This window comes from Tasmannia lanceolata, unplaced genomic scaffold, assembly GCF_043159265.1.
Source record: "Tasmannia lanceolata isolate RefF3 unplaced genomic scaffold, GAP_Taslan_0.1 ptg000023l, whole genome shotgun sequence".
Taxonomy (NCBI): domain Eukaryota; kingdom Viridiplantae; phylum Streptophyta; class Magnoliopsida; order Canellales; family Winteraceae; genus Tasmannia; species Tasmannia lanceolata.
This window is the reverse complement of record NW_027518700.1, coordinates 23509180-23581268: the sequence shown is the minus strand read 5'-3', so window position 1 is coordinate 23581268 and position 72089 is coordinate 23509180. Positions and strand designations below refer to the sequence as shown.

Below are 72089 nucleotides of genomic sequence, written 5' to 3'. Positions count from 1 at the left end.
AATTCATCAAATCCAATCCCCAATTCAAAAAATCCAATCCTACGTCAAATTCAAATTCATAAAAATCTCTAAATTTTTCATTGTTGAATTCATCAATCAAAGCTATCTTGTGTCGTCGAGCCCGTTTGTGAACGGTGCCTCATTTCTCGAGCCCATTTGTGAATGGTCTCGTCTTCTCCTTGAGCCCGTTTGCGGACGGTACCTCATTTTCCAAAAATAAAAATTCATCAAATCCAATCCCCGATTCAAACAAATCCAATCTTACGTCAAATTCAAGTTCATGAAAAATCTCATGTCCTCTTTGAGCCCTTCTGTGAAAGGTGCCTCATTTCTCGAGGCCGTTTGTGAATGGTCTCGTCTTCTCCTTGAGCCCGTTTGCGGACGGTACCTCATTTCCCAAAAATAAAAAATTCATCAAAACCAATCCCCGATTCAAACAAATCCAATCTTACGTCAAATTCAAGTTCATGAAAAATCTCATGCCCTCTTTGAGCCCGTTTGTGAACGGTGCCTCTTTTCTCGAGGCCATTTGGGGATGGTCTCGTCTTCTCCTTGAACCCGTTTGTGAACATGTTTCTCATTCTCTGAGTCCATTTGTGAATGGTCTCATGTCCTCTTTGAGCCCGTTTGTGAACGGTGCCTCTTTTCTCGAGGCCATTTGTGAATGGTCTCATCTTCTCCTTGAGCCCGTTTGCGGACGGTACCTCATTTTCCAAAAATAAAAAAATTTATCAAATCCAAATCCTTAATTAAAAAATAAAAATAAAAATCCATTCCTACGTCAAATTCAAGTTCATAAAAAAATCCCTAAATTCTTCGAGCCCGTTTGTGAACGGTGCCTCATTTCTCGAGTCCATTTGTGAATGGTCTCGTCTTCTCTTCGAACCCGTTTGTGAACAGGTGTCTCATTCTCTGAGTCCATTTGTGAATGGTCTCATCTTCTCCTTGAGCCCGTTTGTGAACGGTGCCTCATTTTCTGAGTCCATTTGTGAATGGTCTCGTGTCCTCTTTGAGCCCGTTTGTGAACGGTGCCTCATTTCTCGAGTCCATTTGTGAATGGTCTTGTCTTCTCCTTGAGCCCGTTTGTGAACGGTGCCTCATTTCTCGAATCCATTTGTGAATGGTCTTGTCTTCTCCTTGAGCCCGTTTGTGAACGGTGCCTCATTTCTCGAATCCATTTGTGAATGGTCTCGTCTTCTCCTTGAGCCCGTTTGTGAACGGTGCCTCATTTCTCGAGTCCATTTGTGAATGGTCTCGTCTTCTCCTTGAGCCTGTTTGTGAATGGTGCCTCATTTCTCGAGTCCATTTGTGAATGGTCTTGTCTTATCCTTGAGCCCGTTTGTGAATGGTGCCTCTTTTCTCGAATCCATTTGTGAATGGTATCGTCCTCCTTGAGCCCGTTTGTGAACGGTGCCTCATTTCTCGAGTCCATTTGTGAATGGTCTTGTCTTCTCCTTGAGCCCGTTTGTGAACGGTGCCTCTTTTCTCGAATCCATTTGTGAATGGTATCGTCCTCCTTGAGCCCGTTTGTGAACGGTGCCTCATTTCTCGAGTCCATTTGTGAATGGTCTTGTCTTCTCCTTGAGCCCGTTTGTGAACGGTGCCTCTTTTCTCGAGTCCATTTGTGAATGGTTTTCTATCCTCCTTGAGGCCGTTTGTGAACGGTGCCTCATTATCCAAGTCCATTTGGGAATGCTTCTTATCCTCGTTGAACCCGCTTGTGAGCGGCGTCTCATCTCCTTCTAAAAACTGTTTGAGAGCGATCTTTGTCCTTTCCCTTCAGAATCCATTCGAAAATGATATCTCATTCTCTAATTGCCCGTTTGTGAACGGCGCCGCATCGAGTTTTTATTATTATTCAAGTTCTAGGGTTTCATCTAAGGTTTTGCATTATGTTAAGGTGCGTTGTGTCTAGAGAGTCCTTTGTCGATTAAAACTACGCAAAATGGTTCTGTCATTTTTAACTTTGGTATTCAATGACTACGTCATCTCTACCAAAGAGGGGCATCTGTAGACACCCCATTTTGTTTTGTTTTAATCAACAAATAAATTAGTGTGTTAAATCCATGTGAGAACCTGTAGACACCCCATTTTGTTTTGTTTTAATCAACAAATAAATTAGTGTGTTAAATCCATGTGAGAACCCCCTCTATCATTGATTTATATGTTTTAGGTCATTAATATCTTGATCTGACTTTACGGATCATCAATCGGGACAAAATAAGCTAGGGTCACTTCATAGCCCGGACCCTGATTCCATTCCGAGACCCGATTTCCGTAAATCGTTAGATCAATGGCAGATCTTGACCTGGGTCTAACCATCCAAAACCACCTAACCTCTCCTCTCATCCTAACCATCCAAACCTCACCTAACCTCACCTAACCTCTCCTCTCATCCTAACCATCCAAACCTCACCTAACCTCACCTAACCTCACCTAACCTTACCTAACCCCACCTAACCTTACCTAACCTCATCCTCTCATCCTAACCATCCAAAACCACCTAACCTCACCTAACCTCCTATCCCATTCTCCTATAAATACCCTCTCATCCCACCATCCAAGAGGAGAAAAAAAAGAACCCCTCTCTTAGAAAATTCATCCCTCTCCCTCATCTCTTCAAGGGTTCGGCCATCCTTGCCGGATCGGGTGATTTTATACGTTGGGTGATATATATCAAAAGCAGTCATTATCAAGCAAGGAATCATCTTCAAGGAATTAACATCAAAGAAAAATCAAACACAAAGTGGGTTTCCAAAGAGGTAGGCATTTATTTCAATTCTATGTAGGGTCTGTTTTCATGCATATCTTTTACTTTAAAAGAAAAACCATGTTAGGAAGCATGTAGGGTCCGTTTTCCCCCTGGTTAGCCTCTGGTTAGACCCTGGTTGCACCCAGGTTCGCTGCTGGTTGCACCCAGGTTCGATGCTGGTTGCACCCTGGTTCCCTACTGATTCGCACCCTGGTTCCCCTGTTGGTTGCACCCTGGTTCCCTACTGGTTGCACCCTGGTTCCCTGCTGGTTGCACCCTGGTTCCCTACTGGTTCGCACCCTGGTTCGATATTGGTTCGCACCCTGGTTCCCTGCTGGTTCGCACTCTGGTTAGACCCTGGTTGCACCCAGGTTCGCTGCTGGTTGCACCCAGGTTCCCTCCTGGTTGCACCCTGGTTCCCCTGCTGGTTCGCACCCTGGTTCCCTGCTGGTTCGCACCCAGGTTCGCTGCTGGTTGCACCCAGGTTCCCTGCTGGTTGCACCCTGGTTCCCCTGCTGGTTCGCACCCTGGTTCCCTGCTGGTTCACACCCTGGTGCACCCTGGTCCGCACCCTGGTTTGTACCCTGCTTCCTCCTAGTTAGACCATGGCTAGTCTCGGGTTTGCTCCTAACTTAGACCCGACTCACTTGACCCTAACCATTAACCCAATCCAACCAAGTAATATCCCAACACAATCCGAGTCGCATGTCTGAATCCATTTGGCCGAATCTCATAAGCCCGCCCACTTTGAATTCCGAAAATTCAAACCCTTGATGATTCCTATATGCTCAATTCTTTGATGCAAACTCCCAATTCCAAAATCCCATTGCTAGATCAATGTTTCTGAATCTCAAGTCCAATGCTCAAATGCAAACCCGATTCCAGATACAAATACCAATTCTGTCTTCCAAAATCCAAGCAACCTCGCCTGTGGAACTACGTGTGGCTTGATCCCCATCACGGGGTACGTAGGCAATTTGGCACTCCCAAGTTCAGTCGCACCTTTCTCTATCTTTCCCATTCCCTCACACTATTCATCATCTCGATTCATCTCGTGTCTCTCGGAACCATTGGATTATGGTTTCCGTCGTAAGAACCCTTAGAGCCCAATTTAGGAACAATGGTGTCGTGTCGTGTTGTGTCCTAAGTTTTAGGGAGTCCTAGAGTTAGGAGTCCAGCCTCATCACGGACGCTTGCTATGTATAGCAACCGTGCCATAGGTCTAGTTACACTAGTCACCCAATCTTTCCCTAGGACAAGCCTAGTAAACTAGGATGTAGGCAAACCTGCATTAGTCTAAGGGACCATTTGCATTTAGATGAGAATCATATAGCACTTAGATGAAATCCTAAGATAATAAAATCCTCAACTTGAATTAAATAACTTCTCTTAAAACTGTTGAAACAGTCAATCCCGTCTAGGTCGGTGTCCTAGTTGAGTTAGGCATAAGTAGCTTAGCTTAGGTGCACCGAACTACGTCGACTCTGATCCCAGTGAGGCTTGGGTACGTAGGCAGCTTGGATGTCTGATGGCATACCACCCGCGAGTCGGCACCACAACAAATTGTGGTGTTTTGTATATTAATTTTCTTGTAAATACTTAATCAAATCACTTAGGACTTTCCATGAAATTAGAATTCTAGGAGAACTTTCACTTAGATTGAATCCAGACAAATTAATAAATCAAGATACACATTTAGGATTCACATTGAAATTAGATGTTAGGATGCATGTCACTTAGTTCGCACTTTAACATAGAGTTGAATGAGCCATTTAAAATAAATTTAAAAGAGTTAGCTTTTGGAATCGAAGACCGATTATCGGGCAGGAATGGTGCATGTGGTGGATAACTCCCCATACCTTCCATTCTCGTAACCAGGTAGCGAGTCTAGATTTCTGGTTAATTTCGGGTCCTAGATCCCACATCTAGGTGGCGACTCTGTCATTCTCTTTCGTGTGGAGTTCGGATTGCCTTAGTGATCCCAAGTTCACATGAAAGATGAATTCAAATCAATATTAAAATGCACACGCCAATCGCGTGGATACGAGAGACCAAGAGAGAGAGCGCGGCGGCTCGCGCCCCACCCCTCTCGCGGGATCGGGTACCACAGGTATGTCCTGTCGTGTGAGTGTCCCTAGAGTTATGAGGCCTCGAGTTGGTCGGTTAGACATTTAGTCGAACCGATGGCTAGACTATGAAGCATATAGTCAGCCAGTGGTTTTCTTTAGGATCCACAACCTAATTACACATAGGATGTAGGGCCCATCTGCATTAGCTTAAGGCTAATCAACTTGCATTAGTTAGGGCATATAGAAAGTCCTAAAAATTACAATTTACTTGAACTTAAATAATCATACAAAAAGCTTTAAAAACCAGTCGAGTCTAGTGGATCGAGTCTAGGATAGCGCTTCTAGATGGTTAGGAATTGTGGTTTAGAATAGGTCATCAAACTACGTCGACTCTGATTCTTCCCGAGGCCGAGATACGTAGAGCAGCCATGGTGGATGGCCATTATGGTCCGAGTCAAGTCCTGCATTAGAGTTTTAGGATTTGTCTTGTCCAGTCCTGTATAGAATTGATTTGTGTTGTGTGTTTTGCTATGTTTTCTTACTTTCATGTACAGATCCTATACCTTTAGCTGTAGCATGCATGTGTTTGCACAGTCATAACCTAGTTATTCTCAGGTGACACTTATTTCATTTCTTTTATGTGTGCTTATTATTCCTCCAAGACATGCATGATTAGATAGACGTCTTCTCGGATATATGTGTTCCCATTTCACATGACTTTCGCCCAAAACTCTTCAAAATCAATAAGTAAATGGCATAAGAGACCAAGTGCTTGCACTTGGGCATACGAGGTGCTCTTCAGACCTTCAAAATTCGTAACCATGCACGAACCTTCTTTTATATCTCTGGTTATCCGTTGCAACAGAGCATAGTATGGGATCCAGGGCCCACTTCCTTGGATGGCGACTCTTCTTTGTTTAAGGTACGCCTCGAATCTGGGCTAGTCCCCGAATCGAGAGGTATCTCACCTTATATCGCCACTCATGCTGTGAGAGGCATTCTTCTTTCGAGAGTTCCTTGGTAGAGCTCTCCATTCACGTGGATGATCTGTAGAGAGATACTTCTCTCGTGGGGGCTCGTCCCCTGCCTCTCTCGGATCGGGGTCCACAGGTTGGCGACTCTGCTGGGGATCTTTCGAGATATTGCCTAACTCTGTTAAAATGCCATTTTTTACTAATTTTGAAGAAATTTTGGCTAAAGTCATTATAAATGGGAATTTAATCGATTAGAATCCAGGGGCACCAAATAGGTGTTTAAAACAAAGGATTCACACACTGCCCAACATACATCATTTTGTTCTTTATTTTCTTTTCTTGATTTTATTATTATTATTGGCTCCATGGGATAGATACAGTAAATGCCAGCAGGGATGTCATTACCCTGATGGGATTGTTGTATCTATTTCCAAGCTATGCGCTGGTGCTGCAGCCGTAAACACTAGGCGTACTTGTGTTTACAGCAGCCGATGAGCAATGAAGCATACTATGTATAATACTAGGCGTACTTGTGTTATACATTATAAGTATGGATCATAAGCATAGTACCCGATATATTGAGTCCGGAGCCCTACTTTCATTTTACATATATTATGTATATGGATATATCTGCTGACTTAGTGAAACCCAATTAGGATCTGCATCTGCTTATATATATATATATATATATATATATATATATATATATATATATATTGCATTCATATAAAGATGAACACGTGTTGCTTACACATGTTGGAGCCTAGATTTAGGAGCCATATCCTGTCCATAGATTATTGTAGTTCACTTTATGTGGCTACAACGCAGTCCTAGTACACTCACATGTCTATCATGAGTCGAGACTCTCTCGACTCCACTAGATTATATTTAGGGCTGGTGCCCCTGGTTAGGGTATATATATGTATATATACCTATTTATTGATTATTAGATTAGGGCCTTCTTATTTAGTGGAGATTTCCTCTAATCCAATCAATTATATCAATCCGTGTTTCAGATCTAGACTTGGTCAGAGGCTTTTACTTACCACTCTTATGGCCATTATCTATTCCCTGATCCTTTGATTGTAAATCTGAGTATATCCTACGTCATTGAATTCCTATGCTACATATACATTATCAGATTAAGACTTCTTGGTTAGGTTCATTTTCCTAATCTATCAATTCTTTCTATTTATCCATTCTGTGGATTATCATTAGATTGTTGGTTATTTATCCATAATCTATTCCTTGATCTATTGGTTTTAAAATTGATCCGTGTTTTTCATTGTTAGATTAGGGTCTACCTCTTAGTTAGGTTTTCCTTCCTAATCTAATCAATTATCCCTATCTATTCATTCTTTTTTATTATGATCAAAACGATGGCTTCTAATCATCATTCTTATGGTCACGATCTATCCTTCGATCTTTTGGTTGCAAATTCAACCCATCTCTAAATGTCGTCATTCATGGTCAGTCCCTCACATCCCTCTGATGACCATATTCTCTTTTTCACTCATGAGCCTATCTTGCCACCATCATTTGAGTGCAAGTATCCTTGATGGGAGTCCTATACTATCGAGTTTATCCATATACCCTTATGATGACTTGTGGGGTCCCTTTGTGTGGCCGTCATGCTGCCGAATTTTATTCAACTCATTTTCAGTGTGATCGCTATCCTTTAGGATTATTGATAAGTCATGTGCTTACCCTACCATGACCCTTCTTACAATTGTTATGTTGTTGGTTCTTATCCAATGGAGAGATGTGTTTGTATTATCTCTTATTTCAACTTGTGTATAACATTCAACGAGATTGCCTTATACTAAAGTTAGTGTTTGTCATTTCCATGACAGGAGTCAGACCTAACTGACTTCACCCATTTGTTGAACCAGTTTCCTTTCATTTCACCCAGTCAGGTCAACAGAACCTATACCAGGATTGGACTCCCCAGTCATACATCATAGAGAAAGGGGTGCTACCCATAAACTTTTAGTGCCAGTGCATTACTGACAAAGAAGTGTTCTGTTTTGTTAGGTTTGTCTTTCGTTGAGTGTACACCAACTTTCTTCTCTCAAAGTTGGTAAGTCTTATTGTGTCAATGTCAAAAAAAAATAAAAAATGTGTGTGTCATGTTTGTCAGTCGTGTTCATTCATAGTTTGTTGTTTCCATCCTTTGTGAAGTTCAATGTAGAGCCCATTGAGGCGCGTCGAAAAAAAAGAGAGTTACTGATGTACTTAAGAGTCTTCAATTCAATAAAGTTGTTCATTTTATATCTTTGATGTTCTATGATTCACTCTTAGATCTAATATTTAAAATGAAACTAAAGACACCCTTCTTGGATGCGAATGCAGACGAAATTTCCCTCGAGATCTGAAAGATGGTCAAACGAGAGGAAGAGCGTCAAGCATAGCCACTCAAAGAAGAAATCAAAGCTGTTGATAGTGGTATCGAAATCCGAAACTCGGGAAAGATGGATTGGCAAAACTTTATCTCCCGAAGAGAGCGAGGAATTGATAAACCAGTATATAGGGGTTCGAGGTGGTCTTGTTTGATCCTATAATGATATTCCAGGTGAACGCCCTGTTATTGTGCAAAGCAAGACTCCATCAGCTTTAGACATTTAGTCAAAAGGCAAAATTCGAGAGAGATATGAACATCAAGCATTAAGTGAAGCTGATGAAGATATTGAGAGAAGACTTTCAAAAAAGGAAGTCATAGACTTGATCCCCAAGAAGAGCATTTGGGTTGTACATCTTGGTGGGATTTCAAGTCATTGTATTTAGAGAGTAGGGACAGTTCCTATGTCCAAAAGAAAGAGAATAAAAAAAAAAAGAAATGAATGAGAGAAAGACAAAGAAGGAGAAGGGAATGTGTCCCTAAGACAACTCATTAGAAATATTAAAGACCCAGATGATGGAGTCAACGAGATAAATTGAATATGGATATTGTCTTCAGCATTTGGAGACTAATGAGAGTTGTTGAAACTTGAACATAAAAGTCGAGATTTTCGAGATGAGAATAGAACATCATGGTTGAAGTTTTGCCTGCAAATACCGCCAGACTTCTCGACAAAAATATTCAAAGCCGTTGAACTTTATTCCTCAAGAGCTTGTACATCAAAACACCAGGAGGCCATCATTGGACGTTTCAGCCTTTATAGCCAAAATCCCAACGCTTAAAAAATCCTTTTGTGAGCCCTTTGAGCCAACACTTTAAAACCAAATATTTATTTCAAACACATTATAAACCCGGGACATTTATGTACCCGAACAACGAGGACCTGATCCCCAGCTCTTCAGGGGTAAATAGGCAACCTAATCAATTTAGGTTCGGTCAATCCTTGGGGATAAAAGCTAAGTCATCCCCCTTCCAAAATTTTGAAGCTAAAAAGCTAAACCATTCTTTGTAAACCCCAAAGCGAACTACGCGGACCCGATCCTTCATTTTTGGGGTAGGTAGGTGTGGACCCCGATCCGAGAGAGGAGGGGATGAGCCCCCACACTAGTCTCACTGGATCATCCACGTGAATGGAGAGCTCTACCAAGGAACTCTTGAAAGAAGTGTCTCTCACAGCATGAGCGGCGATACAAAGGGAGATACCTCTCGATTCGGGGACTAGCCCAGATTCGAGGCGTACCTTAAACAAAGAAGAGTCGCCATCCAAGGAAGTGGGCCATGGATCCCATACTATGCTCTGTTGCAACGGATAACCAGAGATATAAAAGAAGGTTTGTGCCTGGTTACGAATTTGGAAGGTCCGAAGAGCACCTCATCCGCCCAAATGCAAACACCTGGTCTCTTATGCTATTTACTTATTAATTTTGAAGAGTTTTGGGTGAAAGTCATATGAAATGGGAACGAATATCTCCGAGAAGACGTATATCTAAGCATGCACGTCTCGGAGATGATTAATATGCACACATAAAAGAAATGAAATAAGTGTCACCTAAGAATAGCTAGATTCTGAGTGAGAAGCCTAAATAGCTAAGTTATGAGTGTCATACCTAATTGGTGTCTAAGTTCTGGTGTGCAAACACATGCATGCTACAGCTAAAGGTATAGGATCTGTACATGAAAGTAAGAAAACAAAGCAACACATACAACACAAATCAACTCTATACATGACTAGACAAGATGAATCCTAAAACTCTAATACAGGACTTGACTCGGACCAAGATGGCCGTCCATCCCAGCTGCGCTACGTATCCCGGCCTCGGGAAGAATCGGAGTCAACGTAGTTCGATAACCTATTCTAAACTACGATGCCTAATCATCTATAACCGCTATCCTAGACTCAATCCACTAAACTCGACTGATTTTTAAAGCTTTTTTGCACAATTGCTTAAGTTCATATGAATTGTAATTTTTAGGACTCTCTATATGCCCTAACTAATGTAAGTTGGTTAGCCTTAAGCTAATGCAGGTGGGCCCTACATCCTATGTGTACCTAGGCTGTGCAACCTAATGAAAACCACGGGCTGACTATATGCTTCCTAGTCTAGCCATCGGTTCGACTAAATGTCTAACCGATCAACTCGAGGCCTCCTAACTCTAGGGACACTCACACGACAAGACACACCATATCAATACAAATCAGGACAGACTCCTAACTCTAGCGGAAGATCTTTTTGAAAAGGTTTTGAAGAATTTTTGTATTTTTTTAAGGTTTGAAATGTTAATTTTTGAAAGTTTGGCTGGACTTGCAATATGTATCCCAAGCTGCACTATGTACCTCGTGAAAGAGGATCAAGCCAACGTAGTTCGGAATTGATTTTCCTAACTACTCCTAGTGACTCAATATTTTTTAGATTTTTGGTTTTTTAGATATTTTTTGAGTTTTGACTCGAGATGACATAATCCCATCATCATAAGGGTAGGACTGACTCCTGATATCCCGCAAAGGTTGGACAGCATCCTATGCTTTGCGGGAGAATGAACAGAATAACAACTCTGCAAGGGTTGGACAGCATCCTATACCTTGCAGGAGTGGATAAAAATCACATGACTTGATGAGAGGTTGGATGGGATCCTAACCCCTATGATGATAGGACTGACTCCTGAAACTGAAGGACTGACTCTTATGCTAAAGACTGACTCTCTAACTAAAGACAAAAACTCATATGATAAGGACAAACTCCTATACGAAAGGACTGACTCCTAGAATACAACCCTAAGAGGGGAGTGCTAATGACACTAGGCTAGTCTCCTAAAAGAAGATGAGATACAGAATGGTGCTAGTGAGACTGGACAAGTCTCCTAAACACTGAGGGAGGACAATTATGACCAATGAGACAAATCCTGTCTCTAAATGATTTGACTTTTCTATTGAGACATAGCTTGTCTTCTAAAAAGGGGGGGCTAACACCTTCATTGCCCTAGCAATGAGAAGGGATAAGATCAAATATCTAAGATACATGCCTGAAAGACTTAGAAAGTCTTCTAAAAGAAAAATGGGAATGATATCATGCCTAGAGATGTCTCCTAAAGATGAGCTTGGGCTAGCGCCTTCATCGCCCTTTCGCAATGAGAAAGGGCCTTCTAAGATTTAAAGGTACCTGAAAGGAGAAGAGGTTTCTACTTAAAGAAAAAGGGAAGAAGAGAGAAGAGGGTACTACCACAACCGGGTAAATCCCTCCAATGATGGGCTTGGGCTAACGCCTTCATCACCCTTTGCTATGATAGAATCCATAACAGAGGTCAAGACTCTGACAGACAACAAATCCAGAACCAAAAACTATTTTTGTCAAATTTTCCTCAACTATATCTCCAACTCTACTCACCTTTGATCACTAGAACAAAAATAAGATATGAAAACTACCAGGGACTTCTTAAAAAAAAAAAACTAACCTACACTATATCTATGGTACATACACCCAATAAAATATTCTAAAAGGAAACAAAATGTCATTGGTCCTACAAATAAGACAGTGAACCATAGGTCCAAAATGAAGAAATTTGATTCAAGTAGGCGTAGAGACTTTGATCATAGATACAGAAGGAAAGGGCTGCATTGAATAATTTTCAAATAGATCATGCTTTCTAGGCTGAAAATGTAGAAGTAATAGCTAACCTTCTCTTCAGCATATGTGTATTCACCCATTTTATTTCTATCATGGATAGATGATAACATCAAAATGATCAGTTGTAAGTATATATTTTAGTCATTTCACTATATATAAGAAACAATATTTCCAGTCAACCTGAAGCAATACTCCGGAGGAAACTAACCATGTGAATCGATGTCAACCAACCTTTATCTTTACTCTATTTAGCCTCCCAAGAATTCTGACAAGTACTCCCTATACCATACAGTAAATAAGTTCACAAATACTGCACTCTTTCATATGTCTATGCTCATTACATCCACACAAGAATTGATATTCAATATGAAGCACTTGGGAGCTTAATTGTTACTGCTCATACAAAGTTCAACCTGAAAAGTTGTAAAGGGCTCTGTAATCTTTGATTGGTTCAAACAATTCCAGAACTCCATGTGATAAAAGAAAATGCAGTGGGAATATCAACGGCCTTTAATTTTTCATGAGCTGACTTTTAAAGTTCAAATCATGGCTATGGATACAACCTGATTCCTACTTCCAAACTCTATGAAACAAGATATCAAACTTTGGCAAAAGATGAGGAATCACACAGGTAACAAGCATTCCAAAACAAATGACAATTCAAACATTATTGGACAACCTAATAAAAAATTATGGTAATGAAATTGTTAAGATGACAGAACATAAAAGAATGACAGAACATGATAGAACATGAAGAACATGACAGGATATAGAGACAGAACATAGAGTTATAATATGAAAACGATAGAAACTCTCAAAGAAAGTGATAAGAAGTAATAAAGAATATGAAGCATTCCGAAGGCCAAGAGCAACTTCTAAAATAAACGACCTCAAAGCCATATTTCCTGTATATACTATCATTCTGTAAAAATAAAACTAAATGATTCAATCTCAAAATCGGATAGGAAAATGATAAGAATATTACCTTTTTTGTTGAATTTCCTCACCTTTCCCTCAGAAATTGGCCACTATCCCTTTGCAATATTTGATTTTCCTTCCGAAGTTTGCTGAAATTCAAGCAAATTGATCTGAGATCGTGGCCTTGTATGCTGATGAAGCAACCTACTCTGTCCTTCTCCTAATTCTGTGCTAGTAAAAATGAGCAAAAATCAAGTTCTCTATCGACCTCGTTGAAATCCTCTAATATTGTACTCGGAGAACTGATCGGATTCCCGCAAAATCAACCGGAGAAGCTGAGCAGATTCGGTCTTTTCTTTCTGATTCGCTTTATTTTTACTCTCTGATTTTAACAGAAATCTCACAAAACTTAAATCTCATCTACAATTTCTCACTCTCTTTTCTAGATCTCTCATCTTTAGATCTCTTTAGCTCAGATCCATCTCCTAATCTCTCAATCTCTCTTTCTTCTCTACAATGCTCCCTCCTCAAACCCTCTCTTTATGATCAAAATTGTAGGGAAGAGACCGAAAATGGCAAAATCTAAGTCAAAGAATACCGGATCTAGGGTTTAAAGGACTTAAAAATGATTTTCTGATGAGATTGCTGCTGATAATGATGGAGAAGATGAACAACTTTGGTTGAGGTTAGAGATTGGGATTAGATCTACGGTTTCTAATTTGAAAATGCAAAGAGATAGGGTTTAAAGAGATGATTCTGTGGAAGAGAAGAAGCACAGTGGCAATAGTGCCAATTGAAGGATAAGATGGAGTAGAAGGAGAAAACCTGCCGGAGGAGAAGATCCGGCAGGAAAATGATCGGAGAAGAACATCGAGGAAAAGCTAGGGTTTGGAGATTTGGGGATCGGTCGATTTTCTTCTCTCTTTTTCCCTCTCTGCGATTTTTTTTCTTTTTTTTTTAATGAGCTTTGATTTTCATATTTATAGAAAATTTGAGAATTGATAATGGCACTCCAAATTTGATGGGCGCGCGGTTGCGCGAAAATTTGATGGGCGCACCACGGATTCGTGTCCTTTCTGGCCCAAGTTCGGCCCTTTCTGGGATAAATTCACCCCCCTTCTGTATTTGCACTACGACACTTACCTCGGCCCATTCGGTAGGCAAATGTGCTCGGATTTCGACGAACTTTTGCAAGAACTTTGGTGGGACCCTACCCTAGCTTGGTATGAAATTTGGGACCCTAATTTATTCATTTGATGGGGTCTTTCACAAAATTGGAAGGTTTAGGGCACGGTCAAAATGGGGTGTCTACAGATGCCCCTCTTTGGCAGAGCGTGCTTGTCGTGCGAATGTCAAAGCTGAACAGACAGGACATTTTGACTGGCCCAAAATTGATTGAAGAGAAAGAAGAATGAAGAAGATGATTTTGAAAAGATCGAATTGTTGGAAGGAAGCGATGCCTCGGGGGTCTTGAATGAAAGGGATGCCTCGAGGGTTTGAAATTGGAACGGGTGCCTCGGGGCTTTGAAATTGGAACGGGGGTCTGAGATGGCATAAGTACTCTGGTTGCATGCTCGGTGCTCTCAGAGAGACTTTGGCTTTTTTCTACGCTCGGGGCGAACACTATCAAGGAGAATTTAGATTTTACGCTCAGGACGAATGTTCTTGAAAAGAATTTGGTTTTACGCTCAGGACGAATGCTTTCAAAAAGAATTTGGGTTCTACGCTTGGAGCGAATGCTTTCAGAAAGAATTTGGATTCTACGCTTGGAGTGAATGCTTTCAACGAGAGAAAATTGATTTTACGCTTGGAGCGAATGCTTTCAAAGAGACAAAATTGATTTTACGCTTGGAGCGAATGCTTTCAAAAAGAAAATGATTTTACACTTGGAGCGAATGCTTTCAAGAAGAAATTGGGTTCTACGCTTGAAGCGAATGCTTTCGGGAAGAATCTTTGGTTCTTACGCTTGGAGTGAATACTTTCAGGAGACAAATTGATTTTACGCTTGGAGCGAATACTTTCAGGAAGAATTAGGTTCTATGCTTGGAGCGAATGCTTTCGGGAAGAATTTTGATATTTTGCTCTGTGCTGATGTTTTCTGGGATAATTCGATTTCTTCACTCGGGGTGGATGCTCTTAGGGAGAAAAATGTGATATTTTCACTTGGGGTGGATGCTCTCAGGGAGAATTTGGTATTTTCACTCGGGGTGGATGCTCTGAGGGAGAAAATGTGATATTTTCACTCGGGGTGGATGCTCTCAGGGAGAATTTGGTATTTTCACTCGGGGTGGATGCTCTCAGGGAGAAAAATGTGATATTTTCACTCGGGGTGGATGCTCTCAGGGAGAATTTTTGGTATTTTCACTCGGGGTGGATGCTCTCAGGGAGAAAAATGTGATATTTTCACTCGGGGTGGATGCTCTCAGGGAGAATTTTTGGTATTTCCACTCGGGGTGGATGCTCTCAGGGAGAAAATTTGGTATTTTCACTCGGGGTGTATGCTCTCAGGGAGAATTTGGTTTTAAAATTTCATATTCAACATGACTTGAAATTAATTTGGTGAAACGCTGGACACATAACTCAGCATTCAAAACATATTGGTGAGATAGCCTCCCACCAGACATATAACTCGAGTAACACATCGATCACACAGGTATTCCTGACTCCGCACTTGGGTGACGGTATACTGTGGAATGACGGACCGTGACTTGACTTTTCAAGAACAATAGCATAACTAGATAGAGTTGCGGTCCACCTTTTCACCAAACTAGACAAGAAAGATTGACAGTTGAATGGAAATTTTGATCAGGGGTCCATGGCGATAAGCCATGAAGAGCCTTGCAGAGAACGAGGGTCCACGGTGATAAACCGCGAATGACTATGAATAGTGGGTCCATGATATATCTGGAAGGACATATCACGAAGAGCCACTCGGGGAGCAAGGGTCCATGGTGTACCCAAATGGTAAACCATGAAGAGCCAAGAAATGACAAGGATAGTGGGTCCATGATACATCGTAGAAGACAGATCACGAAGAGCCACTCAGGAAGCAAGGGTCCATGGTATACCTGAATAGTAGACCATGAAGAGCCTTGGGAATCAATGGGTATTGCTGAGAATTGATAGATTTTGAATGATTTTTTTTTTTAGATTGATTGCTTCTTGCCGAGGAAATTGGGAGTACGAACTCCTTGCTGAGAATTGGACTCAGATAACTTGTAGGGATTTGAATATTGGCCCTTCTACTGAGGTTTTGAAGGTTGTGGGAGCAAATTTTAGACTCCGCTCGGAAAATTGATTTTCTTTGGAAATTGACTCTTTTAGAAAGAGGGCTCATTTGAGGAGTTTAGAGATTTGGCTTTAGATGTGCTCGCATCTCTCTTATCTCAATTTGTTATAAACATTGGCACCGATTGCCTTTGTGCGTTCGATATCTTTTATGATGCAAGTCATAAAAGATGCCTCTAGTGTATTGTACTTCCATGACAAGAGTCCCAAGGAAAGTATAACAGAGTAGGTAAGAAAATTTGAGTTTGCATGGGTTCTTTATTCGGAATAAAGATAGGATAATAGCTAAGCCCGAAAATTTCTCTTTTCATTGACCATTATTTGAGGTTCTTTCCACCACTCACTGCTTGAAACTTGACATCTTCAACATTTCTGAACAAGATATTTCTCGCTTTTCTTTCGTACCTAAACCAGGGTCTATTCTGAGTTTTTTTTTCACTTTGGAAGGTATACACCCATTCTCCCAGTGCCAGACAACTTTGGACCTTGAAAGGAAAATGGATAAGAATGAGGAACAGACTTCCAAGACTCTATCAAAGAAGATGTACATTATTCAAGGGACTTGACTCACTTTTGATTCATCCTTAGACCTGATATGCATTTTTAAATGGTAAGGCTAGCCGCTCTCAGAATAATTTCAAAAACCATGTCAAGAGGCACTAATTTCCTCCATCAGGATTTTTGTCATGGTTATTACTCCCTTTGGATTGCTCAGTTTCAATGCTCCTAGTTTAGAAAGGTGTCAAAGTAAATCTTACTGACACTACTCGGATTCCAAGATTCTACCCTGTGTAGTGATTGCTTCTTCATCTCTTCGAGTCTCCTCTGGTGGGAACTCATGATTATTGCATTCCAGGTTTCTGGTCTAGCAAACCATTTGCCTCAGCTTTTGCCTGGAATTCTCACAGTATTCAAACGTCAGAGTTCTTCATAACCGAGGAAACTCCTTCCATGCTTATCAGCTCACCTTTTGGAAAGTCTTTGCCCCTGACTGGATTGCCTCTTCAATTTTTCAATCCAGTAGATCGCTAGCCTCATTTTGCATAAGCCAGCTTATTTGGTTATCGACTTAGGAAACGCATGACTCTAGGCCGCCCTTTCGGGTTTTCAACCTAGTGGGTCTTCAGATTCTCGTTCTTTTCATTTATTTCTGTTTTTGTTTTCAATTGCCTTGAACCTTTGCTCGTTTCACCAGAAGAACTTTATAGGTAGGCTCGGGTTCAAAAGGGTTAGATATCAAAAGTTCAAACGATTTGGACTGAATCTGGTCTTGCCAGACTACCTACGTACCCCAAAAATGGAGGATCAGATCCGCGTAGTTCGCTTTGGGGTTTGACAAAGAATGGTTTAGCTTTTTAGCTTCAAAATTTTGAAAGGGGGATGATTTAACTTTTATCCCAAAGGTTGACCGAACCTAAATTGATCAGGTTGCCTACGTACCCCTAAAGAGCTAGGGATCAGGTCCGCGTAGTTCGGGTGCATAAAATGCCCCTGGTTTTTAATGTGGTTGAAAGAATTCTTTGGTTTTAAAGTGTTGGCTCAAAGGGCTCACAAAATGATTTTTTAAGCATTGGGATTTTGGCTGTAAAGGCTCAAACGTCCAATGATGGCCTCCTGGTGTTTTGATGTATAAGCTTTTGAGGAATAAGGTGCAACAGCTTTGAATATTTTTGTCGAGGAGTCTGGCGGTACTCTTGAGCAAGACTTCAACCACAGTGCTCCATTTGAACTTGTACGCTTCTCGAATATCTTGAATTTATGCTCAAGGTTATACAGCTCTCGATAGTCTCCAAATGTTAGAGACAATTCTGATATTCAATCTATCTCATAGACTACATCACTTGGGTTTTTTATTTTTCTAAGGAGTTGTCTTAGGGACGCATTCCCTTCTCCTTCTTATCTTTTCATGCTCTTGTTTCTTTTGGACATAAGAATTGTCCGTAATCATGAAATATTCCAACTTGGAATCTCGTCAAAGATATGCAACCCAAGTGTTTTTTTAAGGCTCATTCTATGCCTTCATTTTCTGAAAAGTCTTCTCTCAATTTCTCATCAACTCCACTGGATGTCTGATGTTCATCTCTCTCAAATTCTTGCTTTTCGACTGAGTGTCTAAAGCAGAAGGAGTCTTGCTTTGCACAACGGTAGGGCATTCACCCGGTTTATCCTTATAGGATCAAGTAAGACTACCTCAAACCCCCTCTAAATAGGTTTATCAATTCTTTGTGCTCCTCGGGAGATAAAGTTTTGCCAATCCATCTTTCCCGAGTTTCTGATTTCGATATCACTATCAATAGCTTCGATTTCTTCTTTGAGTGGCTATGCTCGACGCTCTTCCTCTCGTTTGATCATGTTTCAGATCTCGAGGGGAATTTCGTCTGCATTCTCATCCGAGAAGGGTGTGTTTAATCATTTAAACATTAGATCTAAGAGTGAATCACAAGAATACTGATAATGCTAGAATCAAATCTTTATTTCAACAGAAATTTCAAGTACATTGATGACTCTCTTTTTTTTTGACGCACCTCAATGGGTTCTACATTGGATTTGACAAAAGACAACACATTGACTTTGATTGAACAAGACTGACAAACATGACTCTTTTCTCTTTTTTTATTTTTACATCAACACAATAAGACTTACCAACTTTGAGAGAAGAAAGTTGGTGTACACTCAACGAAAGACAAACCTAACAAAATAGGACACTTCTTTGTCAGTAATGCACTTGCACTGAAAGTTTATGGGTAACACCCCTTCCTCTATGATGTATGATTGGAGAGTCCTGTCCTGGTATAGGTTCTGTTGACCTAGCTGGGTGAAATGAAAGGAAACTGGTTCAACAAATGGGTGAAGTCAATTAGGTCTGACTCCTGTCATGGAAATGACAAACACTAATTTTAGTGTGAGACAATCTCGTTGAATGTAATACACAAGTTGAAACAAGAGATAATACAAACACATCTCTCCCTTGGGTAAGAACCAACAGCATAACAATTGGAAGAAGGGTTATGGTAAGATAAACACATGACTCATCAATAATCCCAAAAGATGGCGATCACACTGAAAATGTGTTGGGTAAAATTCGGCAGCATGACGGCCACACAAAGGGATCCCACAAGTCATCATAAGGGTACATGGATAAACTCGGTAGTATAGGACTCCCAGCAAGGATACTTGCACTCAAATGATGGTGGCAAGATAGGCTCATGAGTGAAAAATAGAATACGGTAATCAGAGAGATGTGAGGGACTGACCATGAATGACGACATTTAGAGATTGGTTGAATTTGCAACCAAAAGATCGAAGGATAGATCGTGACCATAAGAATGATGATTAGAAGCCATCGATCTGATCATAATCTAAAAGAATGAATAGATAGGGATAATTGATTAGATTAGGAAGGAAAACCTAACTAGGAGGTAAACCCTTGAAATTCCACTTAGCAACCCAAGAGGGGGTGAATTGGGTTTCTTTTCAAATTTTAAGAATTTTGAAAACTTAGATTGCACTAGTTTTAGATTGAATAGGAAATCAAAAATAGTATTCAAAGCAATAGTGAAAACTTACCACACAAGAAGAGGTGAAGAGGCAAAGAAGCTTTGACACCAAGATTTTTATAGTGGTTCGGTCTTATCTCAAGACCTACTCCACTCTTCTCAAGTTACTCTCCTTGAGGATTCCACTATCTTCTCCAAGGAACTTAAATACGGCGTTTCTTCCGCCTTGTACAAATCGAGCTCTACGCTCCAAGGGTCTTCTACGGCGCCCTTTGTGCCAAATACAAAGAAGATGAAATGAAAAAGCTTGCTTGCCTCTAGATAGGCTAATTTAAGGTAAAGCTCACTCACTCTCACAAGAACAAGATTGAACAAGTGAAGGTCCTAAGGTCTCTCAAGAATAATCTAAGGTAAATGGCACAAGAGAGAGATGGAGAGTGAAGATCTTCAAGAGAAGGAGAACAAATGACTTTTTGTGCTCTTGAAATCTTTGTAATGTCCTTGGGTAGAAAACCCAAGAGTCCCTAGGTTCATATAAATAGAGGGGACAAAAAATCACAAAATATTCGCACCCCAACGGTCGTCTCGGACTCCGGGCTCGGAGCTCCGAGCGGCTATTTTTTTGAACCTGGAACAATTCTCGGAGTTCCGAGAATTTTCTCGGAGTTCCGAGCTCGGAGCTCCGAGAATATTCTCGGAGTTCCGAGAAGCCTACGGCCAGCAGATTTTCCTTATATTTTGCTGATTTTGTTTGGGCTTTTGGAACTTTGATTTTTCAAGATAAATGGAGTGTCATGAGGGTCCAACAATGTTGAGACACCACTATGAACATTCACAAACCCATTAAATTCTATCTAGGTTGATTTTAACTCTCCTTTGTGCCATAGACCTAGACTAAACATTGAGGACCATTTACATTCTAAATTTACTTGGTCTTTAATCTTGTTGGCACCTTGTAGAGGCTTTGACATGTCTTCACTCAACTCCATTGATGCTTGAGTTGATTTGCCATTCTTGTGCTTGAGTTCAACCTCGAGTTCAACCTTGAGTTCAACCTTGTCATGCACTCTTGAGGATGGTACACTGTGAACATTATAACTTTGCCAATGGAAATCATTAGTGTATAAAACCTTTAAAACAAATTTAGTTTGTTAATCATCAAAACAATTCAATAGGAGTACTTGTTGAACCCTTGGGCTAACAATCTCCCCCTTTTTGATGATGACAAACATAATTTGTTTTAGGGTAGGAGCTCCCCCTTTAGGGATGAATAAAACACTTTGGGCTCCCCCTAAGAGTTTGATTTAATTGAACATTTAAGGCATTACTTTAAGGATGAAAATTTGATTGCAACATTTTAAGCATAGAGCTTTGCTCCCCCTTAATATATGCATTGGGAGCTCAAATATTCTCCCCCTTTTGTCATCACCAAAAAGGTGGAACAAAAGGAGTGAGGGTAGGTGAGAGCAAATGAACAAGTAACATGAAATGCGATAAAGAGAGTAGGCATAATACATGGTATGCAAGCAAAAAGAATGAAACATAGAGATATATATAGAGGATGTGAAATGGCATACAGAAAAGTGCATACAATCGGTCAGCATACATAGCATTCATGACACAGCATAATGGCGACAGATGTAGATAAACCTAAAACATCCCAAAAAAAAAGATCCATACAACCAGCGGATAGTCCAAAGACTATTGATACACAACAGAAACAGATAGATACACCGAATAGAAATAGAAATCTGAGCATTAGAGAACTCGAGCCATCTACTGAGGCGGAGGAGGCGGTGGCTGATGAGAAGAGCTGCCCGGCGCCTGGCCCCACTGGTCATCGGAGAGGTAGCGATAATAAGCGGCCCACTGCTCATCAACGTGGGTAGTCATGGTCTGGAAGCGAGCAGAGATCTCAGAGTCAACATGGGTAGATAGCTGCGCAAATTGTGAGGCCATGGATCGTTCAATAGCCTCCTGCATCTGAGCCAAATCCTGGCGAGTGCAGTATGAAGATGTATCCTGTGATGGCTGCGGGGCCGGTGCAGCCTGAGCATCGGCTTCGTAGCCGCCTCCAGCGGCAGGAGCATCGTCAACCGCTACTTGATTCAAAGCCATGCGGTTAAAGGTCTGCTCATCAAACGGGGCAGTCGGAGTCATGGTCAGTTCACCATCCAAGGTGATGCCAAAGTGACGGAAGACACGGGTGAGGACCATGCCATAGGGCAACGAAGAGCGGTAGCGGCCAGGGGTCTGAAACATGTAGCGAAACATGATGTACGGCAGACAAAGCTGGCGGCCCTCGAGAATGCTGTAGATAAGATAGGCCTCTAAGGGTCTGAGGGCTTCACGCATCCCATAGTTCCATATCAACACTAGGTTCATTATATCCATTTTGGATACTTCTCCAAACATCAAAATCCAAAGATTTTAAAAACACTCTCATTCTAGCTTTCCAATATGGATAGTTTGAGCCATTGAAGAAGGGAGGTCTAGTGGTGGATTGCCCCTCATTGCTATGAGAAAAGGTTGCCATTTGAATCTTTCCCTTGTAGGTTTTCAAAGAGAATTCCTATGTAAGAGCCTAAGCTCTGATACCAAGTGAAATTCCACTTAGCAACCCAAGAGGGGGTGAATTGGGTTTCTTTTCAAATTTTAAGAATTTTGAAAACTTAGATTGCACTAGTTTTAGATTGAATAGGAAATCAAAAATAGTATTCAAAGCAATAGTGAAAACTTACCACACAAGAAGAGGTGAAGAGGCAAAGAAGCTTTGACACCAAGATTTTTATAGTGGTTCGGTCTTATCTCAAGACCTACTCCACTCTTCTCAAGTTACTCTCCTTGAGGATTCCACTATCTTCTCCAAGGAACTTAAATACGGCGTTCCTTCCGCCTTGTACAAATCGAGCTCTACGCTCCAAGGGTCTTCTACGGCGCCCTTTGTGCCAAATACAAAGAAGATGAAATGAAAAAGCTTGCTTGCCTCTAGATAGGCTAATTTAAGGTAAAGCTCACTCACTCTCACAAGAACAAGATTGAACAAGTGAAGGTCCTAAGGTCTCTCAAGAATAATCTAAGGTAAATGGCACAAGAGAGAGATGGAGAGTGAAGATCTTCAAGAGAAGGAGAACAAATGACTTTTTGTGCTCTTGAAATCTTTGTAATGTCCTTGGGTAGAAAACCCAAGAGTCCCTAGGTTCATATAAATAGAGGGGACAAAAAATCACAAAATATTCGTACCCCAACGGTCGTCTCGGACTCCGGGCTCGGAGCTCCGAGCGGCTATTTTTTTGAACCTGGAACAATTCTCGGAGTTCCGAGAATTTTCTCGGAGTTCCGAGCTCGGAGCTCCGAGAATATTCTCGGAGTTCCGAGAAGCCTACGGCCAGCAGATTTTCCTTATATTTTGCTGATTTTGTTTGGGCTTTTGGAACTTTGATTTTTCAAGATAAATGGAGTGTCATGAGGGTCCAACAATGTTGAGACACCACTATGAACATTCACAAACCCATTAAATTCTATCTAGGTTGATTTTAACTCTCCTTTGTGCCATAGACCTAGACTAAACATTGAGGACCATTTACATTCTAAATTTACTTGGTCTTCAATCTTGTTGGCACCTTGTAGAGGCTTTGACATGTCTTCACTCAACTCCATTGATGCTTGAGTTGATTTGCCATTCTTGTGCTTGAGTTCAACCTCGAGTTCAACCTTGAGTTCAACCTTGTCATGCACTCTTGAGGATGGTACACTGTGAACATTATAACTTTGCCAATGGAAATCATTAGTGTATAAAACCTTTAAAACAAATTTAGTTTGTTAATCATCAAAACAATTCAATAGGAGTACTTGTTGAACCCTTGGGCTAACAACCCTAATCTAACAATGAAAAACATGGATCAATTTTAAGACCAATAGATCAAGGAATAGATTATGGATAAAGAACCAATAATCTAATGATAATCCACAGAATGGATAAATAGAAAGAGTTGATTATATTACAAAGGAGAACCTAACTAAGAGGTAGGCCCTAATCTAAATATCAATGTATACGATATAGATCAATGATACAAGATATGAGTCAGATGTATAGTAAAAGGACTCAAAGGATAGACTATAGCCATAATAATGGCGAGTAAAAGCTATAGACCAGATTTATATCGGAAAGATGAATTGATATAATTGATTGGATTAGATAGGGAATCTCTACTAAATAAGAAGGCCCTAAACTAATAATAAATAAATAGGTATATATACATATATACACCCTAACCAGGGGCACCAGCTCTAATTCTAATCTAGTAGAGTCGAGAGAGTCTCGACTCAATGACAGACAAGTGAGTGTACTAGGACTGCGTCTGTAGCCACATAAAGTGCGCTACAATAATCTATGGATGAGACAAGGCTCCTAAATCTAGGCTCCAACATGTATAAGCAACACATGTTCGTCTTTATATGAATGCAATATATATAAGCACATGCAGATCCTAATTGGGTTTTACTAAATCAACAAATATATCCATGTATATAATATATGTAAAATGAAAGTAGAGCACCGGACTCAATATATCGGGTACTATGCTTATGATCCATACCTAAAATGTACAACACAAGTACGCCTAGTGTTATACATAGTATGCTTCATTGCTCATCGGCTGCTGTAAACACAAGTACGCCTAGTGTTTACGGCTGCAGCACCGGCGCATAGCTTGGAAATAGATACAATAATCCCATCCGGGTAATGACATCCCAACTGGCATGTACTGTATCTATCCCATGGAGCCAATAATAATAATAATAAAATCAATAAAAGAAAATAAAAACAAAATGAAGTATGCTGTGCAGTGTGTCAATCCCTTGTTTTAAACACCTATTTGGTGCCCCTGGATTCTAACCGATTAAATTCTCATTTCATATGATTTTGGCCCAAATTTCTTCAAAATTAGTAAAAAATGGCATTTTAACAGAGTTAGGCAATGTTTCAAGAACTCCCCAGCAGAGTCGCCAGCCAGTGGACCCCGGTCCGAGAGAGGCGGGGGACGAGCCCCCACAGTAGTCTCACTGGACCATCCACGTGAATGGAGAGCTCTACTAAGGAACTCTAGAAAGAAGTGCCTCTCACAGCATGAGTGGCGATACAAAGGGAGATATCTCTCGATTCGGGGACTAGCCTAGATTCGAGGCGTACCTTAAACAAAGAAGAGTCGTCATCCAAGGAAGTGGGCCATGGATCCCATACTATGCTCTGTTGCAACGGATAACCAGAGATATAAAAGAAGGTTCGTGCCTTGTTACGAATTTGGAAGGTTCGAAGAGCACCTCACCCGCCCAAATGCAAACACCTGGTCTCTTATGCCATTTACTTATTGATTTTGAAGAGTTTTGGGCAAAAGTCATATGAAATGGGAACGAATATCTCCGAGAAGACGTCTATCTAATCATACACGTCTCAGAGATGATTAATAAGCACACATAAAAGAAATGAAATAAGTGTCACCTAAGAATAGCTAGATTCTGAGTGACAAGCCTAAATAGCTAAGTTATGAGTGTCATACCTAATTGGTGTCTAAGTTCTGGTATTCAAACACATACATGCTACAGCTAAAGGTATAGGATCTGTACATGAAAGTAAGAAAATAAAGCAAAACATACAACACAAATCAACTCTATACATGACTAGACAAGATGAATCCTAAAATTCTAATGCAGGACTTGATTCGGACCAAGATGGTCGTCCATCCCAGCTGCGCTACGTATCCCGGCCTCGGGAAGAATCGGAGTCAACGTAGTTCGATGACCTATTCTAAACTACGATGCCTAACCATCTAGAACCGCTATCCTAGACTCAATCCACTAGACTCGACTGATTTTTAAAGCTTTTTTGCACAATTGCTTAAGTTCATATGAATTGTAATTTTTAGGACTCTCTATATGCCCTAACTAATGCAAGTTGGTTAGCCTTAAGCTAATGCAGGTGGGCCCTACATCCTATGTGTACCTAGGCTGTGCAACCTAATGAAAATCACGGGCTGACTATATGCTTCCTAGTCTAGCCCTCGGTTCGACTAAATGTCTAACCGATCAACTCGAGGCCTCCTAACTCTAGGGACACTCACACGACAAGACACACCATATCAATACAAATCAGGACAGACTCCTAACTCTAAAACATCCCAAATATCTAGGACAGACTCCTAACTCTATGGGAAGATCTTTTTGAAAAGGTTTTGAAGAATTTTTGTATTTTTTTAAAGTTTGAAATGTTTGTTTTTGAAAGTTTGGCTGGACTTGAGATATGAATCCCAAGCTGCACTACGTACCTCGTGAAAGAGGATCAAGCCAACGTAGTTCGGAATTGATTTTCCTAACTACTCCTAGTGACTCAATATTTTTGAGATTTTTGGTTTTTCAGATATTTTTTGAGTTTTGACTCGAGAGGACATAATCCCATCATCATAAGGGTAGGACTGACTCCTGATATCCCGCAAAGGTTGGACAGCATCCTATGCTTTGCGGGGGAATGAACAGAATAACAACTCTGCAAGGGTTGGACAGCATACTATACTTTGCAGGAGTGGATAAAAATCACATGACTTGATGAGAGGTTGGACGGAATCCTAACCCCTATGATGATAGGACTGACTCCTGAAACTGAAGGACTGACTCTTATGCTAAAGACTGACTCTCTAACTAAAGACAAAAACTCATATGCTAAGGACAAACTCCTATACGAAAGGACTGACTCCTAGAATACAACCCTAAGAGGGGAGTGCTAATGAGACTAGGCTAGTCTCCTAAAAGAAGATGAGATAAAGAATGGTGCTAGTGAGACTGGACAAGTCTCCTAAACACCGAGGGAGGACAATTATGACCAATGAGACAAAGCCTGTCTCTAAATGATTTGACTTTTCTATTGAGACATAGCTTGTCTTCTAAAAAGGGGGGACTCTAGATGACTCTTTTATTGCCCTTGCAATGAATAAGAGAATCTTTTAAAGGGGTACCTAAAAGGCTAAATACTTTCTTCTAAAGAAGATGAAAGAAGACAGAGGGTACTACCATGAACTGGTATGTCCCTCTAAAGATGGGCTTGGGCTAACACCTTCATCGCCCTAGCAATGAGAAGGGATAAGATCAAATATCTGAGATACATGCCTGAAAGACTTAGAAAGTCTTCTAAAAGAAAGATGGGAATGCTATCAAGCCTAGAGATGTCTCCTAAAGATGGGCTTGGGCTAGCGCCTTCATCGCCCTTTCGCAATGAGAAAGGGCCTTCTAAGATTTAAAGGTACCTGAAAGGAGAAGAGGTTTCTACTTAAAGAAAAAGGGAAGAAGAGAGAAGAGGGTACTATCACAACCGAGTAAATCCCTCCAATGAGGGGCTTGGGCTAACGCCTTCATCGCCCTTTGCTATGATAGAATCCATAACAGAGGTCAAGACTCTGACAGACAACAAATCCAGAACCAAAAACTTTTTTTGTCAAATTTTCCTCAACTATATCTCCAACTCTACTCACCTTTGATCACTAGAACAAAAATAAGATATGAAAACTACCAGGGACTTCTTAAAATAAAAACTAACCTACACTATATCTATGGTACATACACCCAATAAAATATTCTAAAAGGAAACAAAATGTCATTGGTCCTACAAATAAGACAGTGAACCATAGGTCGTAGGGGTAGAGACTTTGATCATAAATACAGAAGGAAAGGGCTGCATTGAATAATTTTCAAATAGATCATGCTTTCTAGGCTGAAAATGTAGAAGTAATAGCTAACCTTCTCTTCAGCATATGTGTATTCACCCTTTTTATTTCTATCATGGATAGACGATAACATCAAAATGATCAGCTGTAAGTATATACTTTAGTCATTTCACTATATATAAGAAACAATATTTCCAATAAACCTAAAGCAATACTCCGGAGGAAACTAAACATGTGAATCGATGTCAACCAACCTTTATCTTTACTCTATTTAGCCTCCCAAGAATTCTGACAAGTACTCCCTATACCATACAGTAAATAAGTTCACAAATACTGCACTCTTTCATATGTCTATGCTCATTACATCCACACAAGAATTGATATTCAATATGAAGCACTTGGGAGCTTAATTGTTACTGCTCATACAAAGTTCAACCTGAAAAGTTGTAAAGGGCTCTGTAATCTTTGATTGGTTCAAACAATTCCAGAACTCCATGTGATAAAAGAAAATGCAGTGGGAATATCAACGGCCTTTAATTTTTCATGAGCTGACTTTTAAAGTTCAAATCATGGCTATGAATACAACCTGATTCCTACTTCCAAACTCTATGAAACAAGATATCAAACTTTGGCAAAAGATGAGGAATCACATAGGTAACAAGCATTCCAAAAAAAATGACAATTTAAACATTATTGGACAACCTAATAAAAAATTATGGTAATGAAATTGTTAAGATGACAGAACATAAAAGAATGACAGAACATGATAGAACATGAAGAACATGACAGGACATAGAGACAGAACATAGAGTTACAATATGAAAACGATAGAAACTCTCAAAGAAAGTGATAAGAAGTAATAAAGAACATGAAGCATTCCGAAGGCCAAGAGCAATTTCTATAATAAACGACCTCAAAGCCATATTTCCTGTATATACTATCATTCTGTAAAAATAAAAATAAATGATTCAATCTCAAAATCGGATAGGAAAATGATAAGAATATTACCTTTTTCGTTGAATTTCCTCACATTTCCTTCAGAAATTGGTCACTATCCCTTTGCAATATTTGATTTTCCTTCCGAAGTTTGCTGAAATTCTAGCAAATTGAACGGAGATCGTGGCCTGGTATGCTGATGAAGCAACCTACTCTGTCCTTCTCCTAATTCTGTGCTAGTAAAAATGAGCAAAAATCAAGTTCTCTGTCGACCTCGTTGAAATCCTCTAATATTGTACTCAGAGAATTGATCGGATTCCGGCAAAATCAACCTGAGAAGTTGAGCAGATTCGGTCTTTTCTTTCTGATTCTCTTTATTTTTACTCTGATTTGAACAGAAATCTCACAAAACTTAAATCTCATCTACAATTTCTCACTCTCTTTTCTAGATCTCTCATCTTTAGATCTCTTTAGCTCAGATCCATCTCCTAATCTCTTAATCTCTCTTTCTTCTCTACAATGCTCCCTCCTCAAACCCTCTCTTTATGATCAAAATTGTAGGGAAGAGACCGAAAATGGCCAAATCTAAGTCAAAGAATACCGGATCTAGGGTTTAAACGACTTAAAAATGATTTTTCTGATGAGATTGCTGCTGATAATGATAGAGAAGATGAACAACTTTGGTTGAGGTTAGAGATTGGGATTAGATCTAGGGTTTCTAATTTGAAAATGCAAAGAGATAGGGTTTAAAGAGATGATTCCGTGGAAGAGAAGAAGCACAGTGGCAATAGTGCCAATTGAAGGATAAGATGGAGTAGAAGGAGAAAACCGGCCGGAGGAGAAGATCCGGCAGGAAAATGATCAGAGAAGAACATCGACGAAAAGCTAGGGTTTGGAGATTTGGGGATCGGTCGATTTTCTTCTCTCTTTTTCCCTCTCTGCGATTTTTTTTCTTTTTTTTAATGAGCTTTGATTTTCGTATTTATAGAAAATTTTGGGAATTGATAATGGCACTCCAAATTTGATGGGCGCGCCGTTGCGCGAAAAGTTGATGGGCGCACCACGGATTCGTGTCCTTTCTGGCCCAAGTTCGGCCCTTTCTGGGATAAATCCCCCCCCCCCGCCTTCTGCATTTGCACTACGACACTTATCTCGGCCCGTTTGCTAGGCAAATGTGCTCGGATTTCGACGAAATTTTGCAAGGACCTTGGTGGGACCCTACCCTAGCTTGGAATGAAATTTGGGACCCTAATTTATTCATTTGATAGGGTCTTTCACAAAATTGGAAGGTTTAGGGCACGGTCAAAATAGGGTGTCTATAGTAGGTAGTCTGGCAAGACCAGATTCGGTCCAAATCGTTCGAACTTTTGATATCTAACCCTTTTGAATCCGAGCCCACCTAGAAAGTCCTTCTAGTAAAACAAGCAAAGGTTCAAGGCAATTGAAAACAAAAACAGAAAGAAATGAAAAGAACAAGAGTTTGAAGACCCATTAAGTTGAAAACCCGAAAGGGCGGCCTAGATAAAGTCATGTACTTGCTAAGTCGATACCCAAAGGAGCAAGCTTATGCAAAATGAGGATAACGGTCTGATGGATTGAAAAATTGAGGAGGCAATCCAGTCAGGGGCAAAGACTTTCCAAAAAGTGAGTTGATAAGGCATGGAAGGAGTTCCTCGATTATGGAGAACTCTAAAGTTTGAATAGTATGAGAATTTTAGGCAAAAGCTGAGGCAAATGGTTTGCTAGACCAGAAACCTGGAATGCAATAATCATGAGTTCCTACCAGAGGAGATTCGAAGAGATGGAGAAACAATAACTACACGGGGCAGGATCTTGGAATCCAAGTTGTGTCAGTGAGATTTACTTTGACTCCTTTCTAAACTAAGGGCATTGAAACTGAGCAATCCAAAGGGGGTAATAACCATGACAAAAATCATGATGGAGGAAATTAGTGCCTCTTGACATGGTTTTCGAAATTATTCTGAGAGCGGCTAGCCTTACCATTTAAAAATACACATCAGGTCTAAGGGTGAATCAAAAGTGAGTCGAGTCCCTCGAATAATGTACGTCTTCTTTGATAGAGTCTTTGAAAGTCTGTTCCTCATTCATATTCGTTTTCCTTCAAGATCCAAGTCGTATGGCACTGGAAGAATGCGTGTATACTTTTTGAAGTGAAAAAAAGAAAAAGGTGAATAGATCCTGGTTTAGGTATCAGAGAAAGGCAAGAGATATCATGTTCAGACATGGCAAAGATGTCAAATTTCAAGCAGTAGGCGGTGGAAAGAGTGAACCTCAAATAATGATCAATGGAATAAGAAATTTTCCTGGCTCAGCCATCATCCTATCTTGATTCCAAAGAAAAAACCCACGTAAACTCAAATTTTATTACCTATCCTGGTTCTACTTTACTTGGGACTCTTGTCATGGAAGTACAATTCAGGTATACCATGGACCCTTGCTTCCTGAGTGGCTCTTCGTGATCTGTCTTCTACGCTGTATCATGGACCCACTATCCTTGTCCTTTACCGGTCAGGTATACCATGGACCCTTTCTTCCTGAGTGGCTCTTCGTGATCTGTCTTCTACGCTATATCATGGACCCACTATCCTTGTCCTTTCTTGGCTCTTCATGGTTTACCATTTGGGTACACCATGGACCCTTGCTCCCCGAGTGGCTCTTCGTGATATATCCTTCCAGATATATCATGGGCCTACTATTCATAGTCATTCCATTCATATCTTTTACATGTCATTGTTTCTGCATGCTGGGCTCTTCGTGGCTTATTGCCATGGACCCCAGATTCAATGTTTGGCTCTTCACGGGGTACTGTCGTGAACCCTTGATTCTTTTCTGCTGGGCTCTTCATGGTTTATTACCATGGACCCTAGATTCATTGCGTGGCTCTTCACGGCTTGTCACCGTGGACCCTCGATTACTTCTTGGCTCTTCATAGCTTATGACTATGGACCCTTGATTCCCAATTTTCTAACCCACCAACCATATCATGTCTTTCTAGCGAGGCTCTTCGTGGCTTAAAGCTATGGACCCTCGATTCCTGCTTGCGAGGCTCTTCGTGGTTTATTACCATGGACCCTTGATTCACGTTTACCTGGCTCTTCGCGGTTTACCCCCGTGGACCCTCGTTCTCGACAAGGCTCTTTGTGGCTTATTGCCATAGACCCTTGATCAAATTTTCATTCAACTGTTGTTCTTTCTTGTCTAATTTGGTTAAAGGCTGGACCGCAGCTCTATCTAGTTATTTTGTTGTTAGCAATGAAAAGTCAAGTCATGGTCCGTCGTTCCACAGTATACCGTCACCGAAGTGCGGAGGCAGGAATACCTGTGTGATCGATGTGTTACTCGAGTTATATGTCTGGTGGGAGGTTATCTCACCAATATGTTTTGAATGTTGAGTTATGTGTCCAGCGTTTCACCAAATTACTCATAAGTCATGTTGAATGTGAAATTTTAGAACCAAATCTTTCCTGAGCATCTGTCCCGAGCGAAATAACAAATTATCTTTGCAAGCATTCGCCCCGAGCACAAAGCCAAATTCTCTTTGAAAGCATTCGCTCCAAGCGTAGAATCAAAATTCTTCCCGAAAGCATTCGCTCTAAGCGTAGAACCCGATTTCTTCCTGAAAGCTTTCACTCCAAGCGTAAAATCATTTTTTTTCTTTGAAAGCATTCACTCTAAGCGTAGAACCCAATTTCTCCCTGAAAGCATTCGCTCCAAGCGTAAAATCAATTTTTCTCTTTGAAAGCATTCGCCCCAAGCATAGAACCAAATTTCTCCTTCAAAGTTTTCGCCCCGAGCGTAGAAAGAACCAAAGTCTCTCTGAGAGCACCGAGCATGCAACCAGAGTACTTATTCCATCTCAGACCCCTGAGGCACCCGTTCCATTTTCAAACCCCTGAGGCATCCATTCCGTATCACAACTCCTACGGTATCTGATCATTCCAACAGTCCAATATTCACAAAATCATCTTTTTCATTCTTTTTTCTCTCTAATCAATTTTAGGCCAGTCAAAATGTGTTGTCTGTTCAGCTTTGGCATTCGCGGGACAAGCACGCTCTGCCAAAGAGGGGCATCTGTAGACACCCCATTTTGACCGAGCCCTAATTGGCTTTGTGTAAATATATACCCCACCAAATCAATCAACTAGGGTTCCAAATTTCATCCCAAGCTAGCTTAGGGTCCAACCAAGGTTCCTGCAAAATTTCGTCGAAATCCGAGCTTGTTTGCCTAGCGAACGAGCCGAGAGAGGACCGCAGTGCAAATACAAAAAGGGGGTGGATTATCCTGGATGGGGCCGAACCTGGGCCGAATAGGACAAAAGTTACGGGCGCGTCATATCAATTTTTCGCGCGCCTTATCAATCTGGGTGCCAATATCAATTCTCGAAAATGCCTATAAATATTGATTTTCCCTCATTTTTAAAGAAAGGAAAAAAGAAAATTCGCAGAGAGAGAGAGAGATCCCCAAAACCGAAACCCTAGTTTTCTCCATTTTTCATCTTTTCCGATCATTTTCCGGTCGGATCTTCTCCTGCGACGAACTATAGTTCTTGAATATCCTCAAGAGTCTCCAGTATTTTGATTATCTTCCTTTTTCCTTTTGCAAATTCTAACGAGATCTCGTTAAACAATGTCAAGATAAATGATTCGATCATCTATGACGACGGATCTTTGATTATTTACGATTTGGATCTTTTGAACATTGAAGCAGAGTTACAGACTCTTTCCAAGGGGTTTTCATTTTTTTTAGATTTGGTTTTTTGGAGAAAACCCTAGCAGAGCTTGGAGGAAAAGAGAAAAAGAGAGTAGAAGAGGTTTCTAGATTTTCTTCCCCGGTCAACTCCGGCTCATGCTCCAGCCAGCTCCAATCCATTCCGACCGTTCATCTCGCTACCAGCAAGCATTCTAATACATCGTTTCTGCTTTGTTATATGATCTAGAGATTAGAGAAGAAGAAACTGGATTTTCTCCTTGGCCGATGATTTACATGGTAGAGGATCAGAGCTTTCGCAATATTCCTTTAATAGAGAGAGCATCCAGAATTTTGGCTTCATTTCTGCTGGTTATACAGAAATTAGCATTTGCTCAAGATCTCAGATCTCGTTTTGATCTCTCTGGAGATATTTTGGTAAAAAAAAAAAACTGAATTACTAACTGTGCAACAATCTAAGGTATGAAACTCTTCTTCATGATTAGTTAACCATTATATTGTTTCTCTTATTGTATTACCTGTTTTATATACTCTAATTTGCTTTTATACGACTGGTAGTTAGAATTATTGATGTGTTGAAGAAGTGTAAATATTGATCTTAATATTTGCTATCCAGTTTTTTTTTTTGTGCGGTGTGGATTTGTGACAGATTTTTGTATAGCATATACACTACTTGCTATGTCATCTAAAATTCCTCCAACACAACTGTTATATCAATCTCATTAAGCAAAGATTCTGTTTGTTACTAGTTCACTTATCATTGGATCTTTCGCAGACCAAGAGTTCATTGCCTTCAAATGCGCGCTTCAAATTGGTGGTGTTGATTAGAAATAAAGTGTAAATTAGATTTGGTGGGCAGCCCACACCCTTATTTCAATAGCAGCTTCATGCTTCTTATCGTTTACAATTAGGAATACAGGTTACTTTTGAATGGATAAAATGTATCTTGTGTTGTCTCAATGATCGAGGTTCAGTGCTTGAAGTACTTATAGGTAAATTGGATAGGGCTAATCTACTACAATTGTTAAAATAGAGTGATATCTGTATTTTTCTTTCATGGCGTAAGTTCAGCTTGCTCTATTTCTTAAGGTTATTTTAATTTTTGAATGTGTGTTGGAGAAGGGAGATAAAAAGGCTTTAGTACAAGTATTGAAATATAGTAGTGTGAATATCAACCTGTTGTACTTGTTGTACTTGGCTTCTAAATTTCTGTCCATGAAGATTTATGGGACTCAACTTGTATCTACATTGCATGTTAATTACATGAGAATTATCTCTTGTTTCCCTGAACGGGGCAATTGTATGGTAAGTTTCTTTGAGGTTGAAGTTACTAGTTGTGTATGTGTAATTAGATAATTATGTTTTATGCCATGTGAAAACCCCAAAATTGTTTGAATTATTTTCATGGACAGTGTAGTGGTAGATTAAGGTCTAACTTGTTTAGGCCTGTCTACATGATTGAGGAAAATATTGTCTTCATGGCTCGTGTGAACTCAAGTTACTGATTATAGGTACAAAACCATTAGATTTTTTTATTTTTTTTAGGTAGTATTTATAACTCTTTGAATATTTCAATTTGGAAATGGTATTTGTGTTAAGGATTACTTACTAACAGTCTAAGTAGCCATTCCCTCATTTATCTTTAAGACTTGCCCAGTCTTTTGGATACCCTTAAGCATCAGTAGCCCTTTATCCATTGCAAGGGCGATGAAGGCGCTAGCCCAAGCCCATCCTTAGGGGACTTACCTAGTCTTGATTGGATTCCCCTATTTCTTTTAGAAGACTTACCTAGTCTTAGTAATAATCTCCCTCTCATTTAAAAAGCTTGTCGAACCTTTTAGACATGTGCTTTGAAACTATTAGCTCTCTCATTGCAACGGCAATGAAAGAGTCATCTAGAGCCCACCATCTAGAAAGACAAGCTATGTCTCAACCGAAAGATCAAACCCTTTTAAGAGACAAGCTATGTCTCGTGTAGAAATGCCACACCCTTTAGAGAGACATGCTTTGTCTCATAGAAAGCTTACCTTTTAGGGAGACAAGCTATGTCTCAGCGGAAAAGTCGGACCCTTTGGAGACAGGCTTTCTCTCATTGGTCATAATGTTCTCAGAGTTTATGAGATTTTCCTAATCTCGCTAACACCTTTTTTTATCTCCTTTTCTTTTAGGAGACTAGCCTAGTCTCATTTGCACTCCGCTCTTGGGGTTGTGCACTAGGAGTCAGTCCTTTCATATATGAGTCTGTCCTTAGCTACAGAGTCAGTCCTTCTTTCAGGAGTCTGTCCTATCATCATAGGGGTTAGGATTCTTTCCAACCTCTCATCAAATCATATGATTTTTTTATCCACTTTTGCAAGGTATAGGATGCTGTCCAACCCTTGCAGAGTCGTGATTCTGTTCAATTCCCTTGCAAAGTATAGGATGCTGTCCAACCTTTGCGAGATATCAGGAGTCTGTCCTACCCTTATGATGATAGGATTCTGTCCTCTTGTATAAAAAACACTTGAAAAACATCTAAAAACCAAAAATCTCAAAAGTCTTGAGTCATTAGGAGTAGTCAGGAAAATCTATTCCGAACTACGTTGGCTTGATCCCTTTCTACAGGGTACATAGTGCAGCTTGGGATTCATATCCCAAGTCCAGCCAAACCTTTCAAAATAAACATTTCAAACCTCCAAAAATACAAATCTTCTTCAAAACCTTTTCAAAAAGATATTCCCTTAGAGTTAGGAGTTTGTCCTAGATATTTGGGGTGTTTTAGAGTTAGGAGTCTGTCCTGATTTGTCTTGATATGATATGTCCTGTCGTGTGAGTGTCCCTAGAGTTAGGAGGCCTCGAGTTGGTCGGTTAGACATTTAGTCGAACCGATGGCTAGACTATGAAGCATATAGTCAGCCAGTGGTTTTCTTTAGGATGCACAACCTAGTGTGGATCCCTTCCCGAGGGGGGTGGTCCCACGAGGGTGTGTTTCACGATGATAACGCCTTTGTCCATTGGTTTTGAATATGATTGCCTTTTTCACAAATTTAGGATAAAAGTCCTAACTTCACGAAAGAAGCAACTGACCAGAGTCGCCACCTAGATTAGGGATCTAGGACCCATGATTAACTCTGTTAATTTGGTCTGTGTTTTGAATTCTGGGTAAGTTACCTGGTTATGAAGTCGGAAGGTGTACCGCACGAAGTGTATAGCACCGACCTTGCCTAACTTTTTAAAAGCTTTAATTATTCAGGTTTAACTAAGGGGGTGAATGCGAATTTTATTTTAGAAATCTAAACATTACTAATGATTTGGCCGTTCACAGTTTAGACTCATGCGGGCCAGGAGTGATGATCCTAAATGCCTAGCTAGAATGCTTAGATGCGTATATGAGTGACTTGACATTTTATGAGATTTGATGAGATTTAGTTTAAGTTGAATTTGATTAATTGATTTGACTTACAATGACCTATGCTATATGAACCTAGATCTAACGCAATGGACCTAAGTTGCATTTTCAGTATATTTGAGAAGTTTGGGCTCTAAGATTCTATTGGGGAACCTAAAGTGCAACCTCTAAGTTTAGAACCTGAAACATTTTTACAATTGATCTTGAATTGTGATTTTCCAATTGGGTGAAAGTTCTTAGGTTATTTAAGGCTTTCAAATTCCAAAGAGTTCCAAATTCAAACAAAATAACCAAACATGCAATTTCTACCAAAGACAATTAACATGACATTGATGAAACATGCAAAGAAACTAAACATAGGAAGCAAAGTAACTTAATCATGCAAAATGACCAAAGAACTAAACATGCAATCAATGATTTGAGAATGGGAGAAGAGATAGAAAGAGGGGTGGAAGAGACGGGTGTGAGAGAATAGGAAGGATGGAGAAAGGGGCGGCTGAACTTGGTTTTGCCAAGTTGCCTACGTACCCCGTCGTGGGGATCAAGCCATACGTAGTTCCCATGGAGTTTGGATCATGACTGGGATTGGGAATCAGGTTTGGGAATGAGATTTTTGAAAAGAATTTTTGAATTGGGAACGAGCCTCGAAGGAGCTAATCGCAGAGGAATCATCAATGAGTCAATAAAAGGGATGAAGTTTTGGCTAATGGGTTTGGACATAAGGATGCAACTCGGTTGGGTTAAAGAAGAAGTAACTCAATTAGGAAGGGTTGATTGGGCAGGTCAACTTGGGTTAGGTTTGGGTACAACTCGGGTTGAGTTGGATCGGGTTGACTCGGGTTCGATACGGGTTTGAGTTGGACTCAGGTTACGATGCGAGTCCGAGTTGGACTCGGGCTAGGCTTGGGTTGGGTTGGACCGGGCTGATCCAGGTTGGGGTTCAGGCGGTACGGTTCGGGTTGGATTGGTTAGGGGTGAACCCAAGTCGTGCTTGGGAATGGGGCTGTTGGGCGATGAGGGAGGCGTAGGGCACTGTTTGTGTGACTGGGGAGAGGGTGCGAGGGCTGTAGGTGTGAGGGTATAGGTAGGGGTAAGGGTTGGGTGGTTGGATTGATTTGATTGGATTGAGTTGGTTGGATTGGGTTGAACCGATTCGGGGCTGAACCGGGTTGGGGTAGGGTTGTGGGTCCGAGTTGGGGCTGAACCGGTGTTGGGTTTGGCTGGGTTAGGTCCAAGTTGGACCGGGTCAAATTAGGTTCAGGTTGTGGTTCCGGACTCGGGTTTGGGACTGTGCGGGTTCGGATTCGGGTTATGGGTTCGGGCTGAACCGAGTTGGGACGGGTTGGGTCCGATTGGACGGGGTCGTACCCAAGTTGTGCTTGGGAGTGGGCTGTTGGGCGGTGAGGGAGGGGTAGAGCGCTGTTTGTGTGTGTGGGAGAGGGTATGGGTACTGATTTGGGTTGGGGTAGCCAGGGGTACAAGTCGGGTTGGGTTTGATTAGGTTGGGTGGGGTTGGGGGGCACAGATCAGATTGGGTTGGGTTGAGTCGGTTGGATTGGGGTGGGGCAGCTAGGAATACAGGTTGGGTTGGGTTTAATTAGGTTGAGTAAGGTTGGGGGGCACGGATCAGATTGGGTTGGGTTGAGTCGGTTGGATTGGGGTGGGGCAGCTAGGAATACAGGTTGGGTTGGGTTTAATTAGGTTGAGTGAGGTTGGGGGGCACGGATCAGATTGGGTTGGGTTGAGTCGGTTGGATTGGGGTGGGGTAGCTAGGAATACAGGTTGGGTTGGGTTTAATTAGGTTGAGCATGGGGTCTGTTGGGTTGGGTAAGCTATTGGGGCTAGGATTGAGAGGGAATAGATGTTGACCATTAGGGAAAAATAAAAATGAAGAGAAGATGGGTTAAGAGAAGAGGGAAACATGCATAACTTCAAAGTCTACCATAAAAAAGAATATGATTAAAGATTAATCCTAGATGCTTCCTAACATGGTTTTTCTTTTAAAATAAAAGATATGCATGAAAACAGACCCTACATAGAATTTAAATAAATGCCTACCTCTTTGAAGACCCACTTTGTGTTTGATTTTTCTTTGATGTTAATTCCTTGAAGATGATTCCTTGCTTGATAATGACCGCTTTTGATATATATCTTCACCCAACATATAAAATCACCCGATCCGGCAAGGATGGCCGAACCCTTGAAGAGATGAGGGAGAGGGACAAATTTTCTAAGAGAGGGGTTCTTGAGTTGTTTTGGGATGGTGGGATGAGAGGGTATTTGTAGGAGAATGGGATGGCAAAAGTTACCAATGTGTTTGGGAAAAAGTGTAGGGTTGTGATTGGATTTGGAATAATTAGGAGGTTTTGGATGGTTAGGATGATGGCACTTATCTTGGGAAAGTCTTTGATGGAAACATGTTGCCCAAAATATGAGAGATATGAGAATATTAGCAACTTTAGGGTGAGAAAGAGAAAAGCACGTGGGTAGGAGGAATCTTGGGAAATTTGGCAATATCCTATTTGCATAATCCAAAACGTGTATTCTTGGAGAAAAATCAGCAAGTTTTGATTTGGGAAGATTTAAAGGTGGAAAAGAAAAGGTGGCATGTGTCCCTCACTACCTTTCATACATTGGGGATGATTTTGGCAACAATATAAAACGTCTAAGTTAGCCTCAATGCAACAAATCATTCCAATTAAATGGGGACATGTGTCCTTTTCAACCTCAAGTGAATCTTTTAACCAATAATCTTGCTATACATATATCTTTTCCAAAGTTAGCCCAAACTTATTTCAAATTTCTTAAGCAAAAGGGGAGGAGGAAACAAGCCACGTTTTCCCAAGCTTGGGAAAACGTGTGGTGAGAGGAGAGAGAGAGTGAGGAGGGAGAACTCTCTTGAAAACGAAAAAATGTCGTTTTCCGGAGATGTTGGCATCCGATTCCGATAATTCTTTCGCCTTTGAAATTCCTGATTTTTTCTCTTTCATTTAAGCCTAATATTGCCATAGAAATACTGATTTTGAAATTTTTGACCAATGAGAGCCATCGTTCTCCATTGGCAAATCGCTTTTCTAGAGATTGGGCAAATCGGTGATCCAAACGAACCAACCGACTCGATCAATCATGGATCAACGATTAAAACCTTTAAACCAAGATATCAAAGCCAATTAAGACATTAAAATGTTCTGTTATCGATGATTTAATGGGATAATTTCAACGGATCTCATTCATCCTGCCTTGATCCGTAACTTTTCACTGGATTTTTGCTTAATTAAAGTGACCCGATGTTTAATCCAAATTTGAGATCGACCTTGATTGATATTAATTTGAATAAATGATCACAAATTCTTAGTAAAGAAAGACACCCATGTTGAAAATCAGCCCTCGATCTGACGATTTACGGAAATCGGGTCTCATAATGGAATCAGGGTCCGGGCTGTGAGGTGACCCTAGCTTATTTTGTCCCGATTGATGATCCCTAAAGTCAGATCAAAATATTAATGCCTTAAAACATATAAATCCATGATAGAGGGACTCTTGCATGGATTTAACACTCTAAGTCACCAATCAGGGCATTTTTCCAATTTTTCGGATCTAATCGTCTTACCAGGTACATCTCTTTATTATTTTGGTTTTCAGGGAATGTGAGGATGCATATTTTACCAGTGAAATTCGATGGATCAATATATTATGTTATTGTTGGTTGAAGTGTAGCAAAATGAGGGTGTCTACACCTAGTTACACATAGGATGTAGGGCCCATTTGCATTAGCTTAAGGCTAATCAACTTGCATTAGTTAGGGCATATAGAGAGTCCTAAAAATTACAATTTACTTGAAGTTAAATAATCATATAAAAAGCTTTAAAAACCAGTCGAGTCTAGTGGATCGAGTCTAGGATAGCGGTTCTAGATGGTTAGGCATTGTGGTTTAGAATAGGTCATCGAACTACGTCGACTCTGATTCTTCCCGAGGCCGAGATACGTAGAGCAGCCATGGTGGATGGCCATTCTGGTCCGAGTCAAGTCATGCATTAGAGTTTTAGGATTTGTCTTGTCCAGTCCTGTATAGAATTGATTTGTGTTGTGTGTTTTGCTGTATTTTCTTGCTTTCATGTACAGATCCTATACCTTTAGCTGTAGCATGAATGTGTTGGCACACCAGAACTTAGACACCAATTAGGTATGATAGTCATAACCTAGTTATTCTCAGGTGACACTTATTTTATTTCTTTTATGTGTGCTTATTATTCCTCCGAGCCATGCATGATTAGATAGACGTCTTCTCGGAGATATGTGTTCCCATTTCACATGACTTTCGCCCAAAACTCTTCAAAATCAATAAGTAAATGGCGTAAGAGACCAGGTGCTTGCACTTGGGCGGACGTGGTGCTCTTCGGACCTTCCAAATTTGTAACCATGCACGAACCTTCTTTTATATCTCTGGTTATCCGTTGCAACAGAGCATAGTATGGGATCCAGGGTCCACTTCCTTGGATGGCGACTCTTCTTTGTTTAAGGTACGCCTCGAATCTGGGCTAGTCCCCGAATCGAGAGGTATCTCACCTTATATCGCCACTCATGCTGTGAGAGGCATTCTTCTTTCGAGAGTTCCTTGGTAGAGCTCTCCATTCACGTGGATGATCTGTAGAGAGATACTTCTCTCGTGGGGGCTCGTCCCCCGCCTCTCTCGGATCGGGGTCCACAGTTAGAAATGGGAAAAGGGTAAAAACAGGGGAGGTTGAAGATGGTGGTTGAGAAGAGAAAATCAGGTGGGTTTGAGAGATGGTAGAAGAGAAGACAAAAATGGTGGAGGTGGTGGAAGAAGGTGATGAAGAGGGTTTCGATCAGGAAATAGCAGAAATGAAATGGGTTTTGGGTAGTATTGGCTAAAATAAATAAAAATGAAGATGGTGATGGAGGCAATGGTGGAAGAAATGAAGGGGAAGAAGAAGGTGGGGTCGGATTCCGAGGCAATAGCCGGATTCCGGCAAGAAGCCCGCCGGAAGAGATGATCTGCCGGATCTCTCTCCCTCTCTCTCTCTCTTTCTCTCTCTCTCTGCTAGGGTATTTTGGGCGAAAAAAAATGAAAGGGACCCTTCCCTTTCTCGAACATTCTCTACCTCTTATAAGTAGAGATTAAAATTTTTGCCTCCCTTTTTGCAACAGCCACCCCCTAACATATTTAATTTGCCCTCCATACCATTCTGACAAAGTTGCTGATTCACTTTCCCTTTTCTCTTAGTTGGGCTACCCACTTTGGATAATCCACCACTCTTCCATTCTTTAGTTGATTTAGGATCTTGTGTTAATACAGGCACACCCCTGCTTTGATAAAACACACCCCTTGTGTAGTGAAACGAAAATGGCATTAGCAAAGGGATTTGATACCTGCACAAACTTACTCCATCCTCTCTACATCAATTGACCTGGGAATCAACTAGGGTACCTTTTAACCTTGGTAATACACCCCTTTTCTGCCTCTATTAAATGATATTTACACCCACTCAGCTTGTCTTAATTGTCCATTCTTGCTCGATTTTTCTCAAATTTTACTAGGGACTACTTGGGAATCTAACCTACTCTAGGGTGAAGATTGGGACACTAATTCAGTTATTTTTAAGGATTTTTATTCAGAAAAAAAAGGTTTAGGGTTCGATCAAAATGGGGTGTCCACAGATGCACCTCTTTGGCAGAGCGTGCTTATCACGTGAATGCCAAAGCTGAACAGACAACACATTTTGATCAACCCTAAAATAAAGTAAAACCAAACACTCAAAGAATCCGTTTTTTTTTGAAAATCTTGTCGATCAGTCCAATTTACTCGACCATTTATTAGGATACTCGAGTATTTGAGCCAAACTCAAACGTCGAATGCCAAGGCAAAACTAAGTCTCACCGGGCGATAGCTATACAGATCATTGCTGAAAATACATCTGTTTAACTATCTGAGTAACTCTGACTCCTCTCTTTCAAGGTAGCGAATCACTCTGGATTATGTGGTTCTATTAAATAGTTCCACATAAACCCAGATTCGTGTGTCCTGCTAAGCAGTCCCACACAAACCTCTTCGCAGATACGCATTACCCCTAACTCGTTAAGAAGCTGCACATTGCGGAACGATGATTAGGCAAGTCACTACTTTACATTACATTACTAATCATATGGGTATTAAATACCTGGGCGAAGGAAGAAAAGACCAATCCGTATAACAGTGGATCGGTGATTTTTCCCCTATTAAAACCTTTCAAAATGATCGAAGAAAAGATCAAACCGTGTAACATAGGTTCAGTGATTCCCCCTATTAAAACCTTTCAAAATAATCGAAGAAAAGACCAAACCGTGTAACACAGGTTCGGTGATTCCCCCTATTAAAACCTTTCAAAATGATCGAAGAAAAGACCAAACCGTGTAACACAAGTTCGGTGATTTCCCCCTATTAAAACCCTTCAAAAAGACCAAACCGTGTAACACAGGTTCAATAATTTCTTACTATGTTAAAACTTTTTCAAAAAAAGATTGAAGAAACAACCAGATAGTGCAACACTAAATCTGGTAATTTCTTATTCTATTAAAACCTTTCAAAATGATCGAAGAAAAGACCAAACCATGTAACACAAGTTCGGTAATTTTTCCCTATTAAAACCTTTCAAAAAGACTAAACCGCGCAACACAGGTTCAGTAATTTTTCTTTATTAAAACCTTTCAAAAAGACTAAACCGTGTAACACAGGTTCGGTAATTTCTCCCTTATTAAAACCTTTCAAAAAGACCAAACCGTGTAACACAGGTTCGGTAATTTCTTACTATGTTAAAACTTTTTCAAAAAAAAGATTGAAGAAACAACCAGATAGTGCAACACTAAATCCGATAATTTCTTATTCTATTAAAACTTTTCAAAATGATAGAAGAAAAGACCAAACCTTGTAACACAGGTTCGGTGATTTTTCCCTATTAAAACCTTTCAAAATGATTTGAAGAAAAGACCAGACTGTGTAACACAGATTCTGGTTATTTTCTTACTCCATTAAACCCTTTGCCCAAAATTAGAAGAAAATACCAGGCCGTGCAACACAGGTTCTGGTAATTTCTTACTGTAAGCCCAAGGGTCTACTCTCGTATCTTGTTTTGATGATTCTAAACTAAATTGATTATGTTTTTTAATACTAATCAAATTTGCCTTAAAGTGTTGTGATAAGATAGGTTGATCATAGAAGGAACTATCACATCACTTGGTCATGCTTGAAGATGTACTACACAGGGGTCAAAGGAGCTAGAGACCACATGGGACAACTTACCTTGGAAGAACAATCAATGTGAAGCTCACCTCAACACACTCAAGCAAAGCAAGCACACAATAGAAGATGTATGAAGTCCAAGACCAAAGAGGAGCGTAATTATACTTAGACTTGTTGTACATCCTCTCTCTTTGGATTTCTAAGTCAAGGCAAGCTATTTTAAGAAAATATTTTCAAAAAGATTAACACTCCCCGTATTAATAACTTAAATGGTTAAGTGAATGTTAGTGTGGTAGACCAACATGTTGGGACCCTCATAACATTTCAAATTATAATAAGAATAGAGTTCCAAAAGCCCAAAAATAAATCAGCAACAAAAATAGGAAAAGACTGTTGTTTTAGGCTTCTCGGAGATGACACCATCTGTGGCTCAACTAATCAAAGGATGTGTGATGAGTTTGCAACTCTAAATGAATTTGAAATGAGCATGATGGGTGAGTTAAGCTACTTCTTAGGACTCCAAATCAAACAATACCAAAATGGGATATTTATAAATCAAGAAAAATATACAAAGGAGTTATTGAAGAAGTATGGTATGGATAGCAGCAAGACATCAAGAATTCCAATGAGTACAGCAGCTAAGTTAGAAAATGACGAATTTGGCAAATCAGTGGACTAAAAAATGTATAGGGGTATGATAGGTAGTCTACTCTACTTGACAGCCAGTAGACCAGACATTATGTTTACTGTCTGTCTCTATGCTCGGTTTCAATCGGATCCAAAGGAGTCTCATCTATTTGGAGTCAAGAAGATCTTCAAGTACTTGAGAGGAACCCGAAGTCTGGGACTATGGTATGAAAGATCTAGTGACTTCACTCACACTGGATATTCAGATGCAAACTTTGCCGGATGTAGAGTGGATAGGAAAAGCACTAGTGAGACTTGTCAATTCTTGGGCAAATCACTTGTCTCATGGTTTAGTAAGAAATAAAATTCAGTAGCTCTATCCACAACAGAAGCAGAATATGTGGCAGCTGGAGCTTGCTGTGCACAAGTTCTATGGATGAAAAGCACATTGATGGATTATAGAGTTAAATAGAAAAATATTCCCATCCAATGTGACAACACTAGTGCTATAAACTTGAAAAAGAACCCCATACAACACTCTAGGACCAAACATATTGACATCGGGCACCACTTCATTAGAGATCACTCACAAAAAGGGGACATTTGTCTAAAGTATATCATTAATGAGGAACAATTGGCTGACATCTTTACAAAACCCCTTAGTGATGATAGAATATGTTATATTCGAAGTGCCTTAAACATTTGGAGTGCAGATCAGGTCAAAGAAATTGCCAGATAAATACTTTATGCCTTTCACATGCTTATCTATATAGTATATATGTATCATCCTTGTTTGGTAGTGTCTGCATGAATGAGATGTCAAATCTTAATCTTAAAAGTCACTCAATTGGTACTCTTAGCGTTCTTAGTTCTCTAAGATGGAGAGGTACCTTCACCTTAATTAAAATACATAATAATTTGGCATTGTGCCAGCATCTCGATCATGAACAGGTATATGTGCATTACATGGCTATATTATTTTATACCAAAGCATTGATTTAGGGGGAGTACCTAACTCGATCATCATTTACTCTTGCTTATCCTGTTAGTTTCACACTCATACCCTATCTCATTCTATGTTAAAAAAAAAATAGATTTTTGAGGCTAAATTTACTACCATTTGCTATACATCTTCGTTTGCCTCATTCAATAGCTTAAGGAGGAGTTTTATTGCTAATCAACATGAATCACTTCTCGAACATATCCTTGTTCATGTATGCGCTTAAAACTTGATTAATTCGCCTTTTTGTCGATGCCAAAAGGGGCAGAATTTTATAAATTGATTATCTATTTACGTTCCATATGCACTATATGCTTTTACTTGTTATCTTTTATCGTTGTGCATATGTTGAGGGGGAGTTCATGCATTCACTTGCCTATTATGTCACTCCACACACACCTCATAATCAATTTTATTTGTCATCATAAAAAAGGGGGAGATTGTAAGCCCAAGAGTCTACTCTCCTATCTTTTTTTGATGATTCTAAACTAAATTGATTATCTTTTTTAATACTAATCAAATTTGCCTTCAAGTGTTGTGATAAGATAGGTTGATCATAGAAGGAATCACATCACTTGGTCATGCTTGAAGATATACTACACAGGGGTCAAAGGAGCTAGAGACCACATGGGACAACTTACCTTGGAAGAACAATCAATGTGAAGCTCACCTCAACACACTCAAGCAAAACAAGCACACAATAGAAGATCTATGAAGACCAAGATCAAAGAGGAGCGTAATTATACTTAGACTTGTTGTACATCCTCTCTCTTTGGATTTCTAAGTCAAGGCAAGCTTTTTTAAGAAAATATTTTTAAATAGATTAACACTCCCCGTATTAAGAACTTAAATGGTTAAGTGAATGTTAGTGTGGTGGACCAACATGTTGGGACCCTCATAACATTCCAAATTATAATAAGAATAGAGTTCAAAAAGTCCAAAAATAAATTAGCAACAAAAACAGGAAAAGACTGTTGTTTTAGGCTTCTCGGAACTCCGAGAATTCTCTTGGAGCTCCGAGAAATCTTCCGGAGCTTCGAGAAACTTTACAGGAAGTTTTTTAAAGTTCTGTTTGATTTCTCGGAACTCCGAGAAACAATCCAAAAGGCCTTCTGGTAGTTTTCTCGGAACTCCGAGAGTTTTTCTCAGAACTACGAGAACGTCGCGACAGCAAAAAAAATAGTCGTTTGAACTCAAACGGCTAGTTGCTTTTTGGGATTTTTTTTATACATCCACCCCCAAACAGTCATATCATTTTAAGGGCTTATAAATACACATTCGAGAGGATCATCTACCTCTCTTGAATGATTGAAAAATAACCTTAAACATTCAAAGTATTTGAAAACCCTTTTGGCTTAAGCTTTTGTTTTCTTCTCCACCAAACTTGCCTTGCACTTGCAAATCATTAGAGTTTGGATTTAGGACTTCTATTTGAAATCTTATTGTGGAGAATATTCAAGGAGCAATCATTGTGCATCAAGCCTTCAAGAGAGGCAAAGCAATCTTCTTTTCATTCATTGTAAAGGTGGCTAGGGCATCCTAATCTTAATACCCTAGGGAGTAGCTCTTAGAACTCGGCGAAGAAGGAGAGTCGGTGTAAAGGTGACAAGGGCATCCTTATTTAGTACCCTTGAGAGTGTAATCGCCTCAGCCCAATCTATTTCTGACTCAATCTCTGTGATCTACACACCTGTCAGCTCATCTTCTACCTCAATATCAAAAAAAAATTCACAACCTAGCAACCTCTGTCCTATATTCTCATCCAGCCAACTCTGAGGAAAGCCACAGAAGGAAAAGTCTGCACCTTCTTTCCGGAACCGACCGTTCATTGTCAAATCAATCAGTACTATTGGTAATTCTAACCCTCTTCGGCGACAGTCTGCCCATTTCAACATCAACTGTTTCATCTCTTTAACTTCTTTCTTCGAGGGTTTATACCCTAGCCTAAATAAACCATTGAATGTTTTGAACATTGGAAACTCAGTCAGACCTTGATGATATTTACCTAACTTGGCACCTGGTATGTATCCCTGCCAGTGAATCATCTTGATAACATTCGAATTTGTGCTGGTTAGGAAACATTTTTCCTCATTCATAGCTTCTTCAACAGTGATTGCAGTCACTTCTAGCGAAAAACCAGTCAAATTTACATCCTCGGCCTTTCCCACAGTTAAGTCCTGAGTAATCTACCCTATTTCAAGGTCTGGGTCTCCGTTTACAGTTATCACTCTGTTCTTGTGAACAAATTTCAGCTTTTGATGAAGAGTGGATGGAACAACTCCAACCTTGTGCAACCATGGACGACCAAGTAATAACAAGAATGAAGCTTTAATATCTAAAACTTGGAACTCTATTTCGAAGTCCTCTCCTCCAATCTGTATCTCAGTGACCAGAGTTCCGATTACATCTCTGTGAGTACCATCATATGCGAGAATACCCTGCTCAGATGGGATAAAGTCTTCAGGACCAAATCCAAGGGTTGTTGTGGTGCTTAACGGGCAAATATTTAAAGCAGAGCCATTGTCAACCAACACCTCTGGCACCTTCTTTGTATTGCAAATGACGGTGATTTTTAGAGATTTGGTGTGGTCACGGCCCTCAGGAGGCAGTTCTTCATCTGTGAAAGATAGGGCCTTAGACGTTGTTGCCATAGCAACCAAACTTACTAGCTCATCAGGAGTGGTGTCGAGAAAAACTTATGCTGCGTTAAGCTCTCTAAGGACTAGCTTTTGGTGCTTGGATGAGGCCATGAATAAATCCCATACCGAGATATTCACCAGAGTCTTTTTCAAATGTTTCAACAAATTCGCATCTTGTTCATCTGTGTTTACCTTATTCTGCCTCTGATTTTCTGCATTTCTCGCAACCTCTGCCGGATTTTCTACACTCAACTCTGGAGGTTTGAATACACGCCCGCCTCGGATCATGTGACGCATCTCGTCACATTGGTCATCTATCAACAACAGTTCATCCTCTTCCATTCGAAAAACATATTGCTCTTTACTGTCTTTTTCTTCTTTAAAGTCCTCAGCCCTTAGGACATACAGAGTTTTCTTTGTCTTTCCTCCATTGTCAGTCTGAAACACACAAGACTGAGATGAAGACGACTCAGCAAGTTCATCGTTGTCAAACGAAATTACATAACACTGCTTCTTTTCTACTGCTTCAAGTTCCTTCTCGTCAAACTTCATTACATAGGTTTTTTCTGTGGTTATGGCACTAATGAGGGTTGACGGATCAAGCAAAGGTTCATCAGCAAAAGTGGCATTGGTAGTAGGAAGAGGAATAGCATGACGGTTAGGATGTGGGTTTTGAGTAATGTTTGGTTTCTCAACTGCAAGCTCGTCCTTGTCAATCATATTCTGAATTGCATGCTTTAAGGTCAAACAATTTTCAGTCAGGTGTCCCGGACCTCTGTGATATTCACAATATTGATCCATCCTCCAGAATGCCGGTAAGGGATTAGGTGAAGGTTAAATATCCGGGAGCCGGATCTTCCTATCTTTTATAAGCCTCTTGAGTATCATCGGTATAGGATATGGAAGAGGATCAAACTTTCTGTCAAAAGTCCTCTTCCTTGGTGTCCTTGCAACTTCTGTAACAACCATGGCCACAGGGCTGGTGTAACTGACAGCGTGAACCTCCTTGGGCTGGATTACAGGCCTTTTACCTTCTCGAATTTCAGAAGAAACTTTTTCCTCTCAGACCTTTCGTTATGGCATCCTCTGTCTGAGTACCAGTCTTGATCAGGTGGTCAAAGCTCGGATAATGCTGCGGTGCCAAGAAATGAAAGTACTGAGGAGACAAACTCTTGAGAACTAGTTTTATCTTATCTGCTTCAGACATTCTCTAGCTCAGCTGAGCAGACTTACGTCTCCAACGCCTGATAAAATAGGTAAAGGTCTCCTGAGGACCATGCTTCAGCTGTTTTAGGTCTCTCTTCGTGACCTCAATACCTTCCTCCATCGAGAATTGCTCTATCAATTTATCAGAAATGTCCTCCATGGTTCTTACCTCTTCCGGTTTCAGCCTTAAGAACCATTTCTTTGCAATTCCTACCAGAGAGATCGGAAAGAATTGGGCCATCTGCTCGCGGCTCAGACCATACTGTTGTGAGAGAATGATAAACCATCTCATGTGATAGCGCGGACATCCGGTTCCATCATACTTATCATAATCAGGAACTTTAAAATTTGAGGGCAGAGCAATTGTAGAAGACATCATTAGCTCAGAGACGTCGAACTTCTTGGGCCCCTGAACCTTCATTTGTTCCATTTCCTGAGCCAGTTTACCAAATTTCTCAGACATTTCCCTTTTCCAGCTTCTCATACATTTCTTTTTCCCTATCAACCTTTGGTGCACAATAATCTGCAGCGTATTGTTCATCATCTAAATCGACCTCGAAAGGTGAGATAGCAGGTCTATTTAACTCTGGAGATGTAACATGGGGAGGTGGAAGTATGGGACCTCTAGATGCAGAAGCCTTATCACTTATCTGAGTTTTCATGTGGACCATCTCCTCTTTCATTCCTGCCATGTCTCAAGTGAGGTTTTTCATCATTTCTTGCATATTCAACAAAAGGTCATTGGATCAGCCATTTAGTTTACTTCAAAAGAACCTGATGACTCTGGCGAAGATGGTAAAGGTATTGTTGATGACACAAGGGAATCAAAGTGACGAACGAGTCTAGACACCGAGGTAGGTCTAGACCAGGTAGGTATGACTTGGGTGTCCTTTTTCGGAGTGATGGTTGCTATCTTTTAGAATCCTGATTGGAAGTTAACAAACTAGATTAAATGATTGATAAATGAAATAAGGTAGTTTCCACCAATAGACAGAAAAGAAAACAAACACATTTTGTATTGATTATATCCACAGGTTACAACGCCAGCAATTGGCTACATGGAGAATGATGAAACTCTGTATCACTAACTGTCTATAACATGTATCAAGTAAAAACTCCTTTGTTTACATTTTCATTGATAATGAAATCAGTGTTACAATCTTTGATTCTGATTATATTCAGGTAAAAACAAATGAAGATAACGAAAATGATAATCTCATGCCGAAGATCGTCAAGGTTCTGCAATCCGAGCTCTTTTGCCCGCGAACTTCCCGGTAATTCCCCACATCGGACCTTAGATGTTAAGGCAAATCTCTTCTCCACAACCTTATTTCTTCAAGCAGCTACAATGATCTTGATGAGATCAGGAGACAGTTTTCACAAGGAGGAGGTGTTACAGTTCCGGGAGGACATGGATATCGCGTGATCTGATGAAACAAACGGGTTAGTGCATAAAAGGTTGACTTTTCTAAACCCATGAGATACATAAATGGATACGGGTAAGTGCTAATAATAACTTGTAAGCAAGGATAACTCACACACCGAAATTATTTTTTCTCCACGTACTATAACCAATTACGCCACTCATCAATGGATTGCGGTTGGTTGGCCATTGGTTGCCAGGACGGGAAATTCTTCAAGGTGTACTTGTTGGGGCTTTGTGGCCAGAGGACAGTGTTAGCCCAAGGGTTCAACAAGTTCTCCTAATCAATTGTTTTGATGATGAACAAACTCAATTTGTTGTAAAATGTTTGTTTATACTAACACCTTTCAATGTTTAAGTGATCATGTCTCAAGCACAAGCAACCTGAAGCATGTACCTCAATTGCCTGATCGTTTGGTGATCAAGACTAAGTCAAAGACATGAAAATATCAAAGGCAAAGTCAAAAAGCAAGGGCAAAGTGAACTCAAGGAAGGTGATCGCTCCAAATGCTAAATCTATGCGCACGTGGATCAAAGTAGTTGATCGAATCAAAGACGAAGCCTCATTGAAGCGCCATTAAAGTGAAGACCAAAGTGTACTTAGAATGTATTGTCTTTCACATTTCGTATTTCAATTTTAAGGCACAGAAAAAGAGGACTAAAATAACCCTAAAAATGGACCATACATGCATGTGCATACCATGGTGGTGTTCATGCATAATTGAACCCACATGGCATCATAAACTATGCAAGAAAATCAAAGTTCCGGAGGCAAAACAAAAAGCAAAATAGATTAAACAAATTACAATTCCAGGTGCCTCCACGGAACTCTGTGGGTTCCCACGGAGCTCCGTGCACGGAACTCCATGGAATATCACGAAGCTCCATGGAATAACCTATTTCAATTTCTTTTAGCCATAACGGCAATGACGGAGCTCCTTGCAGTGCCTCCATACTAGCCGTTGGTAGGGCTGCACAAAAAACTGCTCAAACCGATAAACCGAACTGAACCGGACCTTTCGGTTCGGTTTGGTTCGGTTTTTTGGCCCCTCGGTTCGGTTACGGTTTCTAAATTCACAAAACCGATCCCATCGGTTCGTTTACTGTTCAAAGAATTTTGATCTGAAAAATCCGAACCGAACCGGCAATTGTTACAAACGTAAAAAACCACGCTAGAGGTATAAGCTTAAAGGTCGTTTTTTATTTCTTATTGGTCCATGAAAGTGGGCCCAAGGGGGAAGAAAAATAAGAAAAGTAAAGTTGAAACCCTAGCTCTCTTTCAAGTTTTATTTTTCAACGCAAGTCTCCCTTCTCCGTTTGTCTCCGCCGACCCTAGCTCTCTGCCTCTCTTTGTTTCCATTTCAATTTTTATTTTTTGCCCAAATCAACCACTATCACTCCATCAGCCACCATCATTTCTGCCCTTGATTTCCATCTTCATTCTTTAGTTCTTCACCAAACATCATATCCACCATTTTCGCCCATTTCCAGTGACCTAAACCATTTTTTTTTTAACCATAAACCCCTCAGCCAATTGAACGAAGAAGATGGAGGCTTGACTCGCATCTCAAAGCGCCCAACGTCGATCCTTTGGCTCCAGTGATTCCCAAGTATCAGAGAAAAGAACGAAAGAGGTAATAAAGCATTTAATGTGTTGTAGAATTTTTGCGGAAAAGTCGATGATTCTCTTCGTTTTCAGCTCCTAAAAAAACTAGTGATTCTTCTTTTCCAGACTAGAAGAAAAAAAAAAAAATTTCTGATTCAATAAGTTGTATTGACTAGGGTTTTTCCATTCAAAACAAAACTAGGGTTTTTCCATTCAAAGCAAAAGCTTAGGTTTTTCCATTAAAAAAAAAGCTAGGGTTTTTCCATTAAAAAAAGCCAGAGTTTTTCCATTTTAGGGTTTTTTCATTCAAAGAAAAAATCGAGGGTTTTCCCATTCGAAGGAATCCGAAGCTTCAAAGGAAATGAAAAATTCAGATGTTGGACTTTCAAACCTAGACTCTGTTCTTTTCATTCCATTTCGGCAGATTTTTCTTAATTGGTTGTTCTTCTTCGATGATGCTTAATTCAATGGCATGGGCTTTTTTTATCTTTATTTAGAACATGATTTGGCTTGGTTAAAAACAAATTATTTTGTTCGATTCTAGGATCTGATCTTGCATTTTCTCAGGCACGGCCTTCTTTATGAAAATTTGATTTCAAAATCCCAATAAGCTATACTGGTTATCTCCTTGCAAAGCCATCAAAGGGTGATTTCACTGTCTCTTATGTTTTAATTCTATATTACTTTCTCAGTTTTCTTTTGGACCAAACAGACTTTGTATATTTTTATCCCACCAGGTACCTTTATTCTTCAACTCTCTTTTTCTTCTTGTTTTTCAACTAGGGTTCACTGCTTCTTTTATTTTCAATTTTTTTTTATCTTGAGCAGATTTAATTAGATGTGATCATAGCATAAATGGGATTTGCTTGCCAATTTCACGGCTGATTAGTTGTTACATTCCTAATTGCCCATGTTTTTCTAGCCAATTTTCTTGAATTCATTTGTTACTCATCACCTTCATCAAAACCTCATTCCCTAACAACATCTTTGGGAATTCTTCATTTTCTTATTAGATGTCAAGCATGGAAGATACCTCCGGCTCTAATCCAACTGCCGAGCTGAGCCTCGATGCTGCAAAAGAAACCTATGCATCAAAGTCAAAGGTGAAAAAAAAGCCATACAAATCTGATGTGTGGGACATTACACTAAAATTGCAAAAGTGGAAGGAGCAAAGTCTTCTATGGACAAGGTAAAGTGCAATTATTGTCGTGTTGAATATGTACATAGTAGTGCTAATGGGACTAGTACAATGCGCACACACTCAAAAATGTGAGAAGTATCCCTACAATAATGACAAGAGACAAAAGCTTTTATCGTGGCAATCAGTGGCACAAAAAGAAGGAGATAATAGTCTTGTCTCTTGAAAATTTGACCAAGATGTATGTAGGTATGCACTTGCGACGATGATAATAGTAGATAAGTTGCCTTTTAAATTTGTAGAGCATGAAGATTTTAGGTATTTTTGTAGTGTTTTGCAACCCAGGTTCAAGTTGATCTCTCGTTTGACTATAGCTAGAGATTGCTTAGCTTTGTATGCTGTGGAGAAGAAAAAACTAAAGGGTTTGTTGTCTAATGAAAGAATTTGCCTCACTACGGATACATGGACCTCTTTGCAAAACATGTCTCCATGTGTCTCACCGCTCACTTTATTGATAAAAATTGGAAGCTTCATAAGAGAATAATCAATTTTTGTCTAATTGCTAGTCACAAAGGTGATGCCATTGGAGGGGCAATAGAGTCGTGCATGCTTGATTGGGGTATTGAAAAATTGTGCACAATAACTGTAGATAATGCTAGTTCCAACGATACGGCTATTGCATCTTTGAGAAGAAGAATTGTTAAGACAAATGCTAGTTCACAAAATTGTTTGATGTTGGATGGTGATTTTTTGCACGTGAGGTGTTGTGCACACATATTGAATTTAATTGTGAAGGATGGTTTAAATGAGGCGAAGATGTCAATCAATAATATTCGTGGGGCAGTTAGGTATATTAGGAGTTCTCCTGCTATAAGCCAAAGATTTAAGGAATGTGTGGAGAAGGAGAAAATCACATGTAAGAGTCTTCTTTGCCTAGACATTCAAACAAGATGGAACTCAACATACCTAATGTTAGATGCTGCATTGAAATTCCAAAAAGCGTTTGAACGGATGGAAGAGGAAGATTCATCATACTTGATTGATTTGAAGGATGCGGTTCCTACTGAATTTGATTGGGATAATGCTCGATTATTGCATAAATTTTTGAAGTCCTTTTACAATATGACTAATCGTTTATCTGGAACTCTGTATGTGACTTCTAATATATATTTTCATGAAGTGTGTGCAATTGAAAAAATTCTATTTGATTGGTCAAAAAATGTAGACCCATCCTTGAAATTAATGGCAATGAAGATGAAGGAGAAGTTTGATAAATATTGGGGAGATATAGAAAAAGTCAACATAATATTGTTGGTTGAGGTAGTGTTGGATCCTCGCTACAAATTAGAGTATGTGACATTTTGTTATTCAAGACTTTATAGTTGTGAAAAGGTTAATTTACTTGAAAAGAGAGTGAGGGACACATTGCATCGTCTTTTTGAGTATTACCAAAGGGTGGACTCACTCTCATCATCTTCAAGTAGCACACCAAAAGTAGCAAGTGACATAGATGTTGATCAACCAAGTGTTGAGGGATGTGAGCAAGCAAAGTCAGATTTCATGTCGGATTTTAGAAAGAAATTGAGACAAGACAAGGGTTTGGAATGCAAGACGGAATTAGATAGATATTTGGAGGAAGATGTTGAGGAAGGGGGGTCGACATTTGAAATATTATATTGGTGGAAGTTAAATTGTTCTAGGTTTCATGTTCTCTCACTCATTGCACGTGATGTTCTAGCTATTCCTGTTTCTACTGTTGCCTCGGAGTCAGCTTTTAGTACAGGAGGTCGAGTACTTGATAATTTTCGTAGTTCTCTAACTCCTAAGTTAGTAGAATACTTGATTTGTACACAGGATTGGTTGCGAGCTTCACCAATTCCTATAGATATTGAAGAGAACTTACATGACTTAGAAGATTTTGAGTCAGGTATTTTTTTTCTTTGTTTTCTTTTTTAACTTCTTGTTGGCAATTTTAATTAATTCCAATTTGTGTAGATGTCGATTCTAATACATATATAATTATTTTTCTTTTTTGTAGGCATAGCTACGGATTTGAACCTTTTGATCTTGACTCATGAATAACATAACTCTTGAGTTACTTGATTCATGGTAACTAATTATTTTCTTGTAAGATTAGAGGAAAAGGGGTGCAAGATTTGATACATGATAAATAATTAATTGAGTTACTTACTCTTAATCTCTTATGTTTATTTTTCAGAAAATACCTATGGATATTGGATTTGAGGAGAAAGGATGCAAGTTGATGGCTGGATGGCTGGATTGAGTTACTTTATTTCTGTTGATGACTTGATTTGGAATTTTGGATAATGGATATGTTCTAAAATGGATTGGGAAATGGTCTTGGATTTAGTTATTTATAACTGTTTTAATTGTCATCTCATGGACTGAAGAGAGTTGAACTATAATTGTTTTAATGTAACTGTTCCATCATTAAGATCTTTTTAGTTTTTATGGTTTACTATCTAATTTTATCATATTGCCGTGTTATAATTACATAGAGTTTTAATATCAGATTATGCATGTACCCATAATGTATCCATGTGACTTGTGACTTGTGAGCCTAGGTGATCTTCCCATTCAAAACATGATTTTCAGTTGAATCTATTGTCAGTCACTTGGCTTCTGCCTTACGCAAGTAAATCATCAATAGTTGGTTTTATCTGTTGTGGTGGATAATAAATATTCTTATTGTCTAATTCTATCTGTTGTTGAATTGCTTTTTATCTAATGAGATATCTTGATTGATGGTTTGCAGAAAGTTGACACCACTCTACATTGCATCTATGGGAGTATATGTCTTTAGAACATATTATGCCTGGACAAGCTGCATTTTTACAATTATTAAAGTATGGTTCTGCTGATATCAATATCATTTCCATTTTTCTAATTGAAAACAATTGACTTTTTTCAATCCAGATATTTATGTGTATATCTCAATGAAATCAATCTAGATACTCCTTTTCTCACTGGTATTTCACATTTCATCTAAGGCATGAGAAAACTTTTCATATAATGCCATTAACTTGTATTTAGTTCCATGATTCTTTGGGGCAAGGTTGGATTTTCTTCTGGAATACAGGGCTGACTTTTTTCAAACTCCTGAATGTTTAAGTTTTTATGCAGCCTCCAAAATTTCAGTTTTATGACCCAATGACACCTTTCTTTACGTCTCCGCGATTCTTGCCACTGAGCAAAGTAGAAAAATGGAGGGTATGCTGCTGATATATTTGGGGCAAGTTTGTTGCTTCCATTTCATTTTTTACACTCATGATGTTTGGTCAAATCATGCAGATTCAAAATACAATAGTCTCCCTGGTTAACTAGTTACCGCTCAAATACGGATAAACCATGAACCGAACCAAACCGAACCGGTCAATAACGGTTTGGTTCGGTTCGGTTAGACTACCTATCAGTTCGGTTACGGTTTGGGAAAAAACCAAACCGATGGGATCGGTTCGGTTCAAGAAACACCCTTAAACCGAACCGGACCGAACCATATGCAGCCCTAGCCATTGGAGACTCCCAAAAGGCCATATTTTAGTCTCCTCTATATATATGATGGTCTAGAGCTTGTTTATGTTCTCTAAGAACTTACATAACCATCTTGGATCATTGAATACATACTTTAGTATCATTATTGATCATTAATCACTCTCACATCCTCTCTTTGTGCCTAACGTTGAAATACTTTTGTGAGATTATAGGATTAATTTGTACTTTTCTTTTCTTATTGAGAGTGAGTGTTCTTTAAATTGTAATCCGCCTATCTAGAGGCAAGTGAGCTACTTCTTCATCTATTCATTGTACTTGGCAACAAAGGGCGCCGTAGTTAAGACTCTTGGAACTTGGAAGCTCGGATTGTACTTGACGAAAGGAACGCCGTATTTAACTTCCTTGGAAGAAGATTCTAGTGGGATCCTCCAGGAGACAAACTTGAGAAGAGTGGAGTAGGTCTTAGGTTTAAGACCGAACCACAATAAAAACCCTTGTGTCAAGCCTCTTGTCTCTTCCTCTCTTCTATTGTGGTAAGTGCTTCACTCTTGTCTTTGAATCTCTTTCTTAATCTTTTCAATTAAACTAAAACTAGTGCAAGCAAAGTATTTAAATCCGTAAAATTTCAAAAGACACCCAATTCACCCCCCTCTTGGGTTGCTAAGTGGAATTTCACTTGGTATCAAAGCATAGGCTCTTATATAGGATTTCTCTTGAAAACCTACAAGGGAAAAATTCAAATGGCAACCTATTCTCAAAGTAGTGAGGGGCAATCCACTACTAGACCTCCATTCTTCAATGGCTTGAATTATCCCTATTGGAAAGCTAGAATGAAAGTCTTTTTAAAATCCTTAGATTTTGAAGTATGGAGAAGTATTCAAAATGGATATAAGGAACCCACAATTGACATAGAACTATGGGATGACAATGAAAAGAAAGAATCCACCATAAATGCTAAAGCCATGAATGCCTTGATTTGTGCCTTATCTCCCGAGGAGTTCAACCGAGTTTCGACTCTTGAATCCGCTTAGGAGATTTGGGATATTCTTAAAGTAGCACATGAAGGAACAAATCAAGTCAAGGAGTCTAAGATGAATCTTCTCTTTAGAGAATATGAGCTCTTCATGATGGACCCAAATGAAACAATAGCTGAAATGCACACTAAGTTTACTAATATAACAAATGGCTTAAAATCTTCAGGTAAACAATTGTCCAACAAGGAATTAGTCACTAAAATTCTTAGATCTTTACTTAAAGATTGGGATCCTAAAGTCACCGCCATTGAAGAAGCAAAAAATGTATCAAAAATGGGCTTAGAGGACTTAATACGTTCTTTGATAACTTTTGAAATGGTTTTAAAAGGAAGAGAAACTTTAAACAAACAAAAAGAAGATACAAACAAGAAAGGGATAGCTTTCAAAGCAAGAGTTGAGAGTGAAGAAGAGAGTGAAGAAGACATACAAGATGATGATCTTGCTCTCTTCATTAAGAGATTCAAGAAATTTCTCAAGTATAAGAAAGGAAGCAACTCAAGCAAAGGAAGAAATAGACCTTCAAGCTAAGAGGAGATGAGATGCTACAATTGCAAGAAGGTAGATCACATAAGGCCAAATTGCCCACTCAACAACAACAATGATAAAAACAAAAAGAATAGAAGAAATGGCAAGAAGGCTTTATGTGCGGCGGCTTGGGATGAAGGGAGTGCTTCATCCGGAAATGAATCAAATGGAAAAGATGAAGATGATCTTTGCTTCATGGGACTTGCCGAAGTAACAGACGACATCTCCATTTCCAAGGTAAATGATTTTGATGATATTTGTCATGAATTCTCTAATGATGAATTGATTGTTGCTTGTGAAAAACACCATGAAAATCTAGATTTGCAAATTGCTAAAAATAAAACAATGAAAAAATCTTTGCTAGACATAACTAGAGATTTTGGCTATTTGAAAAAGGAACTTGATTTGCAAACTAATACAACTGAAAAATTAATTTTGGAAAACAAAGCCTTGAATGAAGAAGTTGATAAATTAATTTTTAAAAACAAGAGCTTGAAAGAGGAAAATAAAAATCTTGTTTCGAAATGTAAGGAATTAGATCTATCATTTAGAAAGTTTTCTTGTGGAAAAAACAAGTTAGATGAAATTCTTGAAAACAAGCTTGTCTCTTAAGAAAAAGTTGGTCTTGGATACCAACCATTTTCCAAAGGAGAAGCCTCATTCAAGAATAAATTTGTAAAGCATTCCTCTTACATGCATGGTAGTTCTAGCTCGTTTGTTCCTACTTGTCACTATTGTGGTAGAGTATGATACTTAAGATTTGCATATAAAGTTAAGAAGTCAAAAGCATCTAATTTTGTTTTGGTTAGAAAAGATGAACTTTATGATGTTGCTAACCTTGAAGGACCCAAGAAAAGTTGGGTCCTAAAGCTTCAACATGAGTTTTAATTTTTGTAGGTTTGCTTGAAAGGAAAGCCCTCAAAGGATAAATGATTTTTGGATAGTGGTTGCTCAAGGCACATGACGGGAGACGTAACCAAGTTCGCCTTCATCACCATGAGCAACCAAGGAAATGTCACATTTAGGGAAGAAACACAAAGCAAAATCATCGATGAAGGTACCATTAAAATTAAAGACATCAAAGTTGAACATGTTTTGCTTGTTGATGGTCTTTCATTTAATTTGATTAGCATTAGTCAACTATATGATCTTAGTCACAAAGTTCTTTCTGAAAAAGATAAATGTAAGATTTTGAATGCTAAGAATAATGAAGTTAAATTTGTTGCATATAGAGATGGTAATATGTATTCATTAGCATTAGAAGACCTTGAGAATCAAAACATCCAATGTCTCTCCGCCATGGATAATAACCCTTGGTTATGGCATAGGAGACTTGGTCATGCTCATATGGATTTGATTTCAAGATTGTCTTCTAAGAATCTTGCGAGAGAGTTACATAAACTTAAGTATGCTAGAGATAAAGTTTGTAGTGGTTGCATTCATGAAAAACATGCTAAAGACACTTTTAAATTCATAAATGTATTATCTACCTCTTGTCCACTACAACTCTTCACATGGACCTATTTGGTCCCATGAAGACTCGTAGTAGAGGAGGAAGTAGATATGTATATGTGATTGTTGATGACTACTCTAGGTTTAGTTGGGTGTTGTTTTTAACTAGTAAAGATGAAACCTTCAAGAAATTTGTTAAGTTGTGCAAGAGAATTCAAAATGAACAAGGGGTTTTCATAAATGAAATTAGAAGTGATCGTGGAACCGAGTTTGAGAACATTGAGTTTGATACCTTTTGTAATGAAAATGGAATCAAGCACAATTTTTCGGCTCCAAGAACTCCTCAACAAAATGGGGTAGTTGAAAGGGAAAATATATCACTTATTGAAATGGCTAGAACCATGTTAAATTAGCACAATGTTCCAAGAAACTTTTGGGCAGAAGCCGTTCACACGGCTTGCTATATTTTAAATAGTGCTCATTAGACCTTACCTTAACAAAATATTTTATGAACTATGCAGTGGAACACCCCCCAAAGTTAGCTATTTCAAAGTTTTTTGTTGTAAATGTTTTATTTTAAACATGAAAGACACCTTGCACAAGTTTGATTCAAAATCCGATGAAGGTATTTTCTTAGGCTATTCAACCCATAGTAAGGCTTATAGAGTCTATAACAAAAGAACTCAAATTATTGAAGAATCCGTGCATATCAAATTTGATGAGTCATTTGAACCTCTTAAAGTCATTGATGAAGATGATGATGGTGCCAATCTTCTAGAGCCTCCTAGTCAAGTAGAGTCGCTTGTTCACCCTTTGAAAATCTTGATTTAGAAGGTCAACCTATAGAAGAGGTTGAAATAGAAGGTCCTCCCAAACATACTAGAATCATGTTTAGTCACCCTTCTACTCAAATCATAGGTGAAACCTCACAAGGAGTCAAGACAAGATCTCACTATAGAAATGTTTGTGCCAACAACGCATTTATCTCCCAAATAGAACCCAAGTCCATAAAAGAAGCCGAAAATGATGAATTTTGGATGGTTGCTATGCAAGAGGAACTATACCAATTTGAGAGAAACAAAGTATGGAGGTTAGTTCCTAGGCCTAGTGATCACCCGGTTATTGGTACTAGATGGGTGTTTCGAAACAAACTCGATGAGCATGGAGATATTCAAAGGAATAAAGCTAGATTACTAGCCCAAGATTACAACCAAGAGGAAGGTATCGATTATGATGAAACCTTAACTCCGGTTGCTAGATTGGAAGCCATAAGGATGCTACTTGCATTTGCATGCCATAAAACATTCAAGTCGTATCAAATGGATGTGAAAAGTTCATTCCTAAATAGATATATTATGGAGGAAGTTTATGTTGAACAACCTCCCGATTTTGAGGATTTCAAATACCCTAATCACGTATATAGGTTGGACAAAGCCTTATATGGTCTAAAGCAAGCTCCTAGAGCTTGGAATGAGAGGCTTAGCTCCTTCCTATTGGAGAGCGGCTTTCAAATGGGCATGGTTGACAAAACCTTGTTCATTAAAAGAAAATGAAAATATATGCTTATTGTTCAAATCTATGTGGATGATACAATATTTGGTGCTACCAATGATAAGATGTGTGAAGAATTCGCACAATCCATGCAAAAAGAGTTTGAGAAGAGTATGATGGGAGAGCTTACCTATTTCCTAGGACTTCAAATCAAACAATGTAAAAATAGAATTTTCATCAAACAAGAGAAGTATACTAGGGAACTTCTTAAGAAATTTGGCATGGATAGCTCACAAATTAAGCCAACGCCTATGAGCACTTCCACCAAATTAGAAAATGATGAAATTGGCAAACCGGTTGATGAGAAGAAGTTTAGAGGAATGATAGGTAGCCTATTATATTTGACCGCTAGTCGGCCGGATATAATGTTTAGCGTGTGTATTTGTGCTAGGTTTAATCGACTCCTAAAGAGTCTCATTTAAGTACCGTAAAGAGGATATTCAAATACCTCAAGGGAACTCCCTCTCTAGGTTTATGATATGTAAGATCGAATAAATTCAACCTAGTAGGATATTCGGATGCCGACTTTGCCGGTTGTAGAATTGATAGAAAAAGCACAAGTGGCACATGCCAATTTCTAGGAAGATCTCTAGTGTTTTGGTTTAGCAAAAATAAAACTCTGTAGCCTTGTCTACTACCGAAGCCGAGTACATTGCAGCTGGAGCTTGTTGTGCACAAATCCTATGGATGATGAACACTCTCATGGATTACAATCTTGAATTTAGCAATGTTCTGATCCATTGTGATAACACAAATGCAATAAACTTAACAAAGAATCCAATCCAACATTCTAGAACCAAGCACATAGAGGTAAGGCATCATTTCTTAAGATATCATTCTCAAAAAGGGGATATTTCAATTAAGTATATCCACACAAATGATCAATTGACGGATATCTTCACTAAACCCCTCAATGAGGATAGATTTTGTGACATTAAGAGGGGACTCAATATTTGGAGTCTAGATCAACTGAAAGAGTTTGAAAATGAGGTATGAGTAACTGCTAATGTTCTTTATATGTATAAATATATATATATATATGAAGCATTCTTGTTTTGATATTATCTCTTGATTCAAGATGATCAAACCTAATTGCTAAAAATCACTCAATTAGTGTCCATAGCCTTCTTTAACGAAAGAGGGAGTAGGTACCGTCACCTTTAATTGAAATACGTAACCATTTGGCTTCATGCCGTCATCTTGATCATGAATATGGCTATGAAGTTTGCAATTCACTTATCTCTATATATCTATGTATAACGCAAAAAAAAAAAAACAAAAAAAAAACAAGAAGAAAGGTGGATTTCTCTTTGATGAATGTTAAATACTTGAAGTCCATCGTTTGTGTTTATGTAATTGGACAAATCTTGTATGCTTACACTACTATTCACTCATTTGTTCTCTTGTTTCCACCCTCTTCGCATCATCGGGTGAATAGCGAAGGTTCAATCATGAATTCAAACACTACTTTGAACACACCCTTCTCGGGAATTCCATTCCCAACTCCCATTCCTTTCAAAGCCTACATGCACCATTCATTGGGTAGTGCTTGAGATGATCATCCCATTGCCCTTGAAATAGTCTCTTATCATGTGCTCTTAAAAGCTAAAGACATCTTATATACATGATAAGTTCTTTGGGAGAGTATTCATGGTATTATACCTTGAGCTTTGATTGATAAATATCTTCCACTTTGGTTCATGTATATGAAACTTCATCATGTTCTATCATATGTATACATGACCTTTCTTGCCATAGATGAGTCTTGGACTTAAATTTTCTATTCTTATATCCATGTGCATTTTTGGTATCAGTCTATATTCTTTTCATTTCCATATCTTTTGTCTGATATTTCTCCATTCACAATCTACAAATACAAAATTCATTTGAATGGATCAATAATAAGTGGTTAAAGGTGTTAGCCCAAATCAATTGTCTTATGTGCCCTTCACTACTACATTTAGTATTCTTGCACATAGTCAGGGGGAGCTCTTGCATTCTAGATATGAATGTAGTCTAAGAGTCAAATCAATCACTTTCTCAACCACTTTGCCTTGTCATGCCCTATCACATAGATCTCACCTAGGGCCTCTGACAAATTTATAGGGGGAGCTAAATAATATTTCATATTCATGTTTATATAGATGATTGTGATATGCTCACAAGATCTATTACCCCCATAGTTGTTCTTAACTTACAAATATTTTAGATTAAAATAAAATAGGGCTTATCATGCACTCTACTTTGTTTTCTATTTTGATAAGCATTCTATGAGCATAAATGTTATATCATATACCATATATATAGCTTATATAAGCAATCATTTATCTTGACACCCCACTTGCACTCACACTTGCATATCCCTACCTTTTTGTTGTTGCCAAAAGGGGGAGAAATGTAGTAATTGATTAGGTAGTCTAATTGTATATGCACCACATGCTTTATATTCATTTATTATACTTGTACATATAGCGAGGGGGAGCATTGCTTCATTGTTTATAGTGTTTAAATCGTATTCATCTATTTGATCAATATCTCCTGCCTCCCTAATCAATTTGTTTGCCAATATCAAAAAGGGGGAGAATGTAAGCCCAAGGGTTCCCATGGGTTAATCATTCAACTTACCTCTTGTTTGATGTAGCAAACCAAATTGATTAGCATTTATGGACTGATGTGTTGCTTTTAGGTGTTGTGTTGTATACAGGATTTTCATGTCATAATCGCCATTACACAACTCTTCATAACACATGGCTTGTGGATCAAGGAGCAAATAAACCAAGAGCTTGCACCTACATTGAAGACATCCTCATTTGAAGATGTTCGAATCAAGAAGCTCATCATGACGATTCCACAAGTTTCCTAAGCAAGTGTCAAGAAGGAGCTTGGCGTTGAACATGCCATGGTGACACCTCATGTACCTCAACATGCATTGAAGATTGGAGGACATGTCACAAGAGCCAAGATAAAGTTCAAGATGTTCACTCAAGTCGAAGTGTCCAAGAAAGTGCAAAGGAGCTAAGACATTCCAAGAAGACTCAATGTTCTTATTTTTAGAATGTATTTGGAGTCCTCTTGATTTTATGTAAAATGCACTTTCAAAAGGTTTTCAAATGGTTTTCATACTTAACTTTTTACATCTTTGAAAACCATACACACACCCGGATGCGCTTCTATTTCTACAGAAGCAATCCAATTTGGTCTAGGGCGGACGACCGCCGTGGGTCGGTCGACTGAGATAGGATTTTTAGCTTAATTTTCTGAGCAATCAGTTAGCCCTCGCTGGGCGACCGCCATGTGGCCGGTCGACCGCGACGGTAATAAATTTGAAAATAGAATAGGTCGCCCGATAGGGACGGGCAACTGCGATGGCTCGGTCAACCGCCACGGTTGAGCAAACTAGCAGTTTGGGCATTTTTTCTTGACTTTTTCAAGCTGGTTATTTACAGTTTTACCCCAGACGGTCATATTTTCAAATATACTATATGTACATGATTAAAACCTATCTCCACTAGCTTTTGAACATTTGAGAAAGATCAAATCCCATTTCTCTTTGAGCTTCAACATTTGTAATTCACAAGCAAAAATCTCTTTGATCTTCTATTTCTACATCTTGTCAAAAGGCACTCCATAGGGCTTTTATTTGTTTATTTCTTTGGAGTGAATGTGAGCTTACAGAGTTGTAATCCGCCTATTAAGAGGCATTGAGAGTTTTACATTTTCTTTGTTCTTCATGTGAGGGTCTTCTCTTCGGCCCGGAAAGAATTGTGAAGAAGAGGGTCTTCTCTTCGGCCCGTAAAGAAAGGTGAAGACGAGGGTCTCCTCTTCGTCCCAAGAAAGGTGACGAAGGGTTCGTGCGAAGGGCTTCGCTTTGGCCCTTGAAAATGGAAAAGCTTATTGTAAGAGTTTCGAGATTAGGCTTGAAATCTCACCATAGTAGAGTACCCAAGGAGCCAAACTTGGAAGAGTGGAGTAGGTCAAGTTGTGACCGAACCAGTATAAAATTTTGGTGTCCTCATTGTGGTGTGCATTGTCTCTCTCTGTCTTCATTTCCTTCTCTTGCACGTGTGGTGATTGGTAATCTCTAACCTTACTTATATTTATGCTTTAATCGAACAAGGGTTAGTAAATGCACTTGTGTTAAATGTTATAAACCGTAAGGGCCCATTTGGATACCCCTTGGATTTGGATTTGGAGGTGAATTTGGATTTTTAAATCCAAATTCGGCGTCTGGCAAGCCTTTATGACATCTGGATTTGGATTTGAGTGAAATCCATAAGATTTACAAATTCCTCATGTTAGTGTAATTTTTTAGATTTATAAATCCTTTCTGCGAGAGGTTATTTATAAATCTAAATATGAGTAAGGGGTTAAAATGACAAAAAATATACCAAAAAAGTGTTAAATGACTTAAGTACCCACATGACATTAAAAGCTGATCAAAATACATCGTATTAGGTAAAATGACTAGAAAACCCCCGAGGCAGGCAAAATGACCGAAATACCCCTATACCAGGTAAAAATGACAAAATACCCCTGAGTCGTGCAAAATGACTAAAATACCCTTATGATATAAAAATGATCAAAATAACCTCATACAGGGTAAAATGACTAGAATACCCCAATATCATGAAAATTTACTAAAATACCCCTAGATCAAGTAAGAATGACCCATGGCTTCTAAAAAATGACTAAAATGACTAAAACAACCATCATGAGATAAAAATGATAGAAATATGCCATATTAGGTCAAATGACTAGAAATACCCCTATACCAGGTAAAATGACAAAATACCCCCGAGTCGTGCAAAATGACTAAAATACCCTTATGACATAAAAATGATCAAAATGACCTCATATAGGGTAAAATGACTAAAATACCCCAAGATCATGGAAAATTATCTAAATACCCCTATATCAAGTGAAAATGACATATGGCTCATGAAAAATGACTAAAATGACTAAAAATACCCTCATGAGATAAAAATACGCCATATTAGGTAAAATGACTAGACTACCCCCGGGTCATGCAAAATGACGGGAATACACCTATACCGGGTGAAAATGACCAAATACCCTGAGTCATGGAAAATGACTAAAACACCCTTATGACATAAAAAATGATCAAAATACCCCCATATAGGGTAAAATGACTAGAATACCCCTGAATCATGGAAAATAGCTGAAATGCCCTATATCAAGTATTTTAGGGCTTTTTGGTTTTGTTAGATTTCAAATTCAAATCCAAACAAAAAAAATTAATTTAGATTTGAAATCCAAATCTATATGTGGTCATCCAAACGGCATTATTTATAAATTTGTGAATTTTAAAATTCTTGATTTCAAATCCATGGATTTTGGAAATCCAAATTCACCTCCAAATCCAAATCCAAGGGGTATCGAAACGGGCCCTAATTGTATTATGAAATCCATTTGAACAAGGGTTAGTAAATGTGCATTATTAGAATGTTTAAACCTTAGCTTCTACTGATAAATCTATTTGAACAAGGGTTGGATTAATTAGTGCTTAATTAGAAGATTAATTAGTGCTTAATTAGAAGATTAATTTTTAATCTCCCCTTAATTAAGCCTAAAATTTCTAATTGTCCAATTCACCCCTCCTCTTGGGTTGTCACATATGTATTTCAATACCGGCCCGCTAAATTTCTACAAGGGCTGGATTTTCAGCTACCTTGCCATGGTCGCCTGGGATACCCCCGGTCGACCGGCCCTGTGTAAAATTTTATTTTAACTTTAGAAATTCAAGGATTTTTTGCCGTGGTCTTTGGGCTTTAGTCCTAGGTTTTCAAACATATTTTAGGTGTGTGTATAGTTTCCAAAGATGTAAAAACTCAAGTATGAAAACCATTTGAAAACCTTTTGAAAGTGCATTTAAACATAAAATCAAGATGACTCAAATACATTCTAAAAGTGTATACCATGAGTCTTCCTGGAATGTCTTTGCTCCTTTGCACTTTTTTGGACTTCTTCAGCTTGAGTGAACATCTTGAACTTTGTCTTGGCTCTTGTGACTTCCTCTAATCTTCAAATCATGTTGAGAGGTGCATGACGAGTCACCATGGCATGTTCAACTCCAAGCTCCTTCTTGACACTTGATAGGCAACTTGTGGAATCTTTAATTTGAGCTTCTTGACTTGATCATCTCCAAATGGTGATGTCTCCAATGTAGGTGTAAGCTCTTTGATCATGTGTATGTGGATCCACAAGCCATGTGTTGAAATGAGTTGTGTAATGGCGATTATGACGTGAAAATACTGTATACAACACAACACCTCAAAGCAACACATTAGTCCATAAATGCTAATCAATTTGTGTTTGCTAGCATCAAAACAAGACGTAACATGAATGATTAGACCCATGGGAACCCTTGGGCTTACAGTTTCCATCATTGGTGATCATTGGTTATTGGCTTTAGACCCATCCCCATTGATGTTTTTAACACCAAATTTCTTGTAAGACCTTTCGTTAACGGATCATCCAAGTTTTGACTTGACCTCACATAATCTATAGTTACGACTCCATCAATAATTAACTGTCTGATAACATTATGCCTAACTCCAATATGCCTGGACTTACCATTGTATACATGATTATACGCCCTTGATAGTGTGGCCTGACTATCGCAATGCACATATATCTTTGGCATAGGTTTACGCCAAAAAGAATTTCTATCAGCAAATTCCCCAGCCATTCTGGTTCTTTACAACAAGAAGCCAATGCAATAAACTCTTCTTCCATGATGAAAGTCGTTATGCATGTCTGCTTCTTAGAAGCCCAGGAGATAGCTCCCCAATCAAGAGTGAATATTCATCCACTCGCTGGTGAATGATCAACATGCTCAGTTAACCAACTGGCATCTGTATATCCTTCTAACACAACTGGATACCCACTATAAGACAACTCATAGTCTATAGTGCCTTTTGGATATTTTAGTATCCTATTTATTGCATTCTAATGTAGATTACTAGGATTACTAGTGTGTCTACTTAATTTTCCTACTACAAATGCAATGTCAGGCCTAGTACATGCCATAGCATAAATCAGACTTCCTATGACACTAGCATAACTTAGTTGAGATATAGATCTACCAGTATTAGGATATAATCTTAAACTTGAATGAAGAGCTGTAGAAACTGGTGTGCAATCAAAGTGATTAAATTTTCTAAGTACCTTTTAAATATAATGTGACTTGGTAAGAATAAGGTTACTACCTTCCCTTATGATTCTAATACCTAGCATCACATCTGTAACACCCATGTCTTTCATATCAAAGTTTAAAGACAAAAACTCTTTGGTTCTTGTGATACTATCCATATCACTACCAAAGATTAACATGTCCTCTACATATAAACATATAATTTCACCTTATCCACCTTTGTACTTACTATATACACATTTGTCTGATTCATGTATCTTAAAATCATTTGACACTAAAACCTTGTCAAATATTTCATGCCACTGTTTAGGAGCTTGTTTAAGCCCATACAATGACTTAATTAACTTACATACTTTACGCTCTTGACCAGGTATAATAAAATCTTCAGGTTGATCCATATACACTTCTTCATCAAGTTCACCATTCAAGAATGTTGTTTTAACATCCATTTGGTGAATGTGAAGATTATATATGGATGTAAGAGCAATTAGGATTCTAATGGTTAAGATCCTAACAACTGAGGCATATGTATCAAAGTAATATATTCCGGCTTTTTGTGTAAAGCCTTTAGCAACCAACCTTGCCTTAAACTTTTCTATGGTTCCATCTACTTTCATCTACTTCTTGAAGATCCACTTACAACCTATGGGTTTTGATCAAGGAGGTAAATCAACTAATTTTCAAGTTTTATTACCCACAATGGAATCCATTTCATCATTGATTACCTCTTTCCAAAATGCTGCATCTTGAGATTTAATGGCTTCTTCATAGATCTTAGGATCAAGTTCTACTTTAAGATCTATCATAGTAGAAATTTTGACCTTATTTCTTGATCCTTCTACAAGATAGTCTACAAAGTCAGGACCAAAGGTTTTATCTCTTTTACTTCTTCTAATCTCATTAGGTACCTCATCAGTTTCTTCTTGAGATTCTAATGAAGATTCTATTGGTGGGTTTGAATCCATTAACCTAGGAATGGAAGAGAACCTGTTTTCAAATAAGGTGGCATCCTTAGACTCAATAATGGTTTTCATTTCTAACAAGTCGTTAGGTTCTATAACTAGAAACATATAAGCTTTACTATGATTTGCATATCCAAGGAATATGCATTCAACGCCCCTTTCACCTAACTTGCTTTTCGTAGGTTTGGGTACTTGAACAATGGCTCTACAACCCCAAACTTTAACATAATTTAGGTTGAAGTTTCTCTTTATCCAAAATTCATAGGGTGTAACATGAGTTTTCTTATTTGGAATTCTATTTAGAATGTGACAAGCCGTTAGCTAGGCTTCACCCCAAAATCTTATATTTAAACCAGAATTGACTAACATGGAATTAACCATTTTCATTATAGTCATATTCTTTCTTTCTGCAACACCATTCTGTTGTGGTGTATAAGGGACAGAAAACTCATGTATTATTCCCTCATTTTTACAAAATCCAGGGAATTGGTATTCCCCTCCTCTATCAAATATTATTCCCTCATTTGATCTTAGTTTCACATTGATTTTCTACTTATGTCTTATAAGTCTTAAATTTATCTAAGACTTCATCGTTATGGCCTAACAGATATACATAGAAGTATTTTGAGAAATCATCAATGAATGTCACAAAATACTTTTTACCTCCTCTTGTTGGAGTGCCATGTAAGTCACATACATCACTATGTATTAATTGTAATAAAGAAGTAGATCTTTCTACACTAGGAAATGGTTTTGTAGTTATCTTAGTTTGCATGCGTATCTTACATTTATCTACCATGTTTTCATCACATTTAGGAATTAATTCTAACTTTACCATATCATGCATTTTCCTAAGTTTTACATGTCCTAATCTATTGTGTCATAAAGAAATAGAATCAACCATGTAAACAGAAACATTAACTTTATTGATAGTTATCTTGAACATGCCCTCATACATATAACCCTTCTCTACAAATGTCTCACCTTTGGACAGTACATACTTGTTAGATTCAAATACAAGTTTAAAGCCATTTTTATTAAGAAGGCTACCAAAAATAAGATTTCTTCTAACATCTGGTACATGGTATACATCAATAAGAATGATGATCTTTCCAAAAGTGAAATCAAGTTCCACTTTGCCTTTCCCGTTGACTTGTGCTGTTGAAGAATTCCCCATGTAGAGAACATTTCTATCTTCGACTGGTGCATAAGTAAAAAATGTGCTTCTGTCTTTGCAAACATGTTTTGTAGCGTCCGAATCGATCCACCAAGCATCTTCTCCTTCAAGGAAATTAACCTCGCATATTATGGCAACAAATTTTTCTTTGTTTCCTTGAGTGTTTGACTTTTTAGAATTACACTCCCTCTTTTCCCACACTGCAAACAAGCGCCTTTGCGCTTCTTGTTCTTATCAGAACCCTTGCTATTTTGATGCTTCCTCTTTTGATTTCCTTTCCAAGGTTGAGTAAGGGGGTTTGAATCCATCATATTGACATTCTCCACCATATGGACTTTAAAGGATAGTGGTTCAATATCTTCTTTTTTATCTCGAAGCCTTGATTCTTCCTCAACTTGGAGGGTTTGAGTCAAATCTTCAAGTGATGTCTCCTCTTTTTTATGTTTAAGACTTTTCCTAAAAATTTTTCAAGATGGTGGTAACTTGTCAATAATTGAAGGTGTGATGACGGTATCATCAAGATTTACCCCTTGTTGATGAACTTGACTAATGAAATGTTGGATCTCATGGATTTGATCCACTACCAACTTATCATCAGTCATCTTAAAATTTAAAAATTGACTTACTACAAACTTTTTGGCGCCAGCTTTTCCGATAGATACTTTTGCCTCTAAAGCCGTCCAAAGCGCACCCGCCGATTCCATGCTACGGTAGATATCAAACAGTTCATCGATCATGGCATTAAGGATGTGGCCTTTGCACAAATAACCATCTTGATCCCACTTCCTTCTTTTACGTGCTTGAACAGGCGTCTCATCTTCAACTATCGCTGGTTTTCGTGAAGTACATATACCACTTTGAGAGTGGTGAGAAAGAAATGAACCTTCTTCTGCCACCTTTTGAAGTTGCCTTTGTTGAAATGTTCCAACTTCACAAAATCTTGTGTCATTTGCTTCATTGATTGCGCTATGAAGATCTCCAAAATATTGTCTTAAGATTGTTGGATAAATCCCTTCTGTCGTAGGTATGAGGAAAAGAAGAATGAGAAGCTTCAAGGCTCGTAATCGCTTTCCTTAAGATAATATTTGCCCCCACCAGTTGTGTACAAAGGGGATCCGCGAATTGCCTCCAAGATACAATGAAGCCTTGTAGGACAATCCTACAATTGTTTGATGACGCTTTGCACAAGCGGAATCAAACCCTGCAAAGCGTCATCAAACCCAAAACACCTTTCAAGAAACTTCAAGCCTTAGAGAAAACCACTAAAACTATTTCTGCAGAAAACAATTTTTAGTGCTCTTTTTATGAACAAATTAACTTGAAAAACAAGTGAGAGAGATTGCTAGAAAGAGAAGAAGAAAGTACAGCAACAACTGTTTTTTCTATATCTGAAAAGACAGATTTCTGCTCTTTTTATGGAGCACTAGATGTCTATTCACTAAGAGAAGCATCTCTTCAAGACATCCCTTGGTTTGGTTTGAATAATGATCATTCAATCACAACTCTTTGTGATTTAAGCGTTTTGGATCATCCACAAAGTG

At 39.0% G+C, this 72089-nt stretch overlaps 2 protein-coding genes across 2 annotated transcripts; one reads left to right on the top strand and one right to left on the bottom strand.

Annotated features, from left to right (window-relative positions):
- Window positions 1–47334: 47334 nt before the first annotated feature.
- Window positions 47335–47799, bottom strand: LOC143855947 (uncharacterized). Its single transcript, XM_077365992.1, has one exon. The coding sequence runs from the start codon at window positions 47797–47799 to the stop codon at window positions 47335–47337; it is 465 nt and encodes a 154-aa protein (XP_077222107.1).
- A 1986-nt stretch (window positions 47800–49785) lies between these two features.
- On the top strand, window positions 49786–55242 carry LOC143855946 (zinc finger BED domain-containing protein RICESLEEPER 2-like). The gene is made up of 5 exons (XM_077365991.1): window positions 49786–49794; window positions 50176–50229; window positions 53036–53211; window positions 53727–55087; window positions 55199–55242. The coding sequence occupies exons 1-5, from the start codon at window positions 49786–49788 to the stop codon at window positions 55240–55242; spliced, it is 1644 nt and encodes a 547-aa protein (XP_077222106.1).
- Window positions 55243–72089: the final 16847 nt, after the last annotated feature.

Excerpts from the sequence above, each read along its gene's own strand:
- LOC143855946 (XM_077365991.1), top strand. Across the intron at positions 53,212-53,726 it reads CAAAGTCTTCTATGGACAAG|TCACAAAGGTGATGCCATTG; the intron begins GTAAAGTGCAAT and ends TCTAATTGCTAG. Across the intron at positions 55,088-55,198 it reads CTTAGAAGATTTTGAGTCAG|GCATAGCTACGGATTTGAAC; the intron begins GTATTTTTTTTC and ends TCTTTTTTGTAG.
- LOC143855947 (XM_077365992.1), bottom strand. The coding sequence starts at position 47,799 with ATGGCAACAACGTCTAAGGCCCTATCTTTCACAGATGAAGAACTGCCT.